General features: G+C 51.4%; 4 non-coding genes and 3 pseudogenes across 4 annotated transcripts; all 7 read right to left on the bottom strand.

Annotated features, from left to right (window-relative positions):
• Positions 1-571: 571 nt before the first annotated feature.
• Positions 572-748, bottom strand: LOC144669837 (U2 spliceosomal RNA; annotated as a pseudogene).
• A 3,842-nt stretch (positions 749-4,590) lies between these two features.
• Positions 4,591-4,779, bottom strand: LOC144669846 (U2 spliceosomal RNA). The gene has a single exon (XR_013573762.1). It is a non-coding gene; the product is annotated as a U2 spliceosomal RNA (small nuclear RNA).
• Positions 4,780-22,971: 18,192 nt separating this feature from the next.
• Positions 22,972-23,148, bottom strand: LOC144669848 (U2 spliceosomal RNA; annotated as a pseudogene).
• Positions 23,149-28,490: 5,342 nt separating this feature from the next.
• LOC144669767 (U2 spliceosomal RNA) lies at positions 28,491-28,674 on the bottom strand. Its single transcript, XR_013573735.1, has one exon. It is a non-coding gene; the product is annotated as a U2 spliceosomal RNA (small nuclear RNA).
• A 5,503-nt stretch (positions 28,675-34,177) lies between these two features.
• LOC144669766 (U2 spliceosomal RNA) lies at positions 34,178-34,361 on the bottom strand. The gene has a single exon (XR_013573734.1). It is a non-coding gene; the product is annotated as a U2 spliceosomal RNA (small nuclear RNA).
• A 5,503-nt stretch (positions 34,362-39,864) lies between these two features.
• On the bottom strand, positions 39,865-40,046 carry LOC144669778 (U2 spliceosomal RNA). Its single transcript, XR_013573741.1, has one exon. It is a non-coding gene; the product is annotated as a U2 spliceosomal RNA (small nuclear RNA).
• A 4,882-nt stretch (positions 40,047-44,928) lies between these two features.
• Positions 44,929-45,105, bottom strand: LOC144669716 (U2 spliceosomal RNA; annotated as a pseudogene).
• Positions 45,106-60,948: the final 15,843 nt, after the last annotated feature.

The following is a 60,948-nucleotide window of genomic DNA, read 5'->3' as shown; positions in this document are numbered from 1 at the left end:
TTGTGCCGGGCCGTACACGTTAATTAACCGGAGTGGAGCGTTCTTGTACATTACGTCTGCTACCAGGAGTCGCCCGCCCACCACCTCCTTGACCTCGGAGACGGTGAAGTTGCCTCCCCGCAGCAGAATACCCAGGCCGGAGGAACGAGAGTCGTTTCCGCCCGACCAGATCGATGGCCCGTGGGACCACCATCGTGACCATTGCCTGTAGGAGCTGAGGTGCGGTATGGCACACTCCTGCAGAAACAACAGGTCAGCTTTGACCTTGGCTAGGTAGTCCAAGGTCGCAACACATCGCGTAGTAGATTTAATGCTACGCACATTTATGGATACAATCTTTAAACCCATATTAAAGCATTTATTCTCCTACCAAACCCACTGTCTCTGAGAGTCCCAGACCTTTAGTCTGCTCCTTCATACCCGTAGTGAGCTCAAATTCCTTCTTAGCCAAAAGGCCGAGAAGCGATGAGAAAGAAAGAAAGTTGTGTTTTGAAAGATGTGCATGTTGAAAAGTAAAGAAAGCAGATGTTTGTAAGAAATCTATTTTTAGCATTGAAAATCCCCTGGAAAGGGGTGGTGCACCATTCCCAGAGATACTGCAATACCAGGTTGATGCGTGGAGTGGACAAAGCAAGCCCCTATTCCATCTCCCTGCTCCAAAAATCAATTTAATATATGGTCCCCAGATAAGGGACGTATCAGATATTAAACTGATAAGAACAGATTTTTTTTTTTTTTGTAAAAATATACTTTATTCATAAAAATCTTCAATCACATTCAAAACCATTTCAAAAACAACATTACAAGGGTACAATCCAGGTTAAACTTTTACAAAATGTATCACCAGGTGCATCAGTACAAACAATATTACAGTCATTTACAGCCTTTCATTTTGATCTGTACAGCCCGAGGGGCTCTAAACAGTTCCCAGTCTCTCGGTGCGCTGTGGTAGAAAGGTCTTAGACAGCGACCCTTCCCCATTGCGCCTTTGCGGCAGCTGCCCCAAGCTTTAGTGCGTCCCTCAGCACGTAGTCCTGGACTTTGGATTGTGCCAGTCCGCAACAATCGGTCGGGGACAACTCTTTGTGCTGGAAGACCAACAAGTTTCGGGCAGACCAAAGCGCGTCTTTCACCGAGTTGATGATCCTCCAGCTGCAGTTGATGTTTGTCTCGGTGTGTGTCCCTGGGAACAGCCCGTAGAGCACAGAGTCCTGTGTCACAGAACTGCTCGGGATGAACCTCGACAGCAACCACTGCATCTCTCTCCAGACTTTCTTTGCAAAGGCACAATCCACAAGGAGGTGAACAACGGTCTCTTCCCCACCACAGCCACCTCGAGGGCATCGTGCAGAGGGGGTGAGACTCCTGGCGTGTAGGAAGGATCTGACGGGGAGGGCCTTTCTCACCACCAGCCAAGCTACGTCTTGGTGCTTGTTGGAAAGTTCTGGCGATGAGGCATTCTGCCAAATGACTTTGACAGTCTGCTCGGGGAACCATCCCACAGGGTCCACCCTCTCCTTATCCCTCAGGGCCTCTAGGACGTTACGTGCTGACCACTGCCTGATGGACTTGTGGTCAAAGGTGTTTTTCTGCATAAATTTTTCCACCAGGGACAGGTGGTACGGCACGGTCCAACTACTTGGAGCGTTCCGCGGCAGCGTGGCCAGACCCATCCTTCGCAACACCGGGGACAGGTAGAACCTCAGCACGTAGTGACACTTGGTGTTTGCGTACTGAGGGTCTACGCACCGCTTGATGCAGCCGCACACAAAGGTGGCCATCAGTATGAGGGTGATGTTGGGCACGTTTTTTCCCCCTTTATCTAGAGGCTTGTACATCGCGTCCCTGCAGACACGATCCATTTTCGACCTCCAGATAAAGCGGAAGATGGCTCGAGTGATCGCCATCGCGCAGGAGTGTGGAATGGGCCAGACCTGCGCCACGTACAGCAACAGCGAGAGTACCTCACACCTGATGACCAGGTTCTTACCCGCAATGGAGAGGGAGCGTCGCTCCCACATGCCCAGTTTCCTTTTCACCATAGCCACTCGCTCCTTCCAGTTTCTAACGCATGCCCCGGTCCCTCCGAACCATATCCCCAGCACCTTCAGGCCGTCAGCCCTGACAGTGAAGGGGACAAAGGATCGGTCAGCCCACTTCCCAAAGAACATGGCCTCGCTCTTCCCACGATTTACCTTGGCTCCCGAGGCCAGTTCGAACTGGTCGCAGACGTGCATCAGTCTGCGCACCGACAGCGGATCCGAGCAGAAGACGACGACGTCGTCCATGTACAGGGAGGCTTTTACCTGAGTGCCTCCACTGCCTGGGATCGTCACTCCTCTTATGCCCGGATCCTTCCTGATGGACTCGGCAAAGGGTTCTATGCAGCACACAAAAAGGACAGGCGAGAGAGGGCAGCCCTGCCTGACTCCAGATTTAATCGGAAAGCTATCTGTTTCCCACCCATTGATTGAGACTGCGCTACTGATGTTAGTGTAGAGCAGTTGGATCCAATTTCGAATTCCCTCCCCAAAGCCCATTTTGGAGAGCACATCCCCCATGTAGGTGTGCGATATTCTGTCAAAGGCCTTCTCCTGATCCAAGCTGATGAGGCAGGTATCCACACCCCTGTCCTGTACATAGGCAATCGTATCCCTGAGCAGCGCCAGGCTGTCAGACATCTTCCTGCCTGGCACAGAGCAGGTCTGGTCAGGGTGAATCACCAATTCCAGAGCGGATTTGACCCGGTTGGCGATGACCTTGGACAGAATCTTATAGTCCATATTCAACAGTGAAATGGGTCGCCAATTTCTAATTTCCTCCCTTTCCCCCTTGTGCTTGTAGATGAGGGTGATGATGCCTTTCCTCATGGATTCTGACATGCTGCCGGCCAGGAGCATACTCTCGTACACTTCTAGCAGGTCTGGGCCGATCAAGTCCCACAGAGCCGAATACAACTCCGCCGGCAGGCCGTCGCTTCCGGGGGTTTTACTCTTCTCGAAGGACTCGAGGGCCTTAGTCAGTTCGTCAGGAGTTAGCGGTTTGTCTAGGCTCTCCCGCGTACTGTGGTCTAGGACCTCCGTGATAGAGGACAGGAAGGACTGGGAGGCCGTGCTGTCCGTGGGCTTCACGTCATACAGTCCGGCATAAAAGGATTTGCTGATCCTCAGAATGTCGGACCGTGATGACTTTACTGAGCCGTCTTCTTCCTTCAGGCTGCTGATCACAGAGCGCTCTCTGTGTACCTTTTGGAAGAAGAAACGTGAGCACGTCTCATCCTGCTCCACGGAGCGGACTCTGGAACGGAAGATGATCTTGGAGGCCTCCGAGGCAAAGTGCGAGGCTTGCTGGCCCTTCACCTCTTGGAGCTCCTCCTTGACATCGACCCCCATCGACTGCAGCCGGAGCAGATTCTGCATCTTTTCCTGGAGTCGGGACATTTCCCTCTGTTCCTTTCTAGCTTTCTGGGTGCCTTTGAGGATGGAAAACCTCTTGATGCTTCCCTTGATCACTTCCCACCAGTGTGTCAGGGACTCAAAGAGGGGTTTCACGGTTCTCCAACCTTTGTAATCCCTCTTGAGCTCCTCAATGTTCTCTGGGGTCAGCAGTTGCACATTTAGCTTCCATGCCCCCCTGCCCACCCTCAGGTCTTCCTCCAAGTGGCAGTCCGCCAGTAGGAGGCAGTGGTCAGAGAAGAACACCGGCTTGACCTCGGTGGATCTGACTGTGAATGCACGGGACACAAACAGGAAGTCTATCCTGGAACGAATGGACCCGTCTGGCCGCGACCAGGTGTATCTACGCTGCGCTCCGTCTGCAGGGTTGCTGAAGACGTCGTGCAGCTTGGCGTCCTTAACTGTTTCCATCAGGGATCTGGACGTAGCGTCCAATCTGCTTCCGGCCCTGCTGGATCGTCCAGCCGCATCGATGATGCAGTTGAAGTCCCCGCCCAGAATGACAGGCCTGGAGGTCGCCAGCAGCAGTGGGAGCTGCTGAAAAACCTCCAGCCGCTCAGCCCCTTGTGCCGGGCCGTACACGTTAATTAACCGGAGTGGAGCGTTCTTGTACATTACGTCTGCTACCAGGAGTCGCCCGCCCACCACCTCCTTGACCTCGGAGACGGTGAAGTTGCCTCCCCGCAGCAGAATACCCAGGCCGGAGGAACGAGAGTCGTTTCCGCCCGACCAGATCGATGGCCCGTGGGACCACCATCGTGACCATTGCCTGTAGGAGCTGAGGTGCGGTATGGCACACTCCTGCAGAAACAACAGGTCAGCTTTGACCTTGGCTAGGTAGTCCAAGGTCGCAACACATCGCGTAGTAGATTTAATGCTACGCACATTTATGGATACAATCTTTAAACCCATATTAAAGCATTTATTCTCCTACCAAACCCACTGTCTCTGAGAGTCCCAGACCTTTAGTCTGCTCCTTCATACCCGTAGTGAGCTCAAATTCCTTCTTAGCCAAAAGGCCGAGAAGCGATGAGAAAGAAAGAAAGTTGTGTTTTGAAAGATGTGCATGTTGAAAAGTAAAGAAAGCAGATGTTTGTAAGAAATCTATTTTTAGCATTGAAAATCCCCTGGAAAGGGGTGGTGCACCATTCCCAGAGATACTGCAATACCAGGTTGATGCGTGGAGTGGACAAAGCAAGCCCCTATTCCATCTCCCTGCTCCAAAAATCAATTTAATATATGGTCCCCAGATAAGGGACGTATCAGATATTAAACTGATAAGAACAGATTTTTTTTTTTTTTTTTTTTTTTTTTGTAAAAATATACTTTATTCATAAAAATCTTCAATCACATTCAAAACCATTTCAAAAACAACATTACAAGGGTACAATCCAGGTTAAACTTTTACAAAATGTATCACCAGGTGCATCAGTACAAACAATATTACAGTCATTTACAGCCTTTCATTTTGATCTGTACAGCCCGAGGGGCTCTAAACAGTTCCCAGTCTCTCGGTGCGCTGTGGTAGAAAGGTCTTAGACAGCGACCCTTCCCCATTGCGCCTTTGCGGCAGCTGCCCCAAGCTTTAGTGCGTCCCTCAGCACGTAGTCCTGGACTTTGGATTGTGCCAGTCCGCAACAATCGGTCGGGGACAAATCTTTGTGCTGGAAGACCAACAAGTTTCGGGCAGACCAAAGCGCGTCTTTCACCGAGTTGATGATCCTCCAGCTGCAGTTGATGTTTGTCTCGGTGTGTGTCCCTGGGAACAGCCCGTAGAGCACAGAGTCCTGTGTCACAGAACTGCTCGGGATGAACCTCGACAGCAACCACTGCATCTCTCTCCAGACTTTCTTTGCAAAGGCACAATCCACAAGGAGGTGAACAACGGTCTCTTCCCCACCACAGCCACCTCGAGGGCATCGTGCAGAGGGGGTGAGACTCCTGGCGTGTAGGAAGGATCTGACGGGGAGGGCCTTTCTCACCACCAGCCAAGCTACGTCTTGGTGCTTGTTGGAAAGTTCTGGCGATGAGGCATTCTGCCAAATGACTTTGACAGTCTGCTCGGGGAACCATCCCACAGGGTCCACCCTCTCCTTAACCCTCAGGGCCTCTAGGACGTTACGTGCTGACCACTGCCTGATGGACTTGTGGTCAAAGGTGTTTTTCTGCATAAATTTTTCCACCAGGGACAGGTGGTACGGCACGGTCCAACTACTTGGAGCGTTCCGCGGCAGCGTGGCCAGACCCATCCTTCGCAACACCGGGGACAGGTAGAACCTCAGCACGTAGTGACACTTGGTGTTTGCGTACTGAGGGTCTACGCACCGCTTGATGCAGCCGCACACAAAGGTGGCCATCAGTATGAGGGCGATGTTGGGCACGTTTTTTCCCCCTTTATCTAGAGGCTTGTACATCGCGTCCCTGCAGACACGATCCATTTTCGACCTCCAGATAAAGCGGAAGATGGCTCGAGTGATCGCCATCGCGCAGGAGTGTGGAATGGGCCAGACCTGCGCCACGTACAGCAACAGCGAGAGTACCTCACACCTGATGACCAGGTTCTTACCCGCAATGGAGAGGGAGCGTCGCTCCCACATGCCCAGTTTCCTTTTCACCATAGCCACTCGCTCCTTCCAGTTTCTAACGCATGCCCCGGTCCCTCCGAACCATATCCCCAGCACCTTCAGGCCGTCAGCCCTGACAGTGAAGGGGACAAAGGATCGGTCAGCCCACTTCCCAAAGAACATGGCCTCGCTCTTCCCACGATTTACCTTGGCTCCCGAGGCCAGTTCGAACTGGTCGCAGACGTGCATCAGTCTGCGCACCGACAGCGGATCCGAGCAGAAGACGGCGACGTCGTCCATGTACAGGGAGGCTTTTACCTGAGTGCCTCCACTGCCTGGGATCGTCACTCCTCTTATGCCCGGATCCTTCCTGATGGACTCGGCAAAGGGTTCTATGCAGCACACAAAAAGGACAGGCGAGAGAGGGCAGCCCTGCCTGACTCCAGATTTAATCGGAAAGCTATCTGTTTCCCACCCATTGATTGAGACTGCGCTACTGATGTTAGTGTAGAGCAGTTGGATCCAATTTCGAATTCCCTCCCCAAACCCCATTTTGGAGAGCACATCCCCCATGTAGGTGTGCGATATTCTGTCAAAGGCCTTCTCCTGATCCAAGCTGATGAGGCAGGTATCCACACCCCTGTCCTGTACATAGGCAATCGTATCCCTGAGCAGCGCCAGGCTGTCAGAGATCTTCCTGCCTGGCACAGAGCAGGTCTGGTCAGGGTGAATCACCAATTCCAGAGCGGATTTGACCCGGTTGGCGATGACCTTGGACAGAATCTTATAGTCCATATTCAACAGTGAAATGGGTCGCCAATTTCTAATTTCCTCCCTTTCCCCCTTGTGCTTGTAGATGAGGGTGATGATGCCTTTCCTCATGGATTCTGACATGCTGCCGGCCAGGAGCATACTCTCGTACACTTCTAGCAGGTCTGGGCCGATCAAGTCCCACAGAGCCGAATACAACTCCGCCGGCAGGCCGTCGCTTCCGGGGGTTTTACTCTTCTCGAAGGACTCGAGGGCCTTAGTCAGTTCGACAGGGGTTAGCGGTTTGTCTAGGCTCTCCCGAGTACTGTGGTCTAGGACCTCCGTGATAGAGGACAGGAAGGACTGGGAGGCCGTGCTGTCCGTGGGCTTCACGTCATACAGTCCGGCATAAAAGGATTTGCTGATCCTCAGAATGTCGGACCGTGATGACTTTACTGAGCCGTCTTCTTCCTTCAGGCTGCTGATCACAGAGCGCTCTCTGTGTACCTTTTGGAAGAAGAAACGTGAGCACGTCTCATCCTGCTCCACGGAGCGGACTCTGGAACGGAAGATGATCTTGGAGGCCTCCGAGGCAAAGTGCGAGGCTTGCTGGCCCTTCACCTCTTGGAGCTCCTCCTTGACATCGACCCCCATCGACCGCAGCCGGAGCAGATTCTGCATCTTTTCCTGGAGTCGGGACATTTCCCTCTGTTCCTTTCTAGCTTTCTGGGTGCCTTTGAGGATGAAAAACCTCTTGATGCTTCCCTTGATCACTTCCCACCAGTGTGTCAGGGACTCAAAGAGGGGTTTCACGGTTCTCCAACCTTTGTAATCCCTCTTGAGCTCCTCAATGTTCTCTGGGGTCAGCAGTTGCACATTTAGCTTCCATGCCCCCCTGCCCACCCTCAGGTCTTCCTCCAAGTGGCAGTCCGCCAGTAGGAGGCAGTGGTCAGAGAAGAACACCGGCTTGACCTCGGTGGATCTGACTGTGAATGCACGGGACACAAACAGGAAGTCTATCCTGGAACGAATGGACCCGTCTGGCCGCGACCAGGTGTATCTACGCTGCGCTCCGTCTGCAGGGTTGCTGAAGACGTCGTGCAGCTTGGCATCCTTAACTGTTTCCATCAGGGATCTGGACGTAGCGTCCAATCTGCTTCCGGCCCTGCCGGATCGTCCAGCCGCATCGATGATGCAGTTGAAGTCCCCGCCCAGAATGACCGGCCTGGAGGTCGCCAGCAGCAGTGGGAGCTGCTGAAAAACCTCCAGCCGCTCAGCCCCTTGTGCCGGGCCGTACACGTTAATTAACCGGAGTGGAGCGTTCTTGTACATTACGTCTGCTACCAGGAGTCGCCCGCCCACCACCTCCTTGACCTCGGAGACGGTGAAGTTGCCTCCCCGCAGCAGAATACCCAGGCCGGAGGAACGAGAGTCGTTTCCGCCCGACCAGATCGATGGCCCGTGGGACCACCATCGTGACCATTGCCTGTAGGAGCTGAGGTGCGGTATCGCACACTCCTGCAGAAACAACAGGTCAGCTTTGACCTTGGCTAGGTAGTCCAAGGTCGCAACACATCGCGTAGTAGATTTAATGCTACGCACATTTATGGATACAATCTTTAAACCCATATTAAAGCATTTATTCTCCTACCAAACCCACTGTCTCTGAGAGTCCCAGACCTTTAGTCTGCTCCTTCATACCCGTAGTGAGCTCAAATTCCTTCACTTTGGATGGGCTGAGGTAGATCTCCTTGGCCGTGTTCTGCTCCAGTGGCATCTGGAGGTTCACGTAGTGAGCGGATTTTGAGATGACCTTTGCTGGAGAAGCTTCTCCAAAACTCACCCCCTCTGGGGGGTTGCTGTTCCCGGCTTCCTGGAGCTGGGGTGCGATGATTGCCTCACTGCTCCCAGATTCCAGGGGCTGTGGTGCACTGGCCTCCTCAGGTTGCAGGCAAAGTTGGGGTGCGTTGGTCTCCTTGTTGTCTCCAATTTTCTGGAGCTCGGGTGTCTCGTCCTCCAACGCCCTGGAGCTTTGCCGCCTCTTCTGTCGGTGCCGCTCTGGCACTTCCTCATCCGAAGAGCTGCTGCCCTTGTCATCCGTGTCGGATGGGAGACGCCTCTTGCCGCTTCTCTGGGAAACGCCTTTGCTTCTTCTTCGCTCCCTCTTACTTTTCTTGTTCTTCACCGTCCGCCACTCCCCCTGCTGCTTTTCCACTGCTGCCTCCTCCTCCATTGATTCGCTGTCCTGAGGACTGGAAGGTTCAGGGGGTGGTGCTGTTGATTGGCTCTCTGTTGCCTCAATCTCTTTCTCCACCTTGTCTCTCTCTGTGTCCTCCTTTGTCCCGTTGAGCTCCCTGGGGGCCTTGGTGGTTGGAGTGACACGGAACATTTCTTCTGCTTCCCCGTGGTCGGCTTTGGCTGCCTGTGCGTAAGTACGGCAGCGTTTGGGGCAGGTCCTGTAGAGGTGACTTGCCTCGCCACACAGGTTGCAGCACTTGGCCTGTTTGCAGTCTTTTGTCTGGTGCCCTTCCTGTTTGCAGATCTTGCAGAGGGAGGCGCTGCAGTTGGCCGCCACATGACCAGCCTTGCCGCATGAGCGACAATGCTTGGGTTGCCCAGCGTAGACCAGGTAGCCACGGTTTCCCCCGATAGCGAAACTGGAAGGAGGGTGGAAAATGGCTCCCTTACCATCGGTCTTTAGCGTGACCTTAAACAGGCGTTTGCCTGTCCAGATCCCCAAGTCGTCTCGAATCTCGGTGCCGCTCCCCACCTTATCGAAGTACCTGGTGAGGAAGGTGACCACGTCGGCGACAGGGACGAAGGGGTTGTACACATGCACCATCACCTCACGTTCCCGTTGCAACGGCAGAGAAAAGTGCGGCTCCGCCGTCAGGATCTTCATCTCCGGCAGGTCTCTCTTCTCCTCGAACACCCTCAGGAGCCGGACGCAGTCTGCCACTTGCTTGAACGTGACGTCGAAATAACCACCTTTGCGGGAGTCGTGCAGGGTGAAGATCTCCGTAGCTTGGAAGCCGCACGCCTTCAACAGGATCCTCCTGGTGAAGAAGCCCCGATCCATAGGTGATCCTCCTTCGTCGCTGTGGTTCACCGTGACTCGGACGGTGATAGGTAACCCACGGTATGAATTCGGATTGCGATTGGTTTTCGCCCTTCCATCCCGACCTTGCCATGGCAGGACCATGGTGTCGCTCCTGCAACACTTGATCTTAGCCAAGAGGCCGAGAAGCGATGCCACAAATACCCTGGACTTACCCGAGTGCCATATGCCTTCCCTCCTTTAAAGCAGACTGACAGCGTTCAAAGGCTTATATATATATAAGTACTGATGCTTTTACTGTTGGCATATTTCTCCTGGGATTTCCAATTGGAACAGAAGGTTAATTTACAGAAGTTGCCTTTGTTCTGTCTTTTTCAGTGAGACTGCATCAGAGTTATGTAGATCGCCAGTATTCCACCAATCAGGTGGGAGAGGGTTGTGCCTATCCACATGGACGTCACTGTCAGAGGCTGCTGTGGGAGAAGCTTTTGAAAGCAGTTGCGTGTCTTGCAGCGAGTGAGTGACAATGCAGCAACCAACTGTGCAGAGCTGCACACATCGAATCCTAAACAAAATAAAAACAGAATTACCTGGAAAAACTCAGCAAGTCTGGCAGCATCGGTGGAGAAGAAATCAGTCAACGTTTCGAGCCCTCATGGCCCTTCGGCAGAACTGCAGCATAGTTTCAACAAGGGAGAAATATAAATTGGTTTAAGGTGGGTGGGGTGGGGGGGGAAGAGACACATTGAGGGTGTGGTGTGAGCAGATAATCAAAAGATGTCAGAGACAAAAGGGTCAAAGAGGTGTTGAAGGTGGTGGTCTTTGTCTGAGAAAAGTGCTAATTAAGAATGGAAAACAGGATATTTAAAGTACAGCTCTAGTGGGGGTGGGGTGGAAAGACTAAAGGTTTTAGTTTTAGATTTAAAAATAATGGAAATAGGTGGGGAAAGAAGAATCTATATAAATTATTGAAAAAAAACGGGTGGGGGGGGAAAAGAAACGGGGTGGGGATGGGGGGAGGGGGAGTTTAAGATCTAAAGTTGTTGAATTCAATATTCAGCCCAGAGGGCTGTAAAGTGCCTAGTCGGAAGATGAGGTGCTGCTCCTCCAGTTTGCGTTGGGCTTCACTGGAACAATGCAGCAAGCCAAGGACAGACATGTTGGCAAGAGAACAGGGTGGAGTGTTAAAATGGCAAGCGACAGGGAGGTTTGGGTCTTTCTTGCGGACAGACCGCAGGTGTTCCGCAGAACGGTCGCCCAGTTTGCGTTTGGTCTCTCCAATGTAGAGGAGACCGCATTGGGAGCAACGAATGCAGTAGACTAAGTTAGGGGAAATGCAAGTGAAATGCTGCTTCACTTGAAAGGAGTGTTTGGGCCCTTGGACGGTGAGGAGAGAGGAAGTGAAGGGGCAGGTGTTGCATCTTCTGCGTGGGCATGGGGAGGTGCCATAAGTGGGGGTTGAGGAGTAGGGGGTGATGGAGGAGTGGACCAGGGTGTCCCGGAGGGAACGATCCCTACGGAATGCCGTCAAGGGGGGTGAAGGGAAGATGTGTTTGGTGGTGGCATCATGCTGGAGTTGGCGGAAATGGCGGAGGATGATCCTTTGAATGCGGAGGCTGGTGGGGTGATAAGTGAGGACAAGGGGGACCCTATCATGTTTCTGGGAAGGAGGAGAAGGCGTGAGGGAGGATGCGCGGGATATGGGCCGGACACGGTTGAGGGCCCTGTCAACGACCGTGGATGGAAAACCTCGGTTAAGGAAGAAGGAGGACATGTCAGAGGAGCTGTTTTTGAAGGTAGCGTCATCAGAACAGATGCGACGGAGGCGAAGGAACTGAGAGAATGGGATGGAGTCTTTACAGGAAGCGGGGTGTGAGGAGCTGTAGTCGAGGTAGCTGTGGGAGTCGGTAGGCTTGTAATGGATATTGGTGGACAGTCTATCATCAGAAATTGAGACAGAGAGGTCAAGGAAGGGAAGAGAAGTGTCAGAGATGGACCATGTGAAGATGATGGAGGGGTGGAGATTGGAAGCAAAATTAATACATTTTTCCAGGTCCCGACGAGAGCATGAAGCAGCACCGAAGTAATCATCGATGTACCGGAGAAAGAGTTGTGGGAGGGGGCCGGAGTAGGACTGGAACAAGGAATGTTCCACATACCCCATAAAGAGACAGGCATAGCTGGGGCCCATGCGGGTACCCATAGCCACGCCTTTTATTTGGAGGAAGTGAGAGGAGTTAAAGGAGAAATTGTTCAGTGTGAGAACAAGTTCAGCCAGACGGAGGAGAGTAGTGGTGGATGGGGATTGTTGGGGCCTCTGTTCAAGGAAGAAGCTAAGGGCCCTCAGACCATCCTGGTGGGGGATGGAGGTGTAGAGGGATTGGACATCCATGGTGAAGAGGAAGCGGTTGGGGCCAGGGAACTGGAAATTGTTGATGTGACGTAAGGTGTCAGAGGAATCACGGATGTAGGTGGGAAGGGACTGGACAAGGGGAGAGAGAAGGGAGTCAAGATAACGAGAAATGAGTTCCGTGGGGCAGGAACAGGCTGACACGATCGGTCTGCCAGGACAGTTCTGTTTGTGGATTTTGGGTAGGAGGTAGAAGCGGGCCGTCCGAGGTTGGGCGACTATCAAGTTGGAAGCTGTGGGAGGAAGATCTCCTGAGGAGATGAGGTCAGTGACAGTCCTGGAAACAATGGCTTGATGTTCTGTGGTGGGGTCATGGTCCAGGGAGAGGTAGGAGGAAACGTCTGCGAGTTGACGCTCAGCCTCCGCGAGGTAGAGGTCAATGCGCCAGACAACAACAGTACCACCCTTGTCAGCGGGTTTGATGACAATGTTGGGGTTGGACCTGAGAGAACGGAGTGCAGTGAGTTCAGAGAGAGACAGATTAGAATGGGTGAGAGGAGCAGAGAAATTGAGACGGCTAATGTCACGCCGACAGTTCTCAATGAAAAGATCAAGAGAAGGCAAAAATCCAGAGGGAGGGGTCCAAGTGGAGGGAGAACATCGAATCCTAGATTGGTTAGAGCACAAAAGGAGGCCATTCGGCCTGTCGTGTCTGTGCTAGCTCTCTGCAAGAGCAACTCCCCTAGTGCCACTCACCTGCCTTTTCCCCGTAGCCCTGCAAATATTTTCTCTTCAGATAATTAATTATCCGATTCTCTTTTGAAAGCCACTCTTGAAAGTGCCCCCAGCACACTCTCAGGCAGTGCATTGCAGATTCTAACCACTCGCTGCGCAAGAAGGTTTCTCCTCATGTCGCCTTGGTTCTTTTGCCATTCACCTTAAATGGGGGTCCTCCATGTTGTGTTTTCCACCTGACACAAACACACCGACGACACAAAGAGGATTGCGAACTCAATTCTTTGATTTGAAGAGATGAAATATATACAACAATATCTGGGTCTCTAGGACAGCTCCTATCATCGGCCCGAGAATTATACATGAGCATATACGTCACACCCTGCCTGGTGCTGCACAGCAATTTTAGATACGCTCCTTAAAGGTATACCACAACAACTCCAGGCTGTACCATTAAATAATAAGAACTATTTACATTACCACAAATTGCTCTTCTGTCTTTGAACCTACAATTGTACAAAGTGATCACCTTATGAGTCTCTGGAACGGAATGGTGCTTCGTTGATACTGTGAAGTTGGTTTGAGATTGCTGTACGTTCTCACAATTCTGGTTGTCTGTAGGAGTGTTGCGCTGGGATCGTGTCTTAGATCGCGTTCTGCTTGCGATGGGGTTACTTGGTGTTTCTTGTTCTGGTACTTCCCTGATTCGCCATCGGTTTCTTCACAATGGGTGCTCGTATTTGATATGATCATGGTTCTGGACATGCTGCTGATTTCGGCCGGATTTCATGTTCCATCGGTTGGGTGTTGTAGTCATACCTTTTGTCCAATGTTTAAGTTGGGTGATTCTTTGCTCATGTGCGTCCTTCACCTTCACCTTCAGCGAATGCATCACTTACTCCTGGATGCATCGACAAATGATGACTGGGAAGGGTTGTTCGCACTGTAATTCTGCTGGTGAAGGAGTGGTTGCACTGAGCGCTGTCGCTCTAAGGTGTAGCATTGTGACAGGCCGTCACAAGCCTTGTTTACTTTGCTGACATTTCATAAGTAAGGACTTTACAGTATATACATTCCGCCATGCTATTGGACCTGGGACAGTGTGGTGATGCGGTAGTACGGTCAACTCCCCACTTTTCACACATCGGTGCGCAGACTGATCGACACCTGCGACCACTTCGAACCGGCCTCAGGTGCCAAGGGTAAATCGTGGCAAGAGCGAGGCCGTGTCCTCTGGGAACTGAACTAAGCTTTGTCCCTTTCACCAGCAGGTCAGACTGCCTGAAGCTACTGGGGATATGGTTCGGAGGGACCAGGGCATGCGTTAGAAACCGGAAGGAGCGAGTAGCTATGGTGAGAAAAGAACTGGGCATGTGGGAGCAAAGCTCCCTCTCCGTTGCGGGTAAGAACCTGCTCATCAGGTGTGAGGCACTCTCGGTGTTGCTGTACGTGGCGCGGGTCTGGCCCATTCCTCACTCCTGCGCTGTGGCGATCACGCCAGCCATCTTCCGCTTTATCTGGAGGTCAAAAGTGGATCCTGTTTGCAGGGACATGATGTAAAAAAACTCTGGATGAAGGGGGAAAAAACATGCCCAACATCACCCTCATCCTGATGGCCACCTTTGTGTATGGCAGTATCAAGCTGTGTGTAGACCCAAACACCAAGCGTCACTACGTGCTGAGGTTCTACCTGTCCCTGGTGTTGCGAAGGATGGGTCTGGCCACCCTGCCGCGGAACGCTCCAAGTGCCGTATCACCTGCCCCGTGTGGAAAAACTTATGCAGAGAAACACCTTTGTCCGCAAGTCCATCAGGCAGTGGTTAGCACGTATCACCCTAGAGGCCCTGCGGGAAAAGGAGATGGTGGATTCCGGCGGACGGTTCGCCGAACAGACCGTCAGGGTCATTTGGCAGAATGCCTCATCACCAGAACTCTGAAGAGAGTGGCCGTGGTTCTTGTCGAGGTGCATCCCGAGCAGTTCCGTGACACAGGTATGGACTCTGTGCTCCAGGGGCTGTTCCCAGGGACACACGCCGAGACAAACATCAACTACCGCCGGAGGATCCACTCGGTGAAAGACACTCTTTGGCTGTCCGAAACTTGTTGGTCTTCCATTGCAAAGAGTTGGCACATTCCAAGGTCCAGGACTACGTGCTGAGGGACGCACTAAAGTTTGGGGCAAAGGCGTAATGGAGAAAGGTCGCTGTCTACGGTTGCGCTAGATGTGTCGTGTAACTGGCAGGTAATGGAAAATTTCGAGAAACACTCAGTCACAAGGGAGAACACGTGACAGGCATGAGAGACAATCCATGAGTCTTTGTAGCTGAGTTTCCGCGTGAGCAACTAGCTCACAGCGCAGAGGAGTTCTTCGATCGAGGCCTGCTGTATTTTTGTCTTTGCTTTCAGCTTGAGCAGTCAAAGAACAAAGAAGAAAAAAAAGTACAGCACAGGAACAGGCCCTTCGGCCCTCCAAGCCTGCGCCGATCGGTCTGTGGAGCTTGCCAGCTGACCAGGTATGCAGCTAAAGTCCTTCCACATCTACAGGGAAGGCAAAGTCAGCAGCGTTTCTCCCAGAGTGTAGAGAGTCCTTGGAACTCTCTTCCTCGAAAGGTGGTGGAAACAGAGTCTTTGAATATTTTCAAGACAGAGCTGGATAGATTAACAAGGCGGGGTTGGAAGGTTATCGCTGGTAGGCAGGAATGTGGGGTTGAGGTTACAATCGGATCAGCCATGATCTTCTGAGTAGTGGGGCAGGCTCTTGGGGCCCAGTGGCCTACTCCTGCTCCTAAGTTGTATGTTCAGACATGTAGGGGCATTACTTTTTACTGATTCCAGTGCTTCTCCTGCACTGAACCTGGAGAGTACTACGTCAGCTGCTGTTGAGTTGTTTCCTGATGCCCTGCTTTCTTTTGTACGAGCTGTCTAGCATCCTCGTTTATGGGCTTCCTTTGCTTGGCATTGGGCCTTCTTTTGGGCTGACTGTTGGTCTATTTCCTTTACGGGATGTCAGCATGACATCACCAGAAGGGAAATGTGTCATGTTATGAAGTCACAGTAAATAAGTCCAATGCATTATATCATTATAATAACACAAGATGATGATCAGCAGTGAGAAGGCAGGTGGCAGCAAGGATAAGTACAGGTACGACACAGCGAACAGCCTTAGATCCTGTTAAAATGTTGAAAATGTTTCTCCCCTTCTCGAAGATTATTTCCTTCAAAATTTTAGAAATCTTTCAGCTTCAACCAGAAGTCACACACAAGCCAAACAACAAAACCACCTGCGTGCACAGCACAGCACACCATCTGCCAGCCTGCAATGATGTCGGCTCTCTTTTAATCACCTTTTCCCCTCCCATCAGTCCTATTCAGCAGGCAAGCAAAGGAGCGCAGAAAATACATCTGCACGGCTGTTTCTAACTTCTAGAAAGGGAACAGCCTTATCCTAGGAAAGTGAAAAATACCTATACTGTCACAAAGTGATGAACTTGAACTGCAAAACACCACGCTTACCTGAGCTTGTGTCACAGTTTTTGCTGTCTATCTCAGCCAGTATTCTCAGTCGTCCATCCTGGCTTCTTGCTCTCTCTGCAGCTTTCAGATGCCTCCCCTTGGCCGGCCTCAGTGCTCGGTGATAGATCAGCGCTCGGTATTATTTCTGTCCTCAGTGGTAACTGCTAGGGGAGAAAGGCTTGACTTTTTCAATCACCTTTTACCTCAGTAAAATCCAAGTAGAACCTAAAGTGGCAATGCTTCTCCCTCTCAGCACCCAACATGTCTTGCCTTTTCTTCAGGTTGGATTTGAGGAAGCACTACAGTTGCTGCCTGGCTGCCATTTCAAGTACAGAGACAAGGGGCAGCCCCATGACCCCTCCCCCGACTCCTGCACAATATGCAAATGTAGCACATTGTCTGAGTGCAATTTGGGAGCTGAAGACGATTTCACAGTGGGATACAAGATATGAGGAGAGGTTTCCTCACAGACACACCGCCACATAAGCCCCTTTAAATTTGCGCGGCTGTGCAAAAAGTTTAATGGGCCCGCACACTTAAACAAATCGGTCACGCACTGTAATGACTCGCCTCATTCAGTTCAACAGAAATTAGGATCATGTTTTTAACCTGTGCCCTAGTTTTAAAATATTTTGTGTTCCATATTTACTTTCTCAATTTGTTATTAATTTACTTTACATTGCTTTATATTCTATTTTGTCTTGGACATGCATCACGGTTCGTTCAATCTCACTGGTTAAGAAAATTAAAATATTTAGTTTGATCAGGGTCTTACACTTGTCAAGAGGAGCCCTTTCAAATACTGGCCTGCTTTTGGAGGCCTGAAGTCACTGGAGCTGCACAAGTCAAGACGACTGAAGGCCTGATTCGCTGTGTAATATACTTTGCAGCATCTTGTTGCACTAGCAGGCAGGAAGGAGTTTTCAGCAATGCAGTTTAAAGGCTTGATACACTAAGTACACTTTCATTTCAGGTTTGTCATTTCAGGACGCTGCGTGTTTTTTTGCTCTGTTTTCTGACTCTGAAATTCTAATTCAGACTGTGGAGAAGAGCTGTTGTTGCTGCTGTTGGTTTTCTTTGTAACTGTTGTCGTTTTTTTGTGGAAAAATATACCTTATCCATAAAATATCTGAAAGAACATTACAAAACATTTCAAAATGGCCATCGCAAAAAGTGCAATCATATTCCAGTTTTTCAAATAGATCATGTCGCACCCTGCGACGCTTCAATACGATCAATGAACATTACAGACATTTCAACATGCTCATTACAGGCAGTCAGACAGTGCAATAGTCTTCAAGTTATCTACATAGATCATGTTGCACTCTGAGGTGCTTCAATACAATTGTGATAAATGTAATATTCACTGCATACATTCAATGTGAGTCTTTCAGGCCGAGGGGTCCATACCTTTCCCAGTCCCTCGGTGCACTATGGCTGAAAGGTCTTAGACAGCGACCGTTCCCCACTGCGCATTTGTGGCGGCTGCCCCAAGCTTTAGTGCGTCCCTCAGCACGTAGTCCTCGGCCTTGGAATGTGCCAGCCAGTCTGCAACACTCTGCTGGGGACAACTCATTGCACTGGAAGACCAACAAGTTTCGGGCAGACCAAAGAGCGTCTTTCACCGAGTAGATGATCCTCCACCTGCTTGTCTCGATGTGCGTCCCTGTCCCTGGGATCAACACGTAGAGCACAGAGACCTGTGTCACAGTACTGCTTGGGATGAACCGCGACAAAAACCACGGCAACTCTCTGCAGACCTTCTTTGCAAACGCACATTCCACAAAGAGGTGAACAACGGTCTCGTCCCCACGACAGCCACCTCGAGGTCAACATGCAGAGAGGGTGAGACTTCAGGAAGGATCTGACGGGGAGGGCATTTCTCACCACCAGCCAAGCTACGTCTTGGTGCTTGTTGGAAAGTTCTGGAGACGAGGCATTCTGCCAAACGACTTTGACAGTCTGCTCGGGGAAACATCGCACAGGATCCACCATCTCCTTTCCCCGCAGGGCCTATAGGACGTTACGTGCCGACCACTGCCTGATGGACTTGGGGTCAAAGGTGTTTTTCTGCATAAAGTTTTCCACCAGGGACAGGTGGTACGGCACGGTCCAACTACTTGGAGCGTTCCGCGGCAGCGTGGCCACACCCATCCTTCGCTAAACCGGGGACAGGTAGAACCTCAGCACGTAGTGACACCTGGTGTTTGCGTACCGAGGGTCTACGCACAGCTTGATACAGCCGCACACAAAGGTGGCCATCAGTGTGAGGGCGATGTTGGGCACGTTTATTCCCCCTTTATCTAGAGGCTTATACAGCGCGTCCCTGCGGACACGATCCATTTTCGACCTCCAGATAAAGCGGAAGATGGCTCGGGTGATCGCCGTCGCGCAGCAGTCTGGAATGGGCCAGACCTGCGCCATGTACAGCAACAGCGAGAGTGCCTCACACCTGATGACCAGGTTCTTACCCGCAACGGAGAGGAAGCGTCGCTCCCAGATTCCCAGTTTCCTTTTCACCATAGACACTGGATCCTTCCAGTTTCTAACGCATACCCCGGTCCCTCCGAACCATATCCCCAGCACCTTCAGGCCGTCAGCACTGACGGTGAAGGGGACAAAGGATCGGTCAGCCCAGTTCCCAAAGAACACGGCCTCGCTCTTCCCACGATTTACCTTGGCTCCCGAGTCCAGTTCGAACTGGTCGCAGATGTGGATCAGTCTGCACACCGACAGCGGATCAGAACAGAAGACGGCGACATCGTCCATGTACAGGGAGGCTTTGATCTGAGTGCCTCCACTGCCTGGGATCGTAACTCCTCTAATGCCCGGATCCTTCCTGATGGACTCAGCAAAGAACAGGCGAGAGAGGACAGCCCTGCCTGACTCCAGATTTAATTGGAAAGCTATCTGATTCCCACCCATTGATTGAGACTGCGCTACTGATGTTAGTGTAGAGTAGGATCCAACTGGATCCAATTGCGAATTCCCTCCCCAAACCCCATTTTGAGAGCACATCCACCATGTAGGTGTGCGATATTCTGTCAAAGGCTTTCTCCTAATCCAGGCTGATGAGGCAGGTGTCCACACCCCTGTCCTGCACATAGGCAATCGTATCCCTGAGCAGCGCCAGGCTGTCAGAGATCTTCCTGCCCGGCACAGTGCAGGTCTGGTCAGGGTGTATCACCAATTCCAGAGCGGATTTGACCCGATTGGCGATGACCTTGGACAGAATCTTATAGTCCACATTCAACAGTGAAATGGGTCGCCAATTTCTAATTTCCTCCCTTTCTTCCTTGTGCTTGTACATGAGGGTGATGATGCCTTTCCTCATGGATTCTGACATACTGCCGGCCAGGAGCATACTCTCGTACACCCCTAGCAGGTCTGGGCCCATCCAGTCCCACAGAGCCCAATACAACTCCGCCGGCAAGCCGTCGCTTCTGGGGAGATTTACTCTTCTCGAAGGACTCAAGGGCCTAAGTCAGTTCGTCAGGAGTTCGCGGTTTGTCCAGCCTCTCCCGTGTACTGTCGCCTAAGACCTCCGTGATAGAGGACAAGGAGGACTGGGAGGCCGTGCTGTCCGTCGGCTTCACGTCATAAAATCCGGCATAAAAGGATTTGCTGATCCTCAAAATGTCGGACTGCGCTGACTTTACTGATCCGTCTTCTTCATTCAGGCTGCTGATCACAGAGCTCTCTCTCTGTACCTTTTGGAAGAAGAAACGTGAGCACGTCTCATCCTGCTCCACGGAGCGGACTCTGGAACGGAAGATGTTCTTGGAGGCAAAGTGCGAGGCTTGCTGGCTCTTCACCTCTTGGAGTTCTTCCTTGACATCGACCCCCACCGACCGCAGCCGGAGCAGATTCTGCATGTTTTTCTGGAGTCGGGACATTTCCCTCTCTTCCTTTCTAGCTTTCTGGATGCTTTTGAGGATGAAAAGCCTCTTGGTGTTTCCCTTGATCGCTTCCCACCAGTGTGTCAGGGACTCAAAGAGGGGTTTCACGGTTCTCCAACCTTCATAAGCCCTCTTGAGCTCCTCAATGTTCTCTGGGGTCAGCAGTTGCACGAATAGCTTCCATGCCCCCCTGCCCACCCTCAGGTCCTTCTCCAAGTGGCAGTCCGCCAGTAGGAGGCAGTGGTCAGAGAAGAACACCGGCTTGACCTCGGTGGATCTGACTGTGAATGCACGGGACACAAAGAGGAAGTCTATCCTGGAACGAATGGACCCGTCTGGCCGCGACCAGGTGTATCTACGCTGCGCTCCGTCTGCAGGGTTGCTGAAGACGTCGTGCAGCTTGGCATCCTTAACTGTTTCCATCAGGGATCTGGACGTAGCGTCCAATCTGCTTCCGGCCCTGCCGGATCGTCCAGCCGCATCGATGATGCAGTTGAAGTCCCCGCCCAGAATGACCGGCCTGGAGGTCGCCAGCAGCAGTGGGAGCTGCTGAAAAACCTCCAGCCGCTCAGCCCCTTGTGCCGGGCCATACACGTTAATTAACCGGAGTGGAGCGTTCTTGTACATTACGTCTGCTACCAGGAGTCGCCCGCCCACCACCTCCTTGACCTCGGAGACGGTGAAGTTGCCTCCCCGCAGCAGAATACCCAGGCCGGAGGAACGAGAGTCGTTTCCGCCCGACCAGATCGATGGCCCGTGGGACCACCATCGTGACCATTGCCTGTAGGAGCTGAGGTGCGGTATCGCACACTCCTGCAGAAACAACAGGTCAGCTTTGACCTTGGCTAGGTAGTCCAAGGTCGCAACACATCGCGTAGTAGATTTAATGCTACGCACATTTATGGATACAATCTTTAAACCCATTTTAAAGCATTTATTCTCCTACCAAACCCACTGTCTCTGAGAGTCCCAGACCTTTAGTCTGCTCCTTCATACCCGTAGTGAGCTCAAATTCCTTCACTTTGGATGGGCTGAGGTAGATCTCCTTGGCCGTGTTCTGCTCCGGTGGCATCTGGAGGTTCACGTAGAGAGCGGGTTTTGAGATGACCTTTGCTGGAGAAGCTTCTCCAAAACTCACCCCCTCTGGGGTGTTGCTGTTCCCGGCTTCCTGGAGCTGGGGTGCGATGATTGCCTCACTGCTCCCAGATTCCAGGGGCTGTGGTGCACTGGCCTCCTCAGGTTGCAGGCAAAGTTGGGGTGCGCTGGTCTCCTTGTTGTCTCCAATTTTCTGGAGCTCGGGTGTCTCGTCCTCCAACGCCCTGGAGCTTTGCCGCCTCTTCTGTCGGTGCCGCCCTGGCACTTCATCATCCGAAGAGCTGCTGCCCTTGTCATCCGTGTCGGATGGGAGACGCCTCTTGCCGCTTCTCTGGGAAACGCCTTTGCTTCTTCTTCGCTCCCTCTTACTTTTCTTGTTCTTCACCGTCCGCCACTCCCCCTGCTGCTTTTCCACTGCTGCCTCCTCCTCCATTGATTCGCTGTCCTGAGGACTGGGAGGTTCAGGGGGTAGTGCTGTTGATTGGCTCTCTGTTGCCTCAATCTCTTTCTCCACCTTGTCTCTCTCTGTGTCCTCCTTTGTCCCGTTGAGCTCCCTGGGGGCCTTGGTGGTTGGAGTGACACGAAACATTCCTTCTGCTTCCCCCTGGTCGGCTTTGGCTGCCTGTGCGTAAGTACGGCAGCGTTTGGGGCAGGTCCTGTAGAGGTGACTTGCCTCGCCGCACAGGTTGCAGCACTTGGCCTGTTTGCAGTCTTTTGTCTGGTGCCCTTCCTGTTTGCAGATCTTGCAGAGGGAGGCGCTGCAGTTGGCCGCCACATGACCAGCCTTGCCGCATGAGCGACAATGCTTGGGTTGCCCAGCGTAGACCAGGTAGCCCCGGTTTCCCCCGATGGCGAAACTGGAGGGAGGGTGGAAAATGGCTCCCTTACCATCGGTCTTTAGCGTGACCTTAAACAGGCGTTTGCCTGTCCAGATCCCCAAGTCGTCTCGAATCTCGGTGCCGCTCCCCACCTTATCGAAGTACCTGGTGAGGAAGGTGACCACGTCGGCGACAGGGACGAAGGGGTTGTACACATGCACCATCACCTCACGTTCCCGTTGGAACGGCAGAGAAAAGTGCGGCTCCGCCGTCAGGATCTTCATCTCCGGCAGGTCTCTCTTCTCCTCGAACACCCTCAGGAGCCGGACGCAGTCTGCCACCCGCTTGAACGTCACGTCAAAATAACCGCCTTTGCGGGAGTCGTGCAGGGTGAAGATCTCCGTAGCTTGGAAGCCGCACGCCTTCAACAGGATCCTCCTGGTGAAGAAGCCCCGATCCATAGGTGATCCTCCTTCGCTGTGGTTCACCGTGACTCGGACGGTGATAGGTAACCCACGGTATGGATTTGGATTGCGATTGGTTATCGGCCTTCCATCCCGACCTTGCCTTGGCAGGACCATGGTGTCGCCCCTGCAACACTTGATGTTAGCCAAAAGGCCGAGAAGCGATGAGAAAGAAAGAAAGTTGTGTTTTGAAAGATGTGCATGTTGAAAAGTAAAGAAAGCAGATGTTTGTAAGAAAACTATTTTTAGCATTGAAAATCCCCTGGAAAGGGGTGGTGCACCATTCCCAGAGATACTGCAATACCGGGTCGATGCGTGGAGTGGACGGAGCAAGCCCCTATTCCATCTCCCTGCTCCAAAAATCAATTTAATATATGGTCCCCAGATAAGGGACGTATCAGATATTAAACTGATTAGAACAGATTTTTTTTTTTTTTGTAAAAATATACTGTATTCATAAAATATCTTCAATCACATTCCAAACCATTCCAAAAACAACATTACAAGGGTACAATCCAGGTTAAACTTTTACATAATGTATCACCAGGTGCATCAGTACAAACAATATTACAATCATTTACAGCCTTTCATTTTGATCTGTACAGCCCGAGGGGCTCTAAACAGTTCCCAGTCTCTCGGTGCGCTGTGGTAGAAAGGTCTTAGACAGCGACCCTTCCCCATTGCGCCTTTGCGGCAGCTGCCCCAAGCTTTAGTGCGTCCCTCAGCACGTAGTCCTGGACTTTGGATTGTGCCAGTCCGCAACAATCGGTCGGGGACAACTCTTTGTGCTGGAAGACCAACAAGTTTCGGGCAGACCAAAGCGCCTCTTTCACCGAGTTGATGATCCTCCAGCTGCAGTCGATGTTTGTCTCGGTGTGTGTCCCTGGGAACAGCCCGTAGAGCACAGAGTCCTGTGTCACAGAACTGCTCGGGATGAACCTCGACAGCAACCACTGCATCTCTCTCCAGACTTTCTTTGCAAAGGCACAATCCACAAGGAGGTGGACAACGGTCTCTTCCCCACCACAGCCACCTCGAGGGCAACGTGTAGAGGGGGTGAGCTTCCTGGCGTGTAGGAAGGATCTGACGGGGAGGGCCTTTCTCACCACCAGCCAAGCTACGTCTTGGTGCTTGTTGGAAAGTTCTGGCGATGAGGCATTCTGCCAAATGACTTTGACAGTCTGCTCGGGGAACCATCCCACAGGGTCCATCCTCTCCTTATCCCTCAGGGCCTCTAGGACGTTACGTGCTGACCACTGCCTGATGGACTTGTGGTCAAAGGTGTTTTTCTGCATAAATTTTTCCACCAGGGACAGGTGGTACGGCACGGTCCAACTACTTGGAGCGTTCCGCGGCAGCGTGGCCAGACCCATCCTTCGCAACACCGGGGACAGGTAGAACCTCAGCACGTAGTGACACTTGGTGTTTGCGTACTGAGGGTCTACGCACCGCTTGATGCAGCCGCACACAAAGGTGGCCATCAGTATGAGGGCGATGTTGGGCACGTTTTTTCCCCCTTTATCTAGAGGCTTGTACATCGCGTCCCTGCGGACACGATCCATTTTCGACCTCCAGATAAAGCGGAAGATGGCTCGAGTGATCGCCGTCGCGCAGGAGTCTGGAATGGGCCAGACCTGCGCCACGTACAGCAACAGCGAGAGTACCTCGCACCTGATGACCAGGTTCTTACCCGCAATGGAGAGGGAGCGTCGCTCCCACATGCCCAGTTTCCTCTTCACCATAGCCACTCGCTCCTTCCAGTTTCTAACGCATGCCCCGGTCCCTCCGAACCATATCCCCAGCACCTTCAGGCCGTCAGCCCTGACAGTGAAGGGGACAAAGGATCGGTCAGCCCAGTTCCCAAAGAACATGGCCTCGCTCTTCCCACGATTTACCTTGGCTCCCGAGGCCAGTTCGAACTGGTCGCAGATGTGCATCAGTCTGCGCACCGACAGCGGATCCGAGCAGAAGACGGCGACGTCGTCCATGTACAGGGAGGCTTTTACCTGAGTGCCTCCACTGCCTGGGATCGTCACTCCTCTTATGCCCGGATCTTTCCTGATGGACTCGGCAAAGGGTTCTATGCAACACACGAAAAGGACAGGCGAGAGAGGACAGCCCTGCCTGACTCCAGATTTGATCGGGAAGCTATCTGTTTCCCACCCATTGATTGAGACTGCGCTACTGATGTTAGTGTAGAGCAGTTGGATCCAATTTCGAATTCCCTCCCCAAAGCCCATTTTGGAGAGCACATCCCCCATGTAGGTGTGCGATATTCTGTCAAAGGCCTTCTCCTGATCCAAGCTGATGAGGCAGGTATCCACACCCCTGTCCTGTACATAGGCAATCGTATCCCTGAGCAGCGCCAGGCTGTCAGACATCTTCCTGCCCGGCACAGAGCAGGTCTGGTCAGGTGAATCACCAATTCCAGAGCGGATTTGACCCGATTGGCGATGACCTTGGACAGAATCTTATAGTCCACATTCAACAGTGAAATGGGTCGCCAATTTCTAATTTCCTCCCTTTCCCCCTTGTGCTTGTAGATGAGGGTGATGATGCCTTTCCTCATGGATTCTGACATGCTGCCGGCCAGGAGCATACTCTCGTACACTTCTAGCAGGTCTGGGCCGATCAAGTCCCACAGAGCCGAATACAACTCCGCCGGCAAGCCGTCGCTTCCGGGGGTTTTACTCTTCTCGAAGGACTCGAGGGCCTTAGTCAGTTCGTCAGGAGTTAGCGGTTTGTCTAGGCTCTCCCGCGTACTGTGGTCTAAGACCTCCGTGATAGAGGACAGGAAGGACTGGGAGGCCGTGCTGTCCGTGGGCTTCACGTCATACAATCCGGCATAAAAGGATTTGCTGATCCTCAGAATGTCGGACCGTGATGACTTTACTGAGCCGTCTTCTTCCTTCAGGCTGCTGATCACAGAGCGCTCTCTGTGTACCTTTTGGAAGAAGAAACGTGAGCACGTCTCATCCTGCTCCACGGAGCGGACCCTGGAACGGAAGATGATCTTGGAGGCCTCCGAGGCAAAGTGCGAGGCTTGCTGGCCCTTCACCTCTTGGAGCTCCTCCTTGACATCGACCCCCATCGACTGCAGCTGGAGCAGATTCTGCATCTTTTCCTGGAGTCGGGACATTTCCCTCTGTTCCTTTCTAGCTTTCTGGGTGCCTTTGCGGATGAAAAACCTCTTGATGCTTCCCTTGATCGCTTCCCACCAGTGTGTCAGGGACTCAAAGAGGGGTTTCACGGTTCTCCAACCTTTGTAATCCCTCTTGAGCTCCTCAATGTTCTCTGGGGTCAGCAGTTGCACATTTAGCTTCCATGCCCCCCTGCCCACCCTCAGGTCCTTCTCCAAGTGGCAGTCCGCCAGTAGGAGGCAGTGGTCAGAGAAGAACACCGGCTTGACCTCGGTGGATCTGACTGTGAATGCACGGGACACAAACAGGAAGTCTATCCTGGAACGAATGGACCCGTCTGGCCGCGACCAGGTGTATCTACGCTGCGCTCCGTCTGCAGGGTTGCTGAAGACGTCGTGCAGCTTGGCATTCTTAACTGTTTCCATCAGGCATCTGGACGTAGCGTCCAATCTGCTTCCGGCCCTGCCGGATCGTCCAGCCGCATCGATGATGCAGTTGAAGTCCCCGCCCAGAATGACCGGCCTGGAGGTCGCCAGCAGCAGTGGGAGCTGCTGAAAAACCTCCAGCCGCTCAGCCCCTTGTGCCGGGCCGTACACGTTAATTAACCGGAGTGGAGCGTTCTTGTACATTACGTCTGCTACGAGGAGTCGCCCGCCCACCACCTCCTTGACCTCGGAGACGGTGAAGTTGCCTCCCCGCAGCAGAATACCCAGGCCGGAGGAACGAGAGTCGTTTCCGCCCGACCAGATCGATGGCCCGTGGGACCACCATCGTGACCATTGCCTGTAGGAGCTGAGGTGCGGTATCGCACACTCCTGCAGAAACAACAGGTCAGCTTTGACCTTGGCTAGGTAGTCCAAGGTCGCAACACATCGCGTAGTAGATTTAATGCTACGCACATTTATGGATACAATCTTTAAACCCATTTTAAAGCATTTATTCTCCTACCAAACCCACTGTCTCTGAGAGTCCCAGACCTTTAGTCTGATCCTTCATACCCGTAGTGAGCTCAAATTCCTTCACTTTGGATGGGCTGAGGTAGATCTCCTTGGCCGTGTTCTGCTCCGGTGGCATCTGGAGGTTCACGTAGAGAGCGGGTTTTGAGATGACCTTTGCTGGAGAAGCTTCTCCAAAACTCACCCCCTCTGGGGTGTTGCTGTTCCCGGCTTCCTGGAGCTGGGGTGCGATGATTGCCTCACTGCTCCCAGATTCCAGGGGCTGTGGTGCACTGGCCTCCTCAGGTTGCAGGCAAAGTTGGGGTGCGCTGGTCTCCTTGTTGTCTCCAATTTTCTGGAGCTCGGGTGTCTCGTCCTCCAACGCCCTGGAGCTTTGCCGCCTCTTCTGTCGGTGCCGCTCTGGCACTTCATCATCCGAAGAGCTGCTGCCCTTGTCATCCGTGTCGGATGGGAGACGCCTCTTGCCGCTTCTCTGGGAAACGCCTTTGCTTCTTCTTCGCTCCCTCTTACTTTTCTTGTTCTTCACCGTCCGCCACTCCCCCTGCTGCTTTTCCACTGCTGCCTCCTCCTCCATTGATTCGCTGTCCTGAGGACTGGGAGGTTCAGGGGGTAGTGCTGTTGATTGGCTCTCTGTTGCCTCAATCTCTTTCTCCACCTTGTCTCTCTCTGTGTCCTCCTTTGTCCCGTTGAGCTCCCTGGGGGCCTTGGTGGTTGGAGTGACACGGAACATTTCTTCTGCTTGCCCCTGGTCGGCTTTGGCTGCCTGTGCGTAAGTACGGCAGCGTTTGGGGCAGGTCCTGTAGAGGTGACTTGCCTCGCCACACAGGTTGCAGCACTTGGCCTGTTTGCAGTCTTTTGTCTGGTGCCCTTCCTGTTTGCAGATCTTGCAGAGGGAGGCGCTGCAGTTGTCCGCCACATGACCAGCCTTGCCGCATGAGCGACAATGCTTGGGTTGCCCAGCGTAGACCAGGTAGCCCCGGTTTCCCCCGATAGCGAAACTGGAGGGAGGGTGGAAAATGGCTCCCTTACCATCGGTCTTTAGCGTGACCTTAAACAGGCGTTTGCCTGTCCAGCTCCCCAAGTCGTCTCGAATCTCGGTGCCGCTCCCCACCTTATCGAAGTACCTGGTGAGGAAGGTGACCACGTCGGCGACAGGGACGAAGGGGTTGTACACATGCACCATCACCTCACGTTCCCGTTGCAACGGCAGAGAAAAGTGCGGCTCCGCCGTCAGGATCTTCATCTCCGGCAGGTCTCTCTTCTCCTCGAACACCCTCAGGAGCCGGACGCAGTCTGCCACCCGCTTGAACGTCACGTCAAAATAACCGCCTTTGCGGGAGTCGTGCAGGGTGAAGATCTCCGTAGCTTGGAAGCCGCACGCCTTCAACAGGATCCTCCTGGTGAAGAAGCCCCGATCCATAGGTGATCCTCCTTCGCTGTGGTTCACCGTGACTCGGACGGTGATAGGTAGCCCACGGTATGGATTTGGATTGCGATTGGTTATCGGCCTTCCATCCCGACCTTGCCTTGGCAGGACCATGGTGTCGCCCCTGCAACACTTGATATTAGCCAAAAGGCCGAGAAGCGATGAGAAAGAAAGAAAGTTGTGTTTTGAAAGATGTGCATGTTGAAAAGTAAAGAAAGCAGATGTTTGTAAGAAAACTATTTTTAGCATTGAAAATCCCCTGGAAAGGGGTGGTGCACCATTCCCAGAGATACTGCAATACCGGGTCGATGCGTGGAGTGGACGGAGCAAGCCCCTATTCCATCTCCCTGCTCCAAAAATCAATTTAATATATGGTCCCCAGATAAGGGACGTATCAGATATTAAACTGATAAGAACAGATGGTTACTTCATGATGGACAGTTCAAACTCTTTCGAGTTATCAACAGTCACAGATTGCAACTCTTTTGAGTACAATCACAGTTCTTGGTTTCCAGGAGTGGGACATGAACCCACAACCCTCTGATTCAAAGGCGAGGGTGCTATGAACTGAGCCACAGCTGACACCAGATTTTTTTTTTTTTGTAAAAATATACTTTATTCATAAAAAATCTTCAATCACATTCAAAACCATTTCAAAAACAACATTACAAGGGTACAATCCAGGTTAAACTTTTACAAAATGTATCACCAGGTGCATCAGTACAAACAATATTACAATCATTTACAGCCTTTCATTTTGATCTGTACAGCCCGAGGGGCTCTAAACAGTTCCCAGTCTCTCGGTGCGCTGTGGCAGAAAGGTCTTAGACAGCGACCCTTCCCCATTGCGCCTTTGCGGCAGCTGCCCCAAGCTTTAGTGCGTCCCTCAGCACGTAGTCCTGGACTTTGGATTGTGCCAGTCCGCAACAATCGGTCGGGGACAACTCTTTGTGCTGGAAGACCAACAAGTTTCGGGCAGACCAAAGCGCCTCTTTCACCGAGTTGATGATCCTCCAGCTGCAGTCGATGTTTGTCTCGGTGTGTGTCCCTGGGAACAGCCCGTAGAGCACAGAGTCCTGTGTCACAGAACTGCTCGGGATGAACCTCGACAGCAACCACTGCATCTCTCTCCAGACTTTCTTTGCAAAGGCACAATCCACAAGGAGGTGAACAACGGTCTCTTCCCCACCACAGCCACCTCGAGGGCAACGTGCAGAGGGGGTGAGACTCCTGGCGTGTAGGAAGGATCTGACGGGGAGGGCCTTTCTCACCACCAGCCAAGCTACGTCTTGGTGCTTGTTGGAAAGTTCTGGCGATGAGGCATTCTGCCAAATGACTTTGACAGTCTGCTCGGGGAACCATCCCACAGGGTCCACCCTCTCCTTTTCCCTCAGGGCCTCTAGGACGTTACGTGCTGACCACTGCCTGATGGACTTGTGGTCAAAGGTGTTTTTCTGCATAAATTTTTCCACCAGGGACAGGTGGTAGGGCACGGTCCAACTACTTGGAGCGTTCCGCGGCAGCGTGGCCAGACCCATCCTTCGCAACACCGGGGACAGGTAGAACCTCAGCACGTAGTGACACTTGGTGTTTGCGTACTGAGGGTGTACGCACCGCTTGATGCAGCCACACACAAAGGTGGCCATCAGTATGAGGGCGATGTTGGGCACGTTTTTTCCCCCTTTATCTAGAGGCTTGTACATCGCGTCCCTGCAGACACGATCCATTTTCGACCTCCAGATAAAGCGGAAGATGGCTCGAGTGATCGCCGTCGCGCAGGAGTGTGGAATGGGCCAGACCTGCGCCACATACAGCAACAGCGAGAGTACCTCACACCTGATGACCAGGTTCTTACCCGCAATGGAGAGGGAGCGTCGCTCCCACATGCCCAGTTTCCTTTTCACCATAGCCACTCGCTCCTTCCAGTTTCTAACGCATGCCCCGGTCCCTCCGAACCATATCCCCAGCACCTTCAGGCCGTCAGCCCTGACAGCGAAGGGGACAAAGGATCGGTCAGCCCAGTTCCCAAAGAACATGGCCTCGCTCTTCCCACGATTTACCTTGGCTCCCGAGGCCAGTTCGAACTGGTCGCAGACGTGCATCAGTCTGCGCACCGACAGCGGATCCGAGCAGAAGACGGCGACGTCGTCCATGTACAGGGAGGCTTTTACCTGAGTGCCTCCACTGCCTGGGATCGTCACTCCTCTTATGCCCGGATCCTTCCTGATGGACTCGGCAAAGGGTTCTATGCAGCACACGAAAAGGACAGGCGAGAGAGGACAGCCCTGCCTGACTCCAGATTTAATCGGAAAGCTATCTGTTTCCCACCCATTGATTGAGACTGCGCTACTGATGTTAGTGTAGAGCAGTTGGATCCAATTTCGAATTCCCTCCCCAAAGCCCATTTTGGAGAGCACATCCCCCATGTAGGTGTGCGATATTCTGTCAAAGGCCTTCTCCTGATCCAAGCTGATGAGGCAGGTATCCACACCCCTGTCCTGTACATAGGCAATCGTATCCCTGAGCAGCGCCAGGCTGTCAGACATCTTCCTGCCCGGCACAGAGCAGGTCTGGTCAGGTGAATCACCAATTCCAGAGCGGATTTGACCCGATTGGCGATGACCTTGGACAGAATCTTATAGTCCACATTCAACAGTGAAATGGGTCGCCAATTTCTAATTTCCTCCCTTTCCCCCATTTGCTTGTAGATGAGGGTGATGATGCCTTTCCTCATGGATTCTGACATGCTGCCGGCCAGGAGCATACTCTCGTACACTTCTAGCAGGTCTGGGCCGATCAAGTCCCACAGAGCCGAATACAACTCCGCCGGCAAGCCGTCGCTTCCGGGGGTTTTACTCTTCTCGAAGGACTCGAGGGCCTTAGTCAGTTCGTCAGGAGTTAGCGGTTTGTCTAGGCTCTCCCGCGTACTGTGGTCTAAGACCTCCGTGATAGAGGACAGGAAGGACTGGGAGGCCGTGCTGTCCGTGGGCTTCACGTCATACAATCCGGCATAAAAGGATTTGCTGATCCTCAGAATGTCGGACCGTGATGACTTTACTGAGCCGTCTTCTTCCTTCAGGCTGCTGATCACAGAGCGCTCTCTGTGTACCTTTTGGAAGAAGAAACGTGAGCACGTCTCATCCTGCTCCACGGAGCGGACCCTGGAACGGAAGATGATCTTGGAGGCCTCCGAGGCAAAGTGCGAGGCTTGCTGGCCCTTCACCTCTTGGAGCTCCTCCTTGACATCGACCCCCATCGACTGCAGCTGGAGCAGATTCTGCATCTTTTCCTGGAGTCGGGACATTTCCCTCTGTTCCTTTCTAGCTTTCTGGGTGCCTTTGCGGATGAAAAACCTCTTGATGCTTCCCTTGATCGCTTCCCACCAGTGTGTCAGGGACTCAAAGAGGGGTTTCACGGTTCTCCAACCTTTGTAATCCCTCTTGAGCTCCTCAATGTTCTCTGGGGTCAGCAGTTGCACATTTAGCTTCCATGCCCCCCTGCCCACCCTCAGGTCCTTCTCCAAGTGGCAGTCCGCCAGTAGGAGGCAGTGGTCAGAGAAGAACACCGGCTTGACCTCGGTGGATCTGACTGTGAATGCACGGGACACAAACAGGAAGTCTATCCTGGAACGAATGGACCCGTCTGGCCGCGACCAGGTGTATCTACGCTGCGCTCCGTCTGCAGGGTTGCTGAAGACGTCGTGCAGCTTGGCATTCTTAACTGTTTCCATCAGGCATCTGGACGTAGCGTCCAATCTGCTTCCGGCCCTGCCGGATTGTCCAGCCGCATCGATGATGCAGTTGAAGTCCCCGCCCAGAATGACCGGCCTGGAGGTCGCCAGCAGCAGTGGGAGCTGCTGAAAAACCTCCAGCCGCTCAGCCCCTTGTGCCGGGCCATACACGTTAATTAACCGGAGTGGAGCGTTCTTGTACATTACGTCTGCTACGAGGAGTCGCCCGCCCACCACCTCCTTGACCTCGGAGACGGTGAAGTTGCCTCCCCGCAGCAGAATACCCAGGCCGGAGGAACGAGAGTCGTTTCCGCCCGACCAGATCGATGGCCCGTGGGACCACCATCGTGACCATTGCCTGTAGGAGCTGAGGTGCGGTATCGCACACTCCTGCAGAAACAACAGGTCAGCTTTGACCTTGGCTAGGTAGTCCAAGGTCGCAACACATCGCGTAGTAGATTTAATGCTACGCACATTTATGGATACAATCTTTAAACCCATTTTAAAGCATTTATTCTCCTACCAAACCCACTGTCTCTGAGAGTCCCAGACCTTTAGTCTGCTCCTTCATACCCGTAGTGAGCTCAAATTCCTTCACTTTGGATGGGCTGAGGTAGATCTCCTTGGCCGTGTTCTGCTCCGGTGGCATCTGGAGGTTCACGTAGAGAGCGGGTTTTGAGATGACCTTTGCTGGAGAAGCTTCTCCAAAACTCACCCCCTCTGGGGTGTTGCTGTTCCCGGCTTCCTGGAGCTGGGGTGCGATGATTGCCTCACTGCTCCCAGATTCCAGGGGCTGTGGTGCACTGGCCTCCTCAGGTTGCAGGCAAAGTTGGGGTGCGCTGGTCTCCTTGTTGTCTCCAATTTTCTGGAGCTCGGGTGTCTCGTCCTCCAACGCCCTGGAGCTTTGCCGCCTCTTCTGTCGGTGCCGCTCTGGCACTTCATCATCCGAAGAGCTGCTGCCCTTGTCCTCCGTGTCGGATGGGAGACGCCTCTTGCCGCTTCTCTGGGAAACGCCTTTGCTTCTTCTTCGCTCCCTCTTACTTTTCTTGTTCTTCACCGTCCGCCACTCCCCCTGCTGCTTTTCCACTGCTGCCTCCTCCTCCATTGATTCGCTGTCCTGAGGACTGGAAGGTTCAGGGGGTAGTGCTGTTGATTGGCTCTCTGTTGCCTCAATCTCTTTCTCCACCTTGTCTCTCTCTGTGTCCTCCTTTGTCCCGTTGAGCTCCCTGGGGGCCTTGGTGGTTGGAGTGACACGAAACATTTCTTCTGCTTCCCCCTGGTCGGCTTTGGCTGCCTGTGCGTAAGTACGGCAGCGTTTGGGGCAGGTCCTGTAGAGGTGACTTGCCTCGCCACACAGGTTGCAGCACTTGGCCTGTTTGCAGTCTTTTGTCTGGTGCCCTTCCTGTTTGCAGATCTTGCAGAGGGAGGCGCTGCAGTTGGCCGCCACATGACCAGCCTTGCCGCATGAGCGACAATGCTTGGGTTGCCCAGCGTAGACCAGGTAGCCCAGGTTTCCCCCGATAGCGAAACTGGAGGGAGGGTGGAAAATGGCTCCCTTACCATCGGTCTTTAGCGTGACCTTAAACAGGCGTTTGCCTGTCCAGATCCCCAAGTCGTCTCGAATCTCGGTGCCGCTCCCCACCTTATCGAAGTACCTGGTGAGGAAGGTGACCACGTCGGCGACAGGGACGAAGGGGTTGTACACATGCACCATCACCTCACGTTCCCGTTGCAACGGCAGAGAAAAGTGCGGCTCCGCCGTCAGGATCTTCATCTCCGGCAGGTCTCTCTTCTCCTCGAACACCCTCAGGAGCCGGACGCAGTCTGCCACCCGCTTGAACGTCACGTCAAAATAACCGCCTTTGCGGGAGTCGTGCAGGGTGAAGATCTCCGTAGCTTGGAAGCCGCACGCCTTCAACAGGATCCTCCTGGTGAAGATGCCCCGATCCATAGGTGATCCTCCTTCGCTGTGGTTCACCGTGACTCGGACGGTGATAGGTAGCCCACGGTATGGATTTGGATTGCGATTGGTTATCGGCCTTCCATCCCGACCTTGCCTTGGCAGGACCATGGTGTCGCCCCTGCAACACTTGATGTTAGCCAAAAGGCCGAGAAGCGATGAGAAAGAAAGAAAGTTGTGTTTTGAAAGATGTGCATGTTGAAAAGTAAAGAAAGCAGATGTTTGTAAGAAAACTATTTTTAGCATTGAAAATCCCCTGGAAAGGGGTGGTGCACCATTCCCAGAGATACTGCAATACCGGGTCGATGCGTGGAGTGGACGGAGCAAGCCCCTATTCCATCTCCCTGCTCCAAAAATCAATTTAATATATGGTCCCCAGATAAGGGACGTATCAGATATTAAACTGATAAGAACAGATGGTTACTTCATGATGGACAGTTCAAACTCTTTCGAGTTATCAACAGTCACAGATTGCAACTCTTTTGAGTACAATCACAGTTCTTGGTTTCCAGGAGTGGGACATGAACCCACAACCCTCTGATTCAAAGGCGAGGGTGCTATGAACTGAGCCACAGCTGACACCAGATTTTTTTTTTTTTGTAAAAATATACTTTATTCATAAAAAATCTTCAATCACATTCAAAACCATTTCAAAAACAACATTACAAGGGTACAATCCAGCTTAAACTTTTACAAAATGTATCACCAGGTGCATCAGTACAAACAATATTACAATCATTTACAGCCTTTCATTTTGATCTGTACAGCCCGAGGGGCTCTAAACAGTTCCCAGTCTCTCGGTGCGCTGTGGTAGAAAGGTCTTAGACAGCGACCCTTCCCCATTGCGCCTTTGCGGCAGCTGCCCCAAGCTTTAGTGCGTCCCTCAGCACGTAGTCCTGGACTTTGGATTGTGCCAGTCCGCAACAATCGGTCGGGGACAACTCTTTGTGCTGGAAGACCAACAAGTTTCGGGCAGACCAAAGCGCGTCTTTCACCGAGTTGATGATCCTCCAGCTGCAGTCGATGTTTGTCTCGGTGTGTGTCCCTGGGAACAGCCCGTAGAGCACAGAGTCCTGTGTCACAGAACTGCTCGGGATGAACCTCGACAGCAACCACTGCATCTCTCTCCAGACTTTCTTTGCAAAGGCACAATCCACAAGGAGGTGAACAACGGTCTCTTCCCCACCACAGCCACCTCGAGGGCAACGTGCAGAGGGGGTGAGACTCCTGGCGTGTAGGAAGGATCTGACGGGGAGGGCCTTTCTCACCACCAGCCAAGCTACGTCTTGGTGCTTGTTGGAAAGTTCTGGCGATGAGGCATTCTGCCAAATGACTTTGACAGTCTGCTCGGGGAACCATCCCACAGGGTCCACCCTCTCCTTTTCCCTCAGGGCCTCTAGGACGTTACGTGCTGACCACTGCCTGATGGACTTGTGGTCAAAGGTGTTTTTCTGCATAAATTTTTCCACCAGGGACAGGTGGTAGGGCACGGTCCAACTACTTGGAGCGTTCAGCGGCAGCGTGGCCAGACCCATCCTTCGCAACACCGGGGACAGGTAGAACCTCAGCACGTAGTGACACTTGGTGTTTGCGTACTGAGGGTGTACGCACCGCTTGATGCAGCCACACACAAAGGTGGCCATCAGTATGAGGGCGATGTTGGGCACGTTTTTTCCCCCTTTATCTAGAGGCTTGTACATCGCGTCCCTGCAGACACGATCCATTTTCGACCTCCAGATAAAGCGGAAGATGGCTCGAGTGATCGCCGTCGCGCAGGAGTGTGGAATGGGCCAGACCTGCGCCACATACAGCAACAGCGAGAGTACCTCACACCTGATGACCAGGTTCTTACCCGCAATGGAGAGGGAGCGTCGCTCCCACATGCCCAGTTTCCTTTTCACCATAGCCACTCGCTCCTTCCAGTTTCTAACGCATGCCCCGGTCCCTCCGAACCATATCCCCAGCACCTTCAGGCCGTCAGCCCTGACAGGGAAGGGGACAAAGGATCGGTCAGCCCAGTTCCCAAAGAACATGGCCTCGCTCTTCCCACGATTTACCTTGGCTCCCGAGGCCAGTTCGAACTGGTCGCAGACGTGCATCAGTCTGCGCACCGACAGCGGATCCGAGCAGAAGACGGCGACGTCGTCCATGTACAGGGAGGCTTTTACCTGAGTGCCTCCACTGCCTGGGATCGTCACTCCTCTTATGCCCGGATCCTTCCTGATGGACTCGGCAAAGGGTTCTATGCAGCACACGAAAAGGACAGGCGAGAGAGGACAGCCCTGCCTGACTCCAGATTTAATCGGAAAGCTATCTGTTTCCCACCCATTGATTGAGACTGCGCTACTGATGTTAGTGTAGAGCAGTTGGATCCAATTTCGAATTCCCTCCCCAAAGCCCATTTTGGAGAGCACATCCCCCATGTAGGTGTGCGATATTCTGTCAAAGGCCTTCTCCTGATCCAAGCTGATGAGGCAGGTATCCACACCCCTGTCCTGTACATAGGCAATCGTATCCCTGAGCAGCGCCAGGCTGTCAGAGATCTTCCTGCCTGGCACAGAGCAGGTCTGGTCAGGGTGAATCACCAATTCCAGAGCGGATTTGACCCGGTTGGCGATGACCTTGGACAGAATCTTATAGTCCACATTCAACAGTGAAATGGGTCGCCAATTTCTAATTTCCTCCCTTTCCCCCTTGTGCTTGTAGATGAGGGTGATGATGCCTTTCCTCATGGATTCTGACATGCTGCCGGCCAGGAGCATACTCTCGTACACTTCTAGCAGGTCTGGGCCGATCAAGTCCCACAGAGCCGAATACAACTCCGCCGGCAGGCCGTCGCTTCCGGGGGTTTTACTCTTCTCGAAGGACTCGAGGGCCTTAGTCAGTTCGTCAGGAGTTAGCGGTTTGTCTAGGCTCTCCCGCGTACTGTGGTCTAAGACCTCCGTGATAGAGGACAGGAAGGACTGGGAGGCCGTGCTGTCCGTGGGCTTCACGTCATACAGTCCGGCATAAAAGGATTTGCTGATCCTCAGAATGTCGGACCGTGATGACTTTACTGAGCCGTCTTCTTCCTTCAGGCTGCTGATCACAGAGCGCTCTCTGTGTACCTTTTGGAAGAAGAAACGTGAGCACGTCTCATCCTGCTCCACGGAGCGGACCCTGGAACGGAAGATGATCTTGGAGGCCTCCGAGGCAAAGTGCGAGGCTTGCTGGCCCTTCACCTCTTGGAGCTCCTCCTTGACATCGACCCCCATCGACTGCAGCCGGAGCAGATTCTGCATCTTTTTCTGGAGTCGGGACATTTCCCTCTGTTCCTTTCTAGCTTTCTGGGTGCCTTTGAGGATGAAGAACCTCTTGATGCTTCCCTTGATCACTTCCCACCAGTGTGTCAGGGACTCAAAGAGGGGTTTCACGGTTCTCCAACCTTTGTAATCCCTCTTGAGCTCCTCAATGTTCTCTGGGGTCAGCAGTTGCACATTTAGCTTCCATGCCCCCCTGCCCACCCTCAGGTCTTCCTCCAAGTGGCAGTCCGCCAGTAGGAGGCAGTGGTCAGAGAAGAACACCGGCTTGACCTCGGTGGATCTGACTGTGAATGCACGGGACACAAACAGGAAGTCTATCCTGGAACGAATGGACCCGTCTGGCCGCGACCAGGTGTATCTACGCTGCGCTCCGTCTGCAGGGTTGCTGAAGACGTCGTGCAGCTTGGCATCCTTAACTGTTTCCATCAGGGATCTGGACGTAGCGTCCAATCTGCTTCCGGCCCTGCCGGATCGTCCAGCCGCATCGATGATGCAGTTGAAGTCCCCGCCCAGAATGACCGGCCTGGAGGTCGCCAGCAGCAGTGGGAGCCGCTGAAAAACCTCCAGCCGCTCAGCCCCTTGTGCCGGGCCATACACGTTAATTAACCGGAGTGGAGCGTTCTTGTACATTACGTCTGCAACCAGGAGTCGCCCGCCCACCACCTCCTTGACCTCGGAGACGGTGAAGTTGCCTCCCCGCAGCAGAATACCCAGGCCGGAGGAACGAGAGTCGTTTCCGCCCGACCAGATCGATGGCCCGTGGGACCACCATCGTGACCATTGCCTGTAGGAGCTGAGGTGCGGTATCGCACACTCCTGCAGAAACAACAGGTCAGCTTTGACCTTGGCTAGGTAGTCCAAGGTCGCAACACATCGCGTAGTAGATTTAATGCTACGCACATTTATGGATACAATCTTTAAACCCATTTTAAAGCATTTATTCTCCTACCAAACCCACTGTCTCTGAGAGTCCCAGACCTTTAGTCTGCTCCTTCATACCCGTAGTGAGCTCAAATTCCTTCACTTTGGATGGGCTGAGGTAGATCTCCTTGGCCGTGTTCTGCTCCGGTGGCATCTGGAGGTTCACGTAGAGAGCGGGTTTTGAGATGACCTTTGCTGGAGAAGCTTCTCCAAAACTCACCCCCTCTGGGGTGTTGCTGTTCCCGGCTTCCTGGAGCTGGGGTGCGATGATTGCCTCACTGCTCCCAGATTCCAGGGGCTGTGGTGCACTGGCCTCCTCAGGTTGCAGGCAAAGTTGGGGTGCGCTGGTCTCCTTGTTGTCTCCAATTTTCTGGAGCTCGGGTGTCTCGTCCTCCAACGCCCTGGAGCTTTGCCGCCTCTTCTGTCGGTGCCGCCCTGGCACTTCATCATCCGAAGAGCTGCTGCCCTTGTCATCCGTGTCGGATGGGAGACGCCTCTTGCCGCTTCTCTGGGAAACGCCTTTGCTTCTTCTTCGCTCCCTCTTACTTTTCTTGTTCTTCACCGTCCGCCACTCCCCCTGCTGCTTTTCCACTGCTGCCTCCTCCTCCATTGATTCCTGAGGACTGGGAGGTTCAGGGGGTAGTGCTGTTGATTGGCTCTCTGTTGCCTCAATCTCTTTCTCCACCTTGTCTCTCTCTGTGTCCTCCTTTGTCCCGTTGAGCTCCCTGGGGGCCTTGGTGGTTGGAGTGGCACGGAACCTTTCTTCTGCTTCCCCCTGGTCGGCTTTGGCTGCCTGTGCGTAAGTACGGCAGCGTTTGGGGCAGGTCCTGTAGAGGTGACTTGCCTCGCCACACAGGTTGCAGCACTTGGCCTGTTTGCAGTCTTTTGTCTGGTGCCCTTCCTGTTTGCAGATCTTGCAGAGGGAGGCGCTGCAGTTGTCCGCCACATGACCAGCCTTGCCGCATGAGCGACAATGCTTGGGTTGCCCAGCGTAGACCAGGTAGCCCCGGTTTCCCCCGATGGCGAAACTGGAAGGAGGGTGGAAAATGGCTCCCTTACCATCGGTCTTTAGCGTGACCTTAAACAGGCGTTTGCCTGTCCAGATCCCCAAGTCGTCTCGAATCTCGGTGCCGCTCCCCACCTTATCGAAGTACCTGGTGAGGAAGGTGACCACGTCGGCGACAGGGACGAAGGGGTTGTACACATGCACCATCACCTCACGTTCCCGTTGCAACGGCAGAGAAAAGTGCGGCTCCGCCGTCAGGATCTTCATCTCCGGCAGGTCTCTCTTCTCCTCGAACACCCTCAGGAGCCGGACGCAGTCTGCCACCCGCTTGAACGTCACGTCAAAATAACCGCCTTTGCGGGAGTCGTGCAGGGTGAAGATCTCCGTAGCTTGGAAGCCGCACGCCTTCAACAGGACCCTCCTGGTGAAGAAGCCCCGATCCATAGGTGATCCTCCTTCGCTGTGGTTCACCGTGACTCGGACGGTGATAGGTAACCCACGGTATAGATTTGGATTGCGATTGGTTATCGGCCTTCCATCCCGACCTTGCCCTGGCAGGACCATAGTGTCGCCCCTGCAACACTACACTTGATGTTAGCCAAAAGGCCGAGAAGCGATGAGAAAGAAAGAAAGTTGTGTTTTGAAAGATGTGCATGTTGAAAAGTAAAGAAAGCAGATGTTTGTAAGAAAACTATTTTTAGCATTGAAAATCCCCTGGAAAGGGGTGGTGCACCATTCCCAGAGATACTGCAATACCGGGTCAATGCGTGGAGTGGACGGAGCAAGCCCCTATTCCATCTCCCTGCTCCAAAAATCAATTTAATATATGGTCCCCAGATAAGGGACGTATCAGATATTAAACTGATAAGAACAGATTTTTTTTTTTTTTTTTTTGTAAAAATATACTTTATTCATAAAAAATCTTCAATCACATTCAAAACCATTTCAAAAACAACATTACAAGGGTACAATCCAGGTTAAACTTTTACAAAATGTATCACCAGGTGCATCAGTACAAACAATATTACAATCATTTACAGCCTTTCATTTTGATCTGTACAGCCCGAGGGGCTCTAAACAGTTCCCAGTCTCTCGGTGCGCTGTGGTAGGAAGGTCTTAGACAGCGACCCTTCCCCATTGCGCCTTTGCGGCAGCTGCCCCAAGCTTTAGTGCGTCCCTCAGCACGTAGTCCTGGACTTTGGATTGTGCCAGTCCGCAACAATCGGTCGGGGACAACTCTTTGTGCTGGAAGACCAACAAGTTTCGGGCAGACCAAAGCGCCTCTTTCACCGAGTTGATGATCCTCCAGCTGCAGTCGATGTTTGTCTCGGTGTGTGTCCCTGGGAACAGCCCGTAGAGCACAGAGTCCTGTGTCACAGAACTGCTCGGGATGAACCTCGACAGCAACCACTGCATCTCTCTCCAGACTTTCTTTGCAAAGGCACAATCCACAAGGAGGTGAACAACGGTCTCTTCCCCACCACAGCCACCTCGAGGGCAACGTGCAGAGGGGGTGAGACTCCTGGCGTGTAGGAAGGATCTGACGGGGAGGGCCTTTCTCACCACCAGCCAAGCTACGTCTTGGTGCTTGTTGGAAAGTTCTGGCGATGAGGCATTCTGCCAAATGACTTTGACAGTCTGCTCGGGGAACCATCCCACAGGGTCCACCCTCTCCTTTTCCCTCAGGGCCTCTAGGACGTTACGTGCTGACCACTGCCTGATGGACTTGTGGTCAAAGGTGTTTTTCTGCATAAATTTTTCCACCAGGGACAGGTGGTAGGGCACGGTCCAACTACTTGGAGCGTTCCGCGGCAGCGTGGCCAGACCCATCCTTCGCAACACCGGGGACAGGTAGAACCTCAGCACGTAGTGACACTTGGTGTTTGCGTACTGAGGGTCTACGCACCGCTTGATGCAGCCACACACAAAGGTGGCCATCAGTATGAGGGCGATGTTGGGCACGTTTTTTCCCCCTTTATCTAGAGGCTTGTACATCGCGTCCCTGCAGACACGATCCATTTTCGACCTCCAGATAAAGCGGAAGATGGCTCGAGTGATCGCCATCGCGCAGGAGTGTGGAATGGGCCAGACCTGCGCCACGTACAGCAACAGCGAGAGTACCTCACACCTGATGACCAGGTTCTTACCCGCAATGGAGAGGGAGCGTCGCTCCCACATGCCCAGTTTCCTTTTCACCATAGCCACTCGCTCCTTCCAGTTTCTAACGCATGCCCCGGTCCCTCCGAACCATATCCCCAGCACCTTCAGGCCGTCAGTGAAGGGGACAAAGGATCGGTCAGCCCAGTTCCCAAAGAACATGGCCTCGCTCTTCCCACGATTTACCTTGGCTCCCGAGGCCAGTTCGAACTGGTCGCAGACGTGCATCAGTCTGCGCACCGACAGCGGATCCGAGCAGAAAACGGCGACGTCGTCCATGTACAGGGAGGCTTTTACCTGAGTGCCTCCACTGCCTGGGATCGTCACTCCTCTTATGCCCGGATCCTTCCTGATGGACTCGGCAAAGGGTTCTATGCAGCACACGAAAAGGACAGGCGAGAGAGGGCAGCCCTGCCTGACTCCAGATTTAATCGGAAAGCTATCTGTTTCCCACCCATTGATTGAGACTGCGCTACTGATGTTAGTGTAGAGCAGTTGGATCCAATTTCGAATTCCCTCCCCAAAGCCCATTTTGGAGAGCACATCCCCCATGTAGGTGTGCGATATTCTGTCAAAGGCCTTCTCCTGATCCAAGCTGATGAGGCAGGTATCCACACCCCTGTCCTGTACATAGGCAATCGTATCCCTGAGCAGCGCCAGGCTGTCAGAGATCTTCCTGCCTGGCACAGAGCAGGTCTGGTCAGGGTGAATCACCAATTCCAGAGCGGATTTGACCCGGTTGGCGATGACCTTGGACAGAATCTTATAGTCCACATTCAACAGTGAAATGGGTCGCCAATTTCTAATTTCCTCCCTTTCCCCCTTGTGCTTGTAGATGAGGGTGATGATGCCTTTCCTCATGGATTCTGACATGCTGCCGGCCAGGAGCATACTCTCGTACACTTCTAGCAGGTCTGGGCCGATCAAGTCCCACAGAGCCGAATACAACTCCGCCGGCAGGCCGTCGCTTCCGGGGGTTTTACTCTTCTCGAAGGACTCGAGGGCCTTAGTCAGTTCGTCAGGAGTTAGCGGTTTGTCTAGGCTCTCCCGCGTACTGTGGTCTAAGACCTCCGTGATAGAGGACAGGAAGGACTGGGAGGCCGTGCTGTCCGTGGGCTTCACGTCATACAGACCGGCATAAAAGGATTTGCTGATCCTCAGAATGTCGGACCGTGATGACTTTACTGAGCCGTCTTCTTCCTTCAGGCTGCTGATCACAGAGCGCTCTCTGTGTACCTTTTGGAAGAAGAAACGTGAGCACGTCTCATCCTGCTCCACGGAGCGGACTCTGGAACGGAAGATGATCTTGGAGGCCTCCGAGGCAAAGTGCGAGGCTTGCTGGCCCTTCACCTCTTGGAGTTCTTCCTTGACATCGACCCCCACCGACTGCAGCCGGAGCAGATTCTGCATGTTTTTCTGGAGTCGGGACATTTCCCTCTCTTCCTTTCTAGCTTTCTGGATGCTTTTGAGGATGAAAAACCTCTTGGTGTTTCCCTTGATCGCTTCCCACCAGTGTGTCAGGGACTCAAAGAGGGGTTTCATGGTTCTCCAACCTTCATAAGCCCTCTTGAGCTCCTCAATGTTCTCTGGGGTCAGCAGTTGCACGAATAGCTTCCATGCCCCCCTGCCCACCCTCAGGTCCTTCTCCAAGTGGCAGTCCGCCAGTAGGAGGCAGTGGTCAGAGAAGAACACCGGCTTGACCTCGGTGGATCTGACTGTGAATGCACGGGACACAAACAGGAAGTCTATCCTGGAACGAATGGACCCGTCTGGCCGCGACCAGGTGTATCTACGCTGCGCTCCGTCTGCAGGGTTGCTGAAGACGTCGTGCAGCTTGGCATCCTTAACTGTTTCCATCAGGGATCTGGACGTAGCGTCCAATCTGCTGCCGGCCCTGCCGGATCGTCCAGCCGCATCGATGATGCAGTTGAAGTCACCGCCAAGAATGACCGGCCTGGAGGTCGCCAGCAGCAGTGGGAACTGCTGAAAAACCTCCAGCCGCTCAGCTCCTTGTGACGGGCCATACACGTTAATTAACCGGAGTGGAGCATTCTTGTACATTACGTCTGCTACGAGGAGTCGCCCGCCCACCACCTCCTTGACCTCGGAGACGGTGAAGTTGCCTCCCCGCAGCAGAATACCCAGGCCGGAGGAACGAGAGTCATTTCCGCCCGACCAGATCGATGGCCCGTGGGACCACCACCGTGACCATTGCCTGTAGGAGCTGAACTGGATAACCTCACTTATCCACGTTAAACTCCATCTGCCAAATTTTGGCCCATTCACCTAACCTGTCCATATCCATTTGTAAATTTCTCATTTCTTCACTGCAACTTACTTTCCCACCTATTTTGGTGTCATCTGCAAATTTAGCTATGGTACCTTCTACTCCTGAATCCAAGTAAATAGTTGGGGCCCAAGGACCGAACCCTGTGGCACCCCACTAGTTACAGCTTGCCATCCACAAAAGACCCATTTATCCTGACTCTCTGCTTTCTGTTGGTTAGCCAAAGCTCTATCCAAGCAAATATATTACCCTTAGCTGCGTGTGATCTTATCTTGTGTATTAATCTTTTGTGCGGCACCTTATCAAATGCCTTCTGGAAGTCCAGACATACTACATCTCCAGGATCGCCATTATCCACTTTGCTTGTCACATCTTCAAAGAACTCTAGCGATTTAGTCAAACACGATTTAGTCTTCATAAAGCCATGCTGACTCTGATGGATTGCATTTTGACTTGCATTTTAGGAGGGTAGTGAAGGCATTGGAGAGAGTGCAGAAGAGGTTTACGAGTTTGGTTCCAGGGGCGAGGAAGTTGAGTTATGAAGTAAGATTGGAGAAGTTGGGACTGTATTCCTTGGGGAAAAGAAGTCTGAGAGGAGACTTGATAGAGGTATTGAAAATCATGAGGTATCTGGAGAGAGTAGATAGGGAGAAACTGCTTGCACCGATGAAAGGATCGAGAAGGAGCGGGCACAGGTTTAAAGTAACTAGCAGAAGAAGCAAAAGTGATAGGAGCAGCGAGTGGTCAGGGTCTGGAATGCACCGCCTGATAGCGTGGCGGAGGCAGGTTCAATTGAAGAGGGAATGAGATGATTATTTGAAAAGAAAGCATGTGCTGGGTTACGTGGAGAAGGCAGGAGAATGGCACGAAGTGAAATGTTCATTGGGAGAGCTGGTGCAGTCACGACGGGCGGAATGGGCTCCTTGTGCAGTGTAAGGATTGTGTGAACGTGGATGTAGACGTTTCCGAGTAGCTGTGTAAAGTGTGTGAGCTTTGAGGTGTGAGTTTTGACTGTTGCTGTATCAGCAGCAGCAGCAGCAGCGGGCGGGAGCGGCAGCAGAGAGCTGGTTGAAAATGTTGTGAGGCGAAAGGTGCAGCTGAGAGAGTGTTTGAGAGGTGTATTTGCAAGTGAAAGATGTTTTTGTATGAGTGAGGTAGAGTGTTTGTGAGATGAGAGTGGTGTCTGTGAGCGTTGGGTGAGCGTGCGTGTTTTTTGTGTGTAGATGGTGCGGGTGAGTGAGAAAGAAAGAAAGTTGTGTTTTGAAAGATGTGCATGTTGAAAAGTAAAGAAAGCAGATGTTTGTAAGAAAACTATTTTTAGCATTGAAAATCCCCTGGAAAGGGGTGGTGCACCATTCCCAGAGATACTGCAATACCGGGTCGATGCGTGGAGTGGACGGAGCAAGCCCCTATTCCATCTCCCTGCTCCAAAAATCAATTTAATATATGGTCCCCAGATAAGGGACGTATCAGATATTAAACTGATAAGAACAGATTTTTTTTTTTTTTGTAAAAATATACTTTATTCATAAAATATCTTCAATCACATTCCAAACCATTTCAAAAACAACATTACAAGGGTACAATCCAGGTTAAACTTTTACAAAATGTATCACCAGGTGCATCAGTACAAACAATATTACAATCATTTACAGCCTTTCATTTTGATCTGTACAGCCCGAGGGGCTCTAAACAGTTCCCAGTCTCTCGGTGCGCTGTGGTAGAAAGGTCTTAGACAGCGACCCTTCCCCATTGCGCCTTTGCGGCAGCTGCCCCAAGCTTTAGTGCGTCCCTCAGCACGTAGTCCTGGACTTTGGATTGTGCCAGTCCGCAACAATCGGTCGGGGACAACTCTTTGTGCTGGAAGACCAACAAGTTTCGGGCAGACCAAAGCGCCTCTTTCACCGAGTTGATGATCCTCCAGCTGCAGTCGATGTTTGTCTTGGTGTGTGTCCCTGGGAACAGCCCGTAGAGCACAGAGTCCTGTGTCACAGAACTGCTCGGGATGAACCTCGACAGCAACCACTGCATCTCTCTCCAGACTTTCTTTGCGAAGGCACAATCCACAAGGAGGTGGACAACGGTCTCTTCCCCACCACAGCCACCTCGAGGGCAACGTGCAGAGGGGGTGAGCTTCCTGGCGTCTAGGAAGGATCTGACGGGGAGGGCCTTTCTCACCACCAGCCAAGCTACGTCTTGGTGCTTGTTGGAAAGTTCTGGCGATGAGGCATTCTGCCAAATGACTTTGACAGTCTGCTCGGGGAACCATCCCACAGGGTCCACCCTCTCCTTATCCCTCAGGGCCTCTAGGACGTTACGTGCTGACCACTGCCTGATGGACTTGTGGTCAAAGGTGTTTTTCTGCATAAATTTTTCCACCAGGGACAGGTGGTACGGCACGGTCCAACTACTTGGAGCGTTCCGCGGCAGCGTGGCCAGACCCATCCTTCGCAACACCGGGGACAGGTAGAACCTCAGCACGTAGTGACACTTGGTGTTTGCGTACTGAGGGTCTACGCACCGCTTGATGCAGCCGCACACAAAGGTGGCCATCAGTATGAGGGCGATGTTGGGCACGTTTTTTCCCCCTTTATCTAGAGGCTTGTACATCGCGTCCCTGCGGACACGATCCATTTTCGACCTCCAGATAAAGCGGAAGATGGCTCGAGTGATCGCCGTCGCGCAGGAGTCTGGAATGGGCCAGACCTGCGCCACGTACAGCAACAGCGAGAGTACCTCACACCTGATGACCAGGTTCTTACCCGCAATGGAGAGGGAGCGTCGCTCCCACATGCCCAGTTTCCTCTTCACCATAGCCACTCGCTCCTTCCAGTTTCTAACGCATGCCCCGGTCCCTCCGAACCATATCCCCAGCACCTTCAGGCCGTCAGCCCTGACAGTGAAGGGGACAAAGGATCGGTCAGCCCAGTTCCCAAAGAACATGGCCTCGCTCTTCCCACGATTTACCTTGGCTCCCGAGGCCAGTTCGAACTGGTCGCAGATGTGCATCAGTCTGCGCACCGACAGCGGATCCGAGCAGAAGACGGCGACGTCGTCCATGTACAGGGAGGCTTTTACCTGAGTGCCTCCACTGCCTGGGATCGTCACTCCTCTTATGCCCGGATCCTTCCTGATGGACTCGGCAAAGGGTTCTATGCAGCACACGAAAAGGACAGGCGAGAGAGGACAGCCCTGCCTGACTCCAGATTTGATCGGGAAGCTATCTGTTTCCCACCCATTGATTGAGACTGCGCTACTGATGTTAGTGTAGAGCAGTTGGATCCAATTTCGAATTCCCTCCCCAAAGCCCATTTTGGAGAGCACATCCCCCATGTAGGTGTGCGATATTCTGTCAAAGGCCTTCTCCTGATCCAAGCTGATGAGGCAGGTGTCCACACCCGTCATGCACATGATGGGGAGGGCCTTTGTCACTATCAGCCAAGCTACATCCTAATGCTAATTTGAAAGTTTTGGTGATGAGGCATTCTTCCAAATTACTTTGACAGTCAGCTCAGGAAACCACCCGACAGCATTCACTATCTCCTTTTCCCGCAGGACCACATTACAATATGTGCAGCCCACTGCCTGATGGACTTGTGGTCAACAGGTTTTTCTGCATAAACTGTTCCACAAGGGATAGGTGATACAGCAGGTTCCAACTGAATGGAGCGTTCTCTGGTAACATAGCCATATCCATTCTTCCCAACACCGGGAAGAGGTAGAATCTCAGCACGGAGTGACACTTGGGCCTGGATTCTTGGGCCTGAGCATTGGGGCGTCTTAGGTCACTGTGCTAATGACATCATTGCTGCATCACTACCCAGCAGCCAAACTCAATGTACATTGCTCAACATGGGCTGCTGTGTTTAACCGACTTCAGTTTCAGGAAAATGTAACAGGAGCACATTTCACTCTGTGCTATTGGACAGTGGTTTAATAGTTGGAAAAGATCAGTGGTGCTCACCAGGGTTCACACCTGAAGAATTGTCAACCTTTGTGTTGCTGCACAGCACAATCAGATAAAGCATTTCTTACCTTCCGTCACTTCCTGTTCCTTCAGCTGTAGCCTAACCAGTGTATCATAACGGTTTGGCATAACTTCCTTCCCTTTGGACTCCACGCCTCAATTTATAAAGCCGAGGATCCTTATTTGTGTTTACATGAATTCTTGCTGCAACAAACGGAGCTTTGGCGAGATCATACCCAGAGTATTGTGTACCATTGTTTTGGTCTCCTCACCAAATGAAGGATATATTTTCCATAGTAGGGATGCAACAATGGTTCAGTAAAGATTGAATGGAGTGGCCAATATTTTCTGGAGTTTAGAAGAATGAGCCGTGGTCTTGGGTTCGCTAAGGCTGTGCTGAGGAAAGTGGAGGGAAGGCGAGTACAGCACAAAGGATAGGAAGGCTGGCACAGGCAAAAGAAACTGCAGCCAACAGGGTGAAGCGGGGTACAGGTGCTGTCACCCTATTTTCTAACGTGGACAACTGCCTTAGTGTGGTTGTGCCTGCAGTTGCACAGAAATCCAACAGGGGGCAGTGTCTGGCCTAGCTGCACAGGAGAAAAATTGCAAGGCCCTGAGCTGAACTTCAGCGCAAATACCCACATGTAAATGGCACATTGAAGGTGAGAAAAGCAACTCTTAATGAGGAGCAGTTTCAGAAGAAATGTAAAGCATGGTCAGGCAGCTGTAAAAACATTGTTCTGTTGACTGTTACATCTGCTCATCGTAAACAGGGGAGTTGCACCATTCTGCTATACCCTGCAAGACCAGGTTAAAGCATGTAGTGGACATCGGCATGTTTTAAAAGTTTTTGTCGCATCAGAATTGTTTAATTTAATAAGAAACTTACTGATGTGTCCCAATGAAACAATTAAGTGGTTCAGTATAATTTTTTTTCTGCCATTTTAAATCAGCTTACTCAGGGACAACTGGTCACCCAGATTACAAATTCTCATTTTATTACAATAAACCAGTTTCAGATATATCACTGAAACATTATCTGTCACCTACCATTCAAATGCATCAAGGAATACAGAGAAAATAAAGTTACTTTTTATTATTCTGCCTTGTTGCGTTGGTTCAGGGAGATTTTGCATTCATGATTTTCCAAATGAATTGGTGGCCAGAAGCCTAACCTAACCTGCACAATTTCAAGTGTTCTTCCCGTGCAATTTCCCGATTGTACCCAAAGTGAAATTATCTCAGCTCGTTTCTGTGATGTAAACTGCTGCATTGTTGAGTGAGATGGAAACAATGGAAAGAAGCATTGAAGAAATTAAAGACATTAGCAAAACAAAGAACATGTGGATAGGTCAGACATGCAAGGAAGTGAGAAGTGAGACACATTGAAAACAAAGACACCCTGCAGATCAGGTCTGACATTCAAACGGAAAATTGCAGACAACTCATGATTTGATCAGAGAGTAAATGCAAAATACTGCTGATGGATGCTGGATGCAGATAGAAATCTGAAACAAGAACAAAAAATGCTGGAAAAGCTCAGCAGGTCCAGCAGCATCTGTGGAGAGAGAAACACAGCTAACATTTCGAGTCCCTTTGACCCTTTGTTTGGAGAGTACTGTGTTCTGACAAAGAGCCTCATCCCAACAGCTACACAGCTCCCCACACCCCAATAAAAAGCCTGTTTCCAGATTGTGTGTGAAAAGCTTGTGGAGCTGGGCTGCCCACTGCTCATAGATTTAAAGAGATAGTCCATTAAAATAACCAAAAGTAATTTGACTTCCATTAGTAGACCTCTAAACTGCTGTTTTTCTGTGGGAAGAGGGTTGTGTGAGATCTAGTATCACCCCAGAGAATTGAGCAGATATTCCAGCTAACATCATAACTGGATGCAAAATATTCCATGGCACTATTCAAGAAAGAGTGGCCGAATTCTCCCTGGTCTCCTGGCCAATATTTCTCCTTCAACCAACATTACTGAAAACATTATTTGTCATGATGTCATTTCTGTATGTGGGACTTTGCTGTGAGTAAATTAACTGACACATTTCCAGCATCACAACAGATATCAGCACTTCAAAAATATTTAATTGATTGAAGTATTTTGCACCATCCAGTAGCGAGCAGGAATAGAAATGATTGCCTCTTGGTTGAGAAACACAGCAGAAACTGAACCATTAGAATGAAAAACATAAAAGTTCCCACAAGGAAAACCAATCAGATAATGTCACAGAATCACAGAATTGTTAGGGTTCAGAAGGAGACCATTTGGCCCATCATATTTACACCAGCTCTCCGAATGAGCATTATGACTTAGCACCATTCTCCTCCCTTTTCCCCTTACCCTTGCACATTGTTTCTATTCAAATAATCATCTAGTGATAATCCTCTTGAATGCCTCGATTGAACCTGCCTCCACCACACTTCCAGGCAGTGCATTCCATACTCGAACCACTCGCTGTGTGAAAAAGATTTTTCTCACATCACGTTTGCTTCTTTTGTAAATCACTTTAAACCTGTGCTCTCTCGGTCTCGATCCTTTTCAGAGCGGGAACAGATTCTTCCTATCTACTCTATCCAGCCCCCTCATGATTTTGAACACCTCTATCAAATCTCCTCTTAGCCTTCTCTTCTCCAAGGAGAACAGTCCCAACGTTTCCAATCTATCTTCGTAACTGAAGTTTCTTACCCCGGAGACATATTTGTAAACCTCTTCTGCACTCTCTCCAATGTGTTCACATCCGTTCTATAGTGTGGTGCCCAGAGCTGGACACAATACTCCAGCTGAGGGCTAAATAGCATCTTATATGAGCTCAGCATAACCTCTCCACTCTTGTACTCTATGCTCCTCTTAATAAAGCCCAGGATACTGCATGCTTTACTAACTGCTCGCACCACTGTCCTGCCACCTTCAATGACCTATGCACATAAACACCCCGATCCCTCTGCTCCGCCACGTCCTTAAGAATTGTACCCCTTATTTTATATTGTCTCTCCATGTTCTTTGTACCAAAGTGCATCCCCTCACGCTTCTCCGCATTGAGCTTCATCTGCCACCTATCTGCCCACTCTACCAACTTGTCTATGTTCTTTTGAAGTTCTATACTGTCCTCCTCACAGTTTACAATGCTCTGTAATAGATCAGTGCTCTGTACTCTTTTTGTAGTGGCTGCTAAAGGAGAAACATTTGACTCTTTATATCTGAGTAAATTCCAAGTAGAACCTGAAATGCTGCAGTTTTGTCCACTCCCAACCTAGCCTGTACCTGCTGGCACAAATCTTGTATTCAGCTCCTGCTGATCTGAGGTACAGATAAAGGCCTGGAGTGAGAGCAGCCACTGCTGGGAAAATCCTTTGAGCTGGAGCTGGTCAAGCTGCTGTGCACATCCTGTTAAAGAAACATCACCAAAATGCAAAGACCTTTCACAGGAACAAGGATGGTTTGAGGCTTTTCCATACACAGTACACGTGAAGGCTACAAAAGGTGTAGTCAGCTAGTCCTTAACATGCAGGTCTAATAATGACACTGGAACCAATTTTTAATGAGTGAGGTAGTTCCAGAATGGAAAGTCTTTAAACTCTACAAGGTTCAGCTGCAGGACCGCAGTGATGCTCGTTATTACTTTATTATTTTGCAATGCCGTTCAAGTGAAAATTTCAAATCAATAGAACTGATCTTTTTGTGCTCAGTCCCAACCATCACCTTCTCCATAAAACACGACCACATCCCACCTCAGCCGCTCTAGAAGAAATACTTCCATATAAATAGTTGCATTTGTGGGTTGACGTGTATTAGATCCCCTGCTTTTTGAGGTATATCTAATAATTTGGATGTAAATGTAGGGGGAATGATCAAGAAGTTTGAAGATTAGTAGAAGCAGAAACACTCATTTAAAAGCGTGTCTGGATATGCACCTTAAAATGCCGGAACCTGCAGGGTTACAGACTAAATGCTGGAAAGTGGGATTAGGCTGGGTGGCTCGTTTTTCAGCCCGAGCAGACACAATGGGCCAAGTGGCCGCTTTGTGCCATAAACTTTCTATGATTCTATTCTGTGTGGAGATGATAATATCCAGCTGCAGATCACTGCTGGCTGGATGACAGGAAACATTGAAAGTGTTTGCTTGGGTTAGACATGCCGTGTCTTTCAATGTACAGTAATCCCTCTGCACTAATTGCTCTCTGGGCTGAAAGCTCTTACTTTACCACTGACAGTGAAAAAGGAGGATGGAAAGGGAAAGTGTTGGGTACCGGTTTATACTCTTGGCTGTCTTTTACTATTAAATCATTCCAAGATATCAGGGCCTATTATAACTCCACCGTTTAATTGCCACCTGTCAATCTAAGACCACGAGTTTTTATACTGACAAAGAGCTTCTCAAAATGCTTTGTTCACTCCCACAATCCTATATTTTGGAGAGGTTCGATCATATTCTTTGCAATGTTTACGTATCGAATAATATAGCAACCTATGAGTATGAAAATGGGCTTATGGAAAAATTTATCTGGAATCTACTGGATTGGCTTTCATCTAGGGTGAAACTAAAAATCAATTCCAACAGCAGTTTAAGAGCTGTTTACTGTAAGGGTGAAACCCTTTTGCATTACTATCAAGTATTGGTACTTGGGATTGAACACATTCACGTCATTAGTTAATGTAAATTGCAAAATATGAAATCATTCATATGTCAAGAGAACCTGAAACTTTTCTAGGAGATCCCCTCCTGCCTCAGTTGGTAATGGTTTGATTGTTTGATCAGTGCTCAGCTAGCCTGAAACCAGTATTAGTGCAGCAGGAAGGATGCTGCAGAGAAACAGAGCAGAAATATACAGCCAACATACCTGTCAGTTTTCAGCACCAGTTTAAAGTTACTGCATTAGAAGTGCTCCAATGAATTAAGAAAGTCACAACAGTATTGTTTTCAGAGATGAATTCAAATAACTCTTGCGTTAATTCAGTGTTGCCTGTTATTTTGGACCCTCCCAATCCCGATATCTTCGTGCTGTAATTGCTCCTGTTAAAATATTACTGCACTGCTGTTAACCCAGCATCTTCCCAGCTGTGTTTCTCTCGCAGCCGGTCATGTGACAGTCCGGACACTACAGCACCTGCATTGTGGTTTGAACCATCGTGCAATTTCCTTTAATGATCCTTTTCTTGAAAGTTTTGGAGGGGATGCAAGAAAAATCAAAGTCTGGAATCCAACTCCAGACAATTTCAGCAACATCAAAATTCCAGTTACTCAACCCCCAGACAGACACAAAAGCAAGCTGTGCTTAATTGTCTGTCTTTTTACGCAATTAATGTCTTAATTAATTAATTGCTTAATAACTTCAAGTGCTTTTGAAAACATTAATTGTTAATTGTAGCTGAGTCAGTATGTAATAGCAGGCTCCATAAAAGGTGCAAGTTATGAATTCACATTGCCAGCTCTGAGCTTCCATACAAAAGGTGCACATGCTGGGAACTGAAACTTGTGGGTCAGTTGACATCAAGGTATCTCTGTCTATTACACCCTATAGGACCTATAGGTACGTGTATCAACAATTCTCCCCCATAGACACTATTTGGTCATTTAAGCTTCATGCCGACAGTGTGAATCTGCAAGTTGATTTGCTGCCTGCATCTTCTAAAATGCTCATCTCTGTCCCGGAAAGAAAACCTCCCCGCCAAATTAAAATCGGTGTGAAAGTGCAAAGCTTCAGTCAACATTCTGGTAGTTCTCATTTCACCTCTGGACACGATGAGCAAAATCCAGATCTCTCATGTGATAATTGTACAAAAAAAGTCTGCGAAGTAAAACTTGGAGCTGCCACCTTCAGGCAAGTCCCTTCCTCCCAAAGGATATAATAAAGTCTGTAAATTGTTGAATTAACAATAAAAACAGTTAAGCTTTAATCTGATTCCACTCTTCCCAGACATTACTTTCAGCAGGTTCACCCACTCAACCAGCTCATTCCCCTTTGCATTTGAAGCTCTCCATCTGCAAGAGGTGCTGTGATTGGAAGAAGGAGCGGAGCTTGTAAAAGCAGATTCACAGAATCTGCCTGGAATTTGTTCCAGGGTCATTATTAGACGTAATCACACAAATTGAAAAAAAGAGTGTTCTTCAAATGCAAGGATTCTGAGTCATTGATAATAATCAAAATGTTTATCAGTATCAGTCACTAATGGCCAGCGACTTCAGACTGGAGAACAAGGGAAATTGCACGCGTGCTATACTTTTGAGTATTACCATCATCCTCTAATGATATTGGTTTATTTAACACACAAAAATTATCAGGGCTGATGCTGACCAAATGGATTATGCAGCAGGTATGTGCCTATGGCCAAGTGTTGCTTAAGCAGCGAGGGTAATATCATGGACTTGGATGCCTCTGGATGAACTTTAGCATATTCAGCGCCATCCAAACAGCAAAATTAGCACTGAGCAGAGGATCAGTCAAGTGTAGCTTACTTTGCAAAGTAAAGCAAAAGTAGTAATCCTGGCAGTAGCAAGCTTGTGAAGTGTGCACAAGAGGTGCACAATACGTATGCTGAGGTGAAACCCCAGGGCAGAAAGTCGCTGGAAATGCTAGAAATCACACAGCAGAAACTGGCCACTAAACATTCTGCCAAGGGTCACTGCTTAGAAGGCTCATGTTACAGCTCCATATCTTACTGTTAAAGAAAAGGGAAAACCAAACCAGAGTAGTGCTCTTTAAAAATTTGGGCTTTTTTTGAGTTTCCAAGGTCATATTCCAGTGTTTGTTTTTAAACTTAATCCTGTATTACACGAACAAACTGCATTAAACACTGGGAAGTTAAAATGATGTTAAAATTGGTGGTGGCACAGCACCCATTTCACCTCCATCTCCACTTCCAATATTCCATCTGACCAGTATCAGCATCTGCCCACCACATCACTTGTGTCCTAATTACCAGAGCTCAGGACTCGCCCTAGCCCATGTTTCCTTTCTTTAAAACAAAAATGAACTCATCACTGCCCTGCCAAATGCAAGTGTTGTAAATGTGATGCACCCATTCAGAACACTTAACATCTAGGTCATGCACTTGTTCAGACTTTACACAGCTCCAGGATTTTAGGGCAAATTGATGCCTGCCTGATCTACTCTAAGGAAGCATTTCACTAAATGAACATTGCCATATGAAGCTTCAGATGACAACTGTAGTTGATGCTGCAACAAATTGTACAGACAGACAATCTTGATTGTCCCAGTTCACAATAGCATTGCCTGCAAGCCTTGCTGAGTAACACACCATCCTGCTTTGGAGTCATCATGGAATGTAACAATGCAAAGGGAGGCCATTTGACCCTCGAGTCTGTGTGAACCCCTTGAGTCACGCGAGGGGACTGCTCTCTCCCCATTCTTCTGTACATTCCACCCCTTCTAGCCCTGCTCACAAAAGGGTGCGCTTCCTGAGGAATTTGAAGGAGGATGGCAAATCCATTTGCTCTGAAAAATTTTCATTCATTCTCAAGCTCACTCAGGAAAAAAAAAGGTACACAAGGTTGATCCTGCAACTGAGAAATTGCTGCATTCAGCTAAGGCTGCAGATTCAAGAATAACATTTCTGCCACCAGGGGTGTAAAGTTGTCACCTTTGTAGAGCAGCTGGGGAAAAGAGAGCACGTTGCCAGATTGTATGCTGAGGCCGTTTACGAAGGCTTCCTGGGAAAAGAAAGAGCCAGGCTATGGAAAACACACCCACAACGCCAAGAAATTTAGTGCTGAGCACAGCATAAGAAAGTGAGACTTAGTGCCAGTTAGCATGGTATGAGTGGGAGGTCTGACTGAGATCAATACTCTGGATATGGAAAGAGCTCTGCAGAGCAGGCCAAAGTCTCAAGAGGGAGGAAGGTGATGTATGAACTGCTTTCTCAAGCACTCAGTCACAGTATAAGGTCAAAGAGACTGCACACAGTTAATATTGAAATAAGGCAAACACATAGCACCTCGACAGGGGCTTGTGAAGGGAACACCATCAGATCATACACAGCTGGGATGATAGACAGGGAAAGCCTAGGATATGGACAGAGTATCTAATATCATTGGTTACAGCACTGGAGGACATTCTACCCATCAGATCAGTGCTGGATCTCTGAAGGAGCACGTTGTCCTATCGAGCTTAAGCTACACTTGTCCACAAACATTCATTCCCTCAACCATCAACACACAGTAGCAACGTGTACCATCTACAAGATGCATTGCAGGAATTCGCCAAGGCTCCTTCGACAGCACCTTCCAAACCCACGACTACTACCATCTTGAAGGACAAGGGCAGCAGATACATGAGAAAACCACCACGTAGAAGTTCCCTTCCAAACCACTCACTATCCTGGCTTGGAAATATATTGCTATTCCTTCACCATAGCTGGGTCAAAATCCTGGAACTCCCTTCCTAACAGCACTATGGGTACACCTTCACCACATGGACTGCAGTGGTTCAAGAAGGTAGCTCACCACCACCACCACCTCCTCCTCCTCCTCCTTCAGGGATGGGCAATAAATGCTGGCCCAGCCAGCGAAGCCCACATCCCATAAATGAATTTTTTAAAAAATGACCTTGTCAATGGAATATCCTGCCCATCCAATGGTATAAAAATTGTTGCAAAAAAATAAATAAATAAAAATAAAAGTGCTTAGCCAAGCAGCCTGGGTCAACTACTAGAAGGAAAGATCAGGGGGTTGACAACTCGCTGTTAATTTCTTGTAACACGTTTGCAACTACCGGCATTATTGCTAATGGGTGTAGGGAATTCTGTGACACCAGTCAGGAGTGTGATGAAATGCTCTCCACTTGGCTGGACGAGTGCAGCTCCAACAACACAAGAAGCTCAACACCTTCTACAACAAGGTAAACTGCGTTCTACCGAGCACTTCAAATGAAGCAGCTCAGGCCTTTTTTTGGCATGATGAATTTGTACTGCATGCGGTAGGTTTCAAATATCCCCATATTCACAAACTAAAGATACTGCAGAGCCTCTACAGGTTAGTGTAGGCAGCAAAAGTGGCCCCTTTAAAATCCCAAAGAATCTGTAAATGACCAATCCTGTTGTAGAGGCACACACACAATTTGTCACTGGCACACCTCAGGTAACATTTGGAGCACTCATCTGGAGGTCAGAGCCATGGCAGAGGAGCTAAACTTAGGTCAACCACAAGCCATCCATTGAAATGATTTTGTTTTGAAGATGAGATCAAGAGAAATTTGGAAGGAACACATCATAATTTCCAGCATCCTTCACATTGACCGAAACCTCATGTGTTGTCACGCACAATGTATATTCTGGGTGTAAAAGTCCTTTGGAGGTGCTTTTCTATTTGAGAATGAAACACAACATTGATGGCATTAGTTACGTAGCCTGGACCATAAGTAAGCCAGTGACCTCGTGAGACTGAATGGCCACATCTTGCTACCACTTTGCTGAGGTGACAAATGTGACCAGTTTCCCTGCTCTCCTGTCCCACAGACTCAGGCATTACAGAGATGTCCCAGAGGCCCCCCCATTTCAGAGTCTGTGCTATAAACGTACTTTGGTCAACACCTTCAAACTGGACAGGTGATAAGCTGCTGGTCTTCATGCAGTAGGTGGCAGAGATGACATATACCCCCTATGTTGAGGTATACAATTCTAATGCACATCTCACCAAGGCCCTTGTGATTTTGTTACCTGTACATTGCATTCTATGCAGGGTAGGGCACGGTGTTGGGACATGTTCACGTCCTATGCTGCCCCTTCTCTTTTGTTGCCCCTCCTTCACCATAAAAAAGGCTTTACAACGATTTGCAATGGCTCTTCTGAAGAAACCATTCATGCACCAAGAGCTGGATGTTTGTTTACAAAGTCTGGAAATTGATTTTTGACACCCTTAAGGGCCATGATTGTAGGTGCCCTGCCAGTGTTGACAGCCAAAATACTAATGGTTTGGAAATCAAGTTGAGCATCTCTGGAAACTGTACCCAAATTGTTTTCACTTCCTAATAAGAGTAGAATATTGGCACCAATTCATTTTAGCTCAATGCAATAGACTGCATTCTTTTAAACAATCCAGAAATCAGATGATGTAATAAAGACATGTACCTTTTTATTATTTAATACCCTCCAGACTTCCCCCAGCTTCTTACTCCCCAACACGTGTCCACTGTACTATCAGAAATCCCCCAAAAGCAAAAGATGTTGAGAGGGGTGCTTTGTTTGCCTATTCAAGTTGATGTTCAGAAAATATAGGGAGATCAATTACACGACAAGGACAGATGAACACTCATTGCTGTCAGTGACAGTCTGCTGAGGGAAAGGGGTCCCACATTTGCTTAAATGAATACAAGAACCACTAAAATCAAATCAAGATTTTAAAGAGAAAATACTTGCATACTCTGATGAAACTTACTACCACAGAGTAGTAGAACAGATTGCAAACATTTAAGGGGAGCCTGAGGGGAATAGAGAAATACAGGCAGGTGGAAACAGTTCAGAGTGGGAGGGAACTCCTGAGGAGTTTAAAATCAGTGAACAGTTTTGCCAAAGGGCCTCCATTTTAGTGTTGACTCTTTACAATAAGTGACAGCACTTAAACAATTCAGCAGTTTGGGGCATCCTTTTATGGGGAGAGCCTGCACAAAAACACAAGCTGTTGATGTTTACACAACTTCTCACCAATGTCCAGAGCATCAGGAAAATATAAATACTCTCTGGAAATGATCAGCAGCTTCTTGAATCAGGGAACTAATTAAATGCTAAATTAATGAGGATTAATGTGATGAATTCTTGCACCAATGCAGATTCCCATTGATTCTTCAGTGTCTAAAATCATACATTAAAAAAGGCAGCTATTCGACCATTGAGGCTGTGCTGGCTCTTTAAAAGATCCAATTGATCCCATTCCTCTGCTCTCCCCCCAACCCCAGCCATTGTTCCTATTCAAGCTGATGTCCAATTCCTTTAGGGAAATCATTGCATGGGCTTCCAGCATCTTTCCAGGCAGTACATTCTCCACAATGTCTGACCGCATTGGCCTTGTTTTGTTGCAGCCACATTTGCTTCATCCGGATGGAAAGAGAAGAAAAAGCCTGAATGTCACAAGAAGCTTTGGAAAGAGCGGAGAGAGCCGGACATCGAGTGTTAATGTCAGTGGCCGAGCCCGAGCTCTCCACACAGCCTCATCGGACTAAAGCCCATTCGGCCCGTTTTTCCCTCCCTGAGAGTTTCCCCCCAATGAGAGTTCCCAAAGACATAAATTCCCAAACCCTGCCCGCTGGAGAGACAGGGGCTCCGGCGGCGCCTTAAATACCCATTGTCACGTGATGCCGCTCCGGGGCCCTCTCGCGAGGTTTGAGCCGGGTCAGGCGGCCGTTGCCGGGGATCGGGAGGCGGCGGTTGGTTTTGGCGGTAAACTGAATGGCGCGCGCGGCGATCGAGAATCAAACGGGAGAGAAAAGGACCGAGGGCAAAATATAGAAATAGCGGAGGAGCGGAGAGAACTCGGAGGGGGGTTGGGGGGCGGAGAGAACTCGGGGGGGTGGGGGGGCGGAGAGAACTCGGGGGGGTGGGGGGGGCGGAGAGAACTCGGGGGGGTGGGGGGGGAGGGGAGAGAACTCGGGGGGGTGGGGGGGGAGGGGAGAGAACTCGGGGGGGTGGGGGGGGAGGGGAGAGAACTCGGGGGGGTGGGGGGGGGAGGGGAGTGAACTCGGGGGAGTGGGGGGGGAGGGGAGAGAACTCGGGGGGGGTGGGGGGGGAGGGGAGAGAACTCGGGGGGGAGGGGAGAGAACTCGGCGGGGGTGGGGGGGGAGGGGAGAGAACTCGGGGGAGTGGGGGGGGAGGGGAGAGAACTCGGGGGAGTGGGGGGGGAGGGGAGAGAACTCGGCGGGGGTGGGGAGAGAACTCGGGGGGGGGTGGTGGAGGGGGAGTGAGAGAGAACTGGGGGGAGGGGTGGGGGAGAGAGAGAACTCGGGGGTTGGGGGGGAGAGAGAGAGAACTCGGGGAGGGGGGGGGGAGGGGAGAGAACTCGGGGGAGTGGGGGGGGAGGGGAGAGAACTCGGGGGAGTGGGGGGGGAGGGGAGAGAACTCGGGGGTTGGGGGGGAGAGAGAGAGAACTCGGGGAGGGAGGGGAAGAGAGAGAGAACTCGGGGGGAGGGGGGGGAAGAGAGAGAGAACTCGGGGAGGGGGGGGGAAGAGAGAGAGAACTCGGGGGGGGGGGGGGACGAGTGAGAGAACTCGGGGGGAGGGGGGGGAAGAGTGAGAGAACTCAGGGGGAGGGGGGGAAGAGAGAGAGAACTCGGGGGGAGGGGGGGAAGAGAGAGAGAACTCGGGGAGGGGGGGAAGAGAGAGAGAACTCGGGGAGGGGGGGAAGAGAGAGAGAACTCGGGGTGGGGGTGGGGGGAGAGAGAGAACTCGGGGTGTGGGGGGAAGAGAGCTGGGGGGGGGGAAGAGAGCTGGGGGGGTGAGAGAGGGCTGGGGGGAGCGGAGAGAGAGAGAGCTGGGAGGGAGAGAGAGCTGGGGGGGAGGGAGAAAGCTGGAGAGGAGGGGAGCTGGGGGTGGGGAGAGCTGGTGGGGGAGAAGGGGAGCTCGGGTGGGGGGTACAGCTGGAGGGGGAGGAGGGGAGCTGGGAGGGAGGAGGGGAGCTCGGGGGGGCGTGGCGAAGTGCTGGGGGGGAGGAGGGAGCGGGGGAGGGGAGAGCTCGGGGGAGAGGGGGAGGGGAGGAGGGGGAGCTCAGGGGGTAGGGGGAGGAGGAGAGCTGGGGGGGGAAGGGGAGCTCGGAGGGGGAGAGAGAGCTCTGCGGGGGGAGGAGAGAGAGTGAGCTCGGGGGGAAGGGGGCGGGGGGGTGGAGAGCTCGGGGGGTTGTGGGAAGAGGGGAGCTTGTTGGGGGGTGTGGGAGGAGGGGAGCTCGGGTGGAGGGGAGGGGATCTTGGGTGGGGCGGGGGGAAGGGGAGCTCGGGGGGGGTGTGGTTGGCGGGGGGGAGAGAGAGCTCGGCGCGGGGGGGGAGGAGAACTCTGGGGGGTGGAGGGAGAGAGGGAGCGCAGGGGGCTGGGAAGGGGAGCTCGGGGTTGGGGGAAGAGAGCTCGGAGGGGAAGACGGGGGGTGGTGGGGGGGGAGAGAGAACTCCGGGGCGGGAGACTGGGGGGTGGGGGAGGGGGGGGAGCAAGTTGGTGGGCGGCGGCGGCGGGGAGGGGGCTGGAGTCACAAGCTATTGGGGAATGAAAGGAAAACCGTCATTAGGAAAATTAGAGTTTGTGGGAGCTGGAAAAAGGCTGGGTGGGCGGAAAGAAACGAGTGGAGGAAAATCCGGGTCCAGCTCAGTGTTCAGAAGCTCATCTTGGGGTCAAGATTTCTTGTCAATAAAGGAGCTCAGATTTCGACAGATGCCAGGGATGGAAACAGTGGTCAGGAAACG

This window comes from Cetorhinus maximus, chromosome 29, assembly GCF_964194155.1.
Source record: "Cetorhinus maximus chromosome 29, sCetMax3.hap1.1, whole genome shotgun sequence".
Lineage (NCBI taxonomy): Eukaryota > Metazoa > Chordata > Chondrichthyes > Lamniformes > Cetorhinidae > Cetorhinus > Cetorhinus maximus.
Note: the sequence above shows the minus strand (reverse complement) of the source record. Positions and strands in the feature narration are given on the sequence as shown.